General features: G+C 42.8%; 1 protein-coding gene across 5 annotated transcripts; it reads right to left on the reverse strand.

The window, feature by feature from the left end:
* Positions 1-21,376: 21,376 nt before the first annotated feature.
* On the reverse strand, positions 21,377-58,019 carry MTX3 (metaxin 3). 5 transcript variants are annotated; one of them, XM_059175333.1, is made up of 9 exons: positions 57,924-58,019; positions 57,347-57,416; positions 56,900-56,976; positions 55,849-55,941; positions 55,084-55,266; positions 54,864-54,940; positions 54,210-54,367; positions 52,855-52,940; positions 44,247-50,889 (listed from the first exon to the last, which is right to left on the reverse strand). In XM_059175333.1, exons 1-9 carry the CDS (start codon positions 58,002-58,004, stop codon positions 50,779-50,781), a joined length of 936 nt encoding a protein of 311 aa, XP_059031316.1. In that variant the 5' UTR covers positions 58,005-58,019; the 3' UTR covers positions 44,247-50,778. The 5 variants fall into 5 exon arrangements, with proteins under 5 accessions (XP_059031317.1, XP_059031318.1, XP_059031316.1 ...); XM_059175334.1 differs by lacking the exons at positions 44,247-50,889; positions 52,855-52,940 and adding an exon at positions 21,377-21,460; XM_059175335.1 differs by lacking the exons at positions 44,247-50,889; positions 52,855-52,940 and adding an exon at positions 40,969-43,238.
* Between the last annotated feature and the right edge of the window lie 2,929 nt (positions 58,020-60,948).

Below are 60,948 nucleotides of genomic sequence, written 5' to 3' on the forward strand. Positions count from 1 at the left end.
GCAGCATTACTCATCATAGCCAAACATAGAACCAATCCAAATATCCATCAGCTGATGAACTGATAAATAAAATATGCTATATCCATGCAAGGGATATTTTTCATTAAAAAGGAAAGTGCCAGTGCTTGCTGGATGGATGAAAGTGGATGAAATCTTGAAAATACTATGCTAAGTGAGAGAAGACAGATGCAAAAAACCATATGTTATATCATTTCATTGATAGGAAACATCCAGAATAGAAAAATCTATAGAGAAAAAAAGAGGATTAGTAGTTTGAAGGGAGGAGTCAGGAGTGACTATCAAGGGGAAAGGGGAAAGCTTTCTTGCTGGAGACATGTAAATATTCTGGAATTAGACAGTGATGATAGTTATCCAACCTTGTAAATATACTAAAACCTTCTGATTTTTACACTTAATTTTTTTAAGTTTTGTAAGGTGAAAAAATCCTTTTTATGTCTTTTTTTTTTTTTTTTTTACATGAACACTTTATATCCCCTCTCCAAAATCCAGAAAAAATATAGAAGCAAAGAAGTTAGGGACTGTTAGTATTCTTATTTTACAACCTTCCACATTTTTTCTAATCTTTTCTAATTTTTTTTAAATGAAAATAAAACCATTTAAATGTCAACTATTTCTCTTGAGACGCTGCTCAGCTATCATCTTGAACTTCCCTCTGGGAATCCTGGGAATTGCTTTTGCTTTTCTCATAATTATATTCCCTGCTTCCTCAGTCTCCTGTCTTCCTGCTTGATGTGGTCCCGTGTTTGGAGGGTGTGACGGGATGGCTCGGACGCAGTCGCAGCCGCCTGGCTGGCCCCTGAGCCCCACTGTGGCACTCTGGGCTGCTGGTACTTGGCCTGTGAGACGGAATTGTCCTCCTGGGATCTCACTTTGCCGTCATCCTGGAGATCCACTGTTTCTCTCCTGTGTTTGATCTCCAAGTTACTTTATTTATCTTCCTTCAGTCTTCCCCTTTCCTAGTTTAATCCCTTCTTTGGGGTAGAGCGTGTCCTGCAGTAGATTCTGGAAAAAAGATGCACAGAAGGTAAATGTTTGGGGCCTTGACAGTGCAAAAATGTCATTAGTCTGCACTCACATTTGATGGTAGTGTGGATAGATTGAAAATTCCAGGTTCAAAGTTTTAAAAGTGTTGCTTATTACCTTCTGGCTTCTAGTGTTGGCACATGGCAGGCCCTTCCAATCTGGAAAACCTTGTGCTTTGGTCTGGGAGATCTTCTTGAATTATTTCACTGGCAATTTCTTCCTTCCATTTTCCTGTTTTCTCTTTCTGGAATTTCTGTTATTTGGCGTTGGGACCTGTTATTTGAATTTTTGTTACTTGTCTTTGAGACGAATCTTCCTAATTTTCTATATTCTTTGTTCTCTTGCTTTACTGTCGAAGGCCAGAGTTCAACTGCGTCTTCTATCCCTTCTTCACTTTGTTATTACCACCTGAATTCCAGGAGACCTTTTGTTCTCTGAATATGTCTTTGTATATAAGAGGGAAAAGCTCCATTCTTTTTTTATGGACACAGTATCTAAGCTCTCCAACCTAGTACTTGTGAGGGGTTTCTTTTTTCATAAGTTTCTTCCTCTTTCCTCCAAGTTGCTTTTTCTTCGTTTGCATCCCTCTCTTCCAAAGTAGAGACTTTTCTCAAATGTGTGGTATTCTTGGACGGTTCAGGATTAAGAGTTGGGGGCTAAAAGGCTGTTTGAAAGCTCTGCACATGGAGACTGGGCTTGACAGCATTATGCTCTATTATAGGGTGATGTGAGTAGGCCATATATTGGGAAAGAACCCACCCCCTTTGGACTGGGCAGATAAAGCAGAGTTTTCTTTCTATTGTCTTCCAAGAGTCCAAAGGACCGAGTGTCATCATTGTGGGACTGAGGGAGGAAAGAGCTGGAAGTGTCTACACTCAGCATTCAGAAACTATACAGTCACTCAGTCCCTCGGTTGTAGGTGTTCTCTGTGCCTGTCAACCCATTAATAGCCCAGTTCCAGAAGAAGCTAGTACTGCTTGTTCCTGAGACTTTGGGTTTGGTTCTCAGGTCCTTCAGCACCAGCTTAAGATTATTCTTTCCTAGGTTTAGGAAGGAAGGGTTATTATGGCAGAAGAGCCGAAAACAAGAATCAGATCTTAGTTTTGACATTTCTAAAGTCTAAACCCCAAGGGATCTAGTTTATATCATCATGCAGGAAAAACTAAAACTTGGAAATAAGACAGAAATGATGCCAGTGTGACCTTTCTAAAAAGTCTGGTTATCTGACTCACTCAGGGAATGTCCTTTTGGTTGTGGCCCAGACATTGGACAACCCTGGTTAACTTGTAGAAAAATGATAAGGTGTGGTGATAGTCTTGAATGGGGGGGTGGGGTGAGTAGCTGGAAGATAGAGAAGGTAAACCTAGCACTTATTAGAGCATTAGCTTTTTAAATATCTATTTAATAATCCTATTTTAGTATCCTTTTCTTACCATGTAATCTCTGTTTCTCAAATTTTCTTCACACCAGCTTTTATCTTGTTGCTAGTTCCTTCACTAATGAGTTAACAAAACCTTGGCATGAATTTGCCTTCTCTTTATATGGGAACTATGTTTATGTTTGTTTGGGTTTTGTTTGTTTGTTTTACACTTTGAGAATTGTGTTTTTACACCATGAATGAAATGTCTGGATGAATAATGTAATAATATTAATAGTATTAGTATATTAGTAATATTAGTAATAATAATAATAAGAAGAAGAAGTTGTTTTTCCTGACCTTCCCCTCCAGATTAAACGAAGGTCCCCCAGGCTAGGAGAGAGAAAAGTCAGGGGAGACAAAGAACTTAGAAACTGGAAGGTGTTAAGAAGAGGTCTGAGCTACGGAATGTAAGTAATTTGCTTTTTATACAGTGGATCATTCTTTACTTCTGTTGTATATTGTACTCAATAATATAGCATAAACATCTGTATAGGTCAACAGATAACTCTTCTAAACTATGTCTTCATTGCTCCATAGCATTCACCACATGAACTATTTTAATGGTTTAGAAAAACTCGGAATATTTCTCCTTCCAACTGGTAGGCAAACTCAGTCTCAGTTATTTTAGTTATTAAGTCCTGAGTTCAAAGAACATCTCCTTATTGGATAAAAAAACCTAGACTGGGTAGACTCCAACAAACAGTTGTAGTCAAGGATCTAGTGACCATAGTTGGCTAAACCAACTTAGCTTCTCTTGTAGAAACTCCTTAATAAAGCTGGTCATGTTTCATTGTGGCTGGCCATACTAGGGCAACACTGATTTGACTCCTTACAGGGAGAACTTTTGGAATGGAAGACAGTGCATTCAGGGAGCCTTCTTAATGTGTGTCTTTTTTTTTTTTTTTAAAGATTTTATTTATTTATTTGACAGAGAGAGATCACAAGTAGGCAGAGAGGCAGGCAGAGAGAGAGAGGAGGAAGCAGGCTCCCTGCTGAGCAGAGAGCCCGATGCGGGACTCGATCCCAGGACCCTGAGATCATGACCTGAGCCGAAGGCAGTGGCCTAACCCACTGAGCCACCCAGGCACCCAATGTGTGTCTTAAGTAATAGCAATACCTGGTTGTCTGTGCACCCCTAGCTCTGTGTTCACGCACAGCCCATGAGGGGGAGGCAGGGATGTGTCTGCTGACTCCAGGCTGGTGTTGGGCTTCTCTCAGCCTATAAACACAAAGTACTAAGTGAGTCAGCTTGAAAAGGCACGGGGAAGAGAGTTGTGGACTTCTGCAGTTGAAGGAAAGATTTCTAACTCAGACAGAGATGCCAGTGTCTAAAGGGCCTGTGTCCCTTGGTGGAACCTGCGGTGTACTCCACGGTCCTTGAGTTACACTTGGGAACAGAAGTCTCGGAGTTGCTGAGTTACCTTTCCTGGGATGTTGGCTGAATCGTGGCTTGTTTTGTGGGGGAGCTTAATTTGACCATAAATCAAAATCCTTCCAATTGAGATCTGTGTGGGGATTTGGGAATTTTGTTGTTAGTGTGTGTGTGTGTGTGTGTGCCTATAGCTTTGAAGAGCACGGTATTTTTGGGTCAAATGGCATTTGGAAAAATATGATTTGGTCAAAACAGATTTCTGTTTGCTCTTGGTATTTTGCACATTTTATTCTGGGAATCAGAGACACTTAAAATCTATTCAACAAGGTCACAAGAAGGTTTTTAAAAGGTCGTTCCAGTGATAGAAACAAAATACAAACTCCCAGTTTCTTTAAGAGAAAAAAAAAGTGCTATTTTCTCCCCAAGTGTTGAGAGAAAAAAAAAGAATATTTATAGTATAAATCCTGATACTAAATTACAGACAGAAACGTGACCCATGGCTGTTACTTTATTGTTTTATAACATTGTGTTATATTCAGGGTTTATTATCTTCATTAGTTGGAAGAACAAAATTAGAATCATATGCAGACTTTCTGGGTAATTCACTTAATTTCCTGTTTTCTGTGTTTTTGGTGACTTCTGTAGAAGGACTATTTAAAAAGTTTCCCTTTGAGAATGGCCAAGGAGCAAAGCAAACTTCTATTTAATGCTTTGTGAGTTGGAGAGAGGAATGCATTTCACCAAGCCTAACTACCATTCCAAACAGTGACAGGACAAAGTTGAGCTGAGTGACAGACCAAAGTGAGGGCAGAGGTGTGGGTTGGAAAATGGAGGTTAGTGCTCTTTTGCTTCATAAAAGATAGTGATGATGTATTTTCCATGTGTTAAATGCTAGAATGAGTGATGGGAAGTCCAGTTGTCTTAACTGGGTCAAAAAAATAACATTGACTTCGGGAACTCATACATAATAATATATGTAACTTGTACACATCGAAAAATAAAAAGGATTGCACCATTAGTGGTTCTCAAAACCAAGGTCACTCTGTCCCCTGCTTGAAAGAGAACGCTGGGGCCAGCCAAAGGAACAGACTTCAACCCTCTGACCTGTGCCTTCCAGGCCTCTAAGTGGACTGGGACAGTTGGCATTGGCTACAGAAGCAGTTAAAATGAATAAAACAGCTTTCTCCTGGATTCCTGGATACCTGTGCAGTGCTTTCCCAGAAGACTCTGGGCTTTCCTGGCTATCGGAACACACCCCTTTCCCCTTACTTTTCCCCAGGAGGACAGAGGAATTAGAGGGGGATGGGGAGGTCTGCTGGGAATATCAGGTCTCCACTCAAAAAGCAGAAACCCTCAGAGAGGTGAACTTCCAAGGTCATGTTATTAAATGTGCTATTCTTGTGAGGGACAATAGTCTTAAATGCGTTTGAAGTACAAAAGCTGTTCATTCCAGGGGGACCATCATCTTTGCAAAGAACAGAGCAAAAAGGTATATCCACCCTCATCCTTAACCTACCCCTGCCTTAAAAAAGAACTGGAAGCCAACGAAAGGGCACATGTCAGAAAATCTGATTTGGAGAATGTGTGATGAAGTTTTATCCTTTGTGAAAAGAAAATGTTCTGTTTTTCCCATTATAAATACCTTGGTTCCTGCCAAACCTCTTTTCATCCCAAATGTCAGAATATCTTGGTATAACACTGCAGAGATAGGGTAGCGCAAACACTGAGTTATAATTTAATGTATACTCATTGAGAAGCATTATACTAAGAATACCTTCCTGAAATCCCTTCCTCTGTTACCAATAAAATAGTCTTTGATACTAAGAATCTCTTTAAAAAAAAAAAAATCCTTCCACTAAATAAGACAACGATGTTTCCATTTGGACCTTGCCCCAGGCTCACTGGACTGGGGGTGGAAAGTGTTGTCTGTCTTTCTCACAGTGAGGGAGATTCTCAGGGCCCCATCCTCAGAGCACCCCTTCAGGCATCTGGCTCGTATTAGGGATGGTACAGAGGGGCCAGCCTGGCCACGTGACTATCCAAGACCAGGGAGTCATGAATGACCTGGAGGGCGGGGACTGTCCGTGCCTTCCATGAAGTAGGTGTTAATAAACATGAAGATCTGAAATCTCAAGATTGGAATGATCAATTTGTGCTTCATTGGCTATAAAAATAGACTCCTCTCGTACTGGCTCAGAGAAGTGTGAGTGTGCATGTAGTAGAGGAGGTTGTTTAAGGCAAGCAAAGCTCTGTTCTTTTTCAAACATGCCTGTTAAAAACATACTGTTCTTCTTTTTTTTTTAATGTCTTCTGTTTCTCCTTGCATTGTCTTCATTGTTTAAGTAGAAGGACTCCTCTTTGAGGCCCTTTAAGATAGAACGGAAGGCTCCATCTAGCTCGCTGGCTTTGCACAGACCCCCCCAGCCTTGTCTCCTTTGTCTAAATCTATGTCTGTGTCCAAAACTCCCTTGGACTACCTCCACACCTCTATTTCTGGCACCCAAGAAGGGAATGACACTTGCACGTGTTGTGGGAGGGGCATCTCTACATCAGCTCAGGTCTTTATTGGCAGAAAGTTCCTTGGATTTACTTTACATCATGGAAAAGTATCTGTTAAGTTCAGAGACCTTGTCGGAGTCGTGTCTGATCTTTAAAGAATGCTTGCAACAAAATGAGTATAGCTTAAAGTGTAACAGACTGAGTCTATATGCGTCCTATGGATCATAGACACACTGTGTCTTCATTCTCAAATTCAAAAGCTATTTGCTCTCCTCTCCCACCATCACCCATTGGGTACTGTTGTTTATGGGAAGAATTCTGGTTCTTAGAATCATTAGATTTTTATCACTAGAAGGGGAACCTGCCTACAAGGTCAGGAAGGTAATGCAGATATGTGACTCTGACCGGGTATAAGCTGCCAGAGGTTAGGGGGGTCAGGTGAAGGCTGGAGTAAAAGGAAGACCTCGAGCCCCATCTAGATGTATTCAGATTCTACTTTAAAAACTACTGAGATCCAAAAAATAAAAAATAAATAAAATAAAAATGACTGAGGTCCAAAACAAACCACATATACACTGAATTCCACCCAAAGCACACCAGCTTACCAGAGCTAATGAGCCCAAGGCTTTTCGTTGTGTAGTGGGAAATGAAATTTAGACAGAATTGGTCATTTGCTCAAGGCCATATAACTACTTAGACTATCCTAGCCTTGGATTTTTTGTTTGTTTTTTTTTTTTTAAGTAGGCTCCAATCCTGACTTGGGGTTGAATTTAGGACCCTGAGACCAAGAGTCACAAGCTCTGCTAACTGGGCTCGAGCCCCATGTCAGGCTCTCGGCTCAGCAGGGAGTCTGCTTCTTCCTCTCCTTCTGTCTGCTGCTCCTCCTGCTTGTGCTCTTTCCCTCTCTCTGTCAAATAAATAAATCAATATATAGATAGATAGATAGATAGATAGATAGGAGCGCAAGCTACCGTGGAGGAGCTGGATGGCTGCATGGGCGCCCAGGTTAGGACCAAGGCACTTATTCTCCCAGCTTCTAGCACTTAACAGCCCCTCTCTCGCCCCTCCCCCCAACTCCTCCCCAGGAATTGCCCTCAGATGAAGGAGGCTACAACACCCAAGGTTATGCCCTCATCCCTGGGGCAGCCTGAGTTCACTGACTGGCCAGTTTAAGAGTTAAAATCCCACCCCCTTATCGCAACTCAAAAGAACTCCAAGGGGCCCTTTCAGCTCCAGAGCACTTGTGGGATCAGTGGAGGCCACAGTTGCACCTGCTTTGCTCTTCCAGTTCTCTCCCTGCCTAACCCCGCTGCTGGCAGTGCTTTCCAGAGCACTCCTGTGTGCGACTCTCCATCTCAGTCAGTGTCCTGGGGAATCTGTCCTAAAACAGCAGCCGTGGATACAGTCCTTGCTTTCACGGTTTCCACGTGTGTAATATGACATTAATTATGCCTATCTGGCAAGACTGCGTAGAGAGAAGAGACATTACCTGGGAGGTCCCTAGAACGATGCTTAGTTAATAGCAAGCGCTCAAAAAGTAAGTCTTGTCAGAATCACATTTTCACTATTGCACCTTCTTGAACACTCAAGATTTGAAAAGGGGGCAACACAGTTCAGGGGGCCCGTCTGTTCTTCCCCTGAACTCCCCAGACTACGTTCAGATGCTTCTGTGATGTGCTCTGACAGTACCCTCCGCGTCTCATATCATAATTATAGATTCCACTATTCCATATCACAATGGATATTTCATTTTTTCCTACCCCTCTTTCCCGTAAGTTCTAGGTCTGTCTTGTTCTTATGTCCAGGGACTAGCACGCTATAGGCATTTCATAAGTATTTACTGAATTGAACTGAACTGAAATGAATTAACCTGTGCCTGCCTTTATGGACTAAGGGGAGGCTCAGTTTGCCTGAGCTCTGGGAATTGGACCCAAGTGACCTTTGTGAAGCCCCCAAAAGACTATCCGTCTACCAGTCCACCCACCCATCCACTAACTCAACATTTGAGAGGGCCAATCTATGCTAGGCACTAGGGACAGAGTATCAAAGAAGATGTTCGAGTCCACTAGAGAGTTAGGCAATGGGCAAAGAACAACCATAAAATCTGCTGTGACTAAAGAAAGAGGGAGACAGAAGGGCAGTGGGGACTCAGACAGAATCATTAGAGACTTTCCTGATAAGAGGAAATTTAATATGGCCACAAAAAAATGAGTAGAAGCAAGGTGTGAGAAAGGTAGGGCTATCTGAGGCCAAGAAAGTTTCTGAAAGGGGGAAGAGGGAGGAGAGAAAACCAGTGGGAAGCGGGCAGAGGGAGGGAGGCAGAGGCTGAGTTGGGGGGCGGCAAGAAGCCTCCGCAGAGCCTTCCACGTTTCTCGCCGAGCAGTACAGACTTGGAGAGAATCATTTTTGGTACCGGTGAAAGGAAAGGCTTGTAGGAGAGCAAGTGTGTGGGTAGGAGGGTCTCGATGTAGAGCTTGTTGCTAGAAATGGCGGCCGTGGGGATGGAGAAAAGCAACTCTCTTCCTGATACACTTTGAAGGGTGTCCTCCACGAGAGGACTGACTGCCGTGGAGGTGAGGGAAGGGAAAAGGAGTCCAGGATGGCTCTTAGGTTTGGGACTTGAGCCACCGAGTGGATGGTTAGAGGAGTGAGGGAGACAGAAGGCAGCCAGCAGGGTTTGAGGAGAGAACCGAGTTCCATTTTGGAAACTCCAGAGCCTGCCTGAGGACGGCCAGCTGCAGTCCTTGCCCAGACTCCACTGGGATTGCCTGAAGTTCTTGGGGGCCCCCGGGGAGCCTGGGGAAGGAGAGGCCCGCCGTGCTGGGCGGGTGAGTAACCACAGAGAGAACACAGCTTCAAACAGCACTTGTCTCGAGCAAAGATCAACACTCGTGTTCTTGGAAACCGAAGCGCATGAGTTTGAAGGTCTGCGGCCCATGACCAGAGGCGAGGTGCTCCCCCATCAGGAAAACAGCTCCCACGGAGCTCTCGGCATGCTGCCCACGAATCCTGAAGAAGGGTCCCCTCGTCCCACACGCCACAGGAATGGAAACCAGATCTGAAAGCGAGCACAGGCCTGCCAGCTGGGTGCCGTTCAGACATCTGCAGGCAATCAGAGGCCTCCTCCTGAGTCTGGTCCTGCTCACGACTGGCTTTGTGCTAAGAAAAGCACATTTCTTCTGTGACCATGGGTCTGTCTAACCCATGAAGTGTGCTCTGGGACTCATGGGGCTACTGCGTGGCTAGGATGGGTGAGGAGGGTGGCCAGGAGGCTTGTCCCCTCACTCAAGCCCCAGGGGATATGAGAGCATGGAGACCACCCACAGTTATTTTCAGGCAAGTCTCCGGAGGAACTCAAGCCCTGATGCCATTGGGCTGTGAACACCACAGAAATTCGGTCACTGGTCAACCTGGGTCACAGAGCTCCTGTTCCTCAGCCGTGAGGCCTCTCATTTAGCTGCTGTAATCTGGCCAGTTCTCAGTACGGCCCAGCAGTGTCCTCTCTCGCCATCAGGAACATAGGAAATTTTCTCTTTGCTTCCACTTTTCCAGGCCAGTGAGATGGTTTTAAAGTGCTTCCCCACCCATCATTTCTCCTCTGCGATAAGGCTGTTCCCGTTAGCCTCCAGAGACTGAATATGCAAAGGGGCAGTGGCCAGACCAGAACTAAAAAGAGAACTCTGCGTGCACAGTGTGCTACCTGCCTGGGAAACCCCTGCCCCTTGTCTACAGCGAACAGCCCAGGAGGCCAGCCTGTTGTACGTCAGGCTCGTAGGAAACCAGCTTGCCATCTCTCCTGACAATCCAGAAAGCTGAAGAGTAGCTTCTCTAACAGTCAGCCCTGAGTGGCCAGGACTTGATTAGTAACTTCAGCTTCCCTGATTTTTGTCCCTGCTTTCAACTTAGGACCAGAGAAAACCAAATAGGCACCTTAAACCGATCACACAGGATGTCCCGCTTCGCATTCGCCTGCCGCCGTCTTCCCCGTGCCTCCAGCCTCCGAGCAGGCACACCCCAAGCCTTCCCTTTTCTCCACCAGAAAGCTTTCCCACTCCTCTGCCTGCCTTTGAGTCGCTGGCAAAATGTAAGTGACAGTGGTTCACTCCCCGACTATAGCAAGCTCTGAATAAAGAGCCTTCTGCTTTTTTCACTGGCTTGATCTTTATTTCTGTAGCCATTTATGAATTTTTTCCTTTACAGAGTTCCAAAGAAGTAATTTAATAGTACATTTGGACAACCGTAGTGAGTCCTGATGTCATTGTTTAGGTACAAATGAACCTGCTGTAGCAGGCCCCAAAATACTGTGGTAATGTCAGTACCAAAGTATGACAGAAATTCATGTCTCCCACATACCCTACCTGTCTGCAGTAGGGGGTGGTCAAGGCTTGGGTGGGTAACTCTCTTCCTTGATGCCACTCAGAACCCAGATTCCTTTTTCCTTGCTGCTCTACCATTCCTTGTCCCCTTGGCAGAGGACTTGGTCCCCTGACGTCTGTGTTCTGGGCATAGAAAGGAAGAAAATCTTCCCTTTCAAGAATGTGGTCTGGAAGTTACACACATCACTTTACCTTACAGCTGGCCAGAACGTAGCCACATAGTCACACGTGGCTGTCAGGGAGGCTGGGAAAGATCATCTCTACAGGTGTCTAACACCTGTACGGTGGGAGAAATTGGGTGTCAGAGGACAAGAGACATTCTTGACCACGTTATGTGGGTGAAAAAGGATACAAAATCAACATAGTTTTTGTCCTCGAAGGTTAGCCAGTAACATTTCATGTGTAGGGTAAAGAATAGATCTTCTAGCCAGGAATTCAAGACTTACCACACTCTGGCTCTCCCCTCTTTCTCCAAAAAATCCTTCTCTCTCTTCCCTCCCGTGTGTTCCTGCCAAGGCAGTCATGCCACACCCTGCCATAATAACTACTTTTAAATTCAAATTAATTCCTTTGAACATTTGTTTGATCAAATTGTTCAAAAAGTTTGGAAATCCTGCCCCGATGGCTGGTGAGGGTCAAGGAGAGGGTGGCATAGCCTCCAACTTTTGGCACAATTTACCCCCAACCCCCCACTGTGCTTGCTGGACTCTCTCGTCATTAACTCTGTCTGCTCTGCTGCCCAGCTGGGAATCCAGTCAGGGACCAAGTCCATCTTCTCCATCATTACCTCCCTAGCACCTGACCAGGACCTGGCACACAGAGTTTATGTTGGACAAGGGGACTGGGTCACAGCCCTTACTTCTTAGGTCTCATCGTCTGAGGAATGCACTTCATGGGCTTTACCTGGCTCTACCATTCACCTAGCAGCAACCCCTGTGAATCCAGACCTCACATTAGAGGAATAACAGAGTTTTAAGCTCGATATCATTACTGAGTGATGGTTAATTTTAGGTGGCAATTTGACTGGGCAAAGGGAGCCCCAGATCGCTGGTGTGTCTGGAAGGGTGTTTCTGGAGGAGATTAGCATTTAAATCAGTAGACAGAGTAAAAAAGATAACCCTCGCCAGCACAAGTAGGCACCATCCAATTCATTAAGGGCCTTAATAGAACAGAAAATCAGAGAAGGGCAAATTTGCTCTCTCTGCTTGAGCTCAGACATCCATCTTGTCCTGCCCTTAGACACTGGTACTCCTGATTCTCAGGCCTTTGGACTCAGACTGATAAGATCTCTGGCTTTTCTGGTTCTCCTGCTTGAAGATGGCAGATCATGGGACTTCTCAGACTCCATAACTGCATGAGCCAGTTCCTGTAATAAATCTCATCTCTATCCATCTAATCTGTGGTTGGTTATATCCCTCTGGAGAGCCCTGACTAATACAGTCATAACCTGCTTGAGCAAATACGAACAGCACAACTTGGAGAAGCTGCTTGGAGAACCCATTCACAGGTTAAAGAACTTGGACTACTTCTCCCCTCTAGGGAGAGGGCAGTTTTCAGGCCCATGTGGTCTGGCCACAGGCAAGTAACTTTGATCTACGAGTCTGTATCCTGGCCCAGCATCTTATGTGGCTCATTTTGACCAGACACAGACAAATCCCCTCCCCACCAGCCCCGATATAGATTAGCAGACATTGCAGGGATCCAACAGGCTCTGCTTTCACTGCATCCACACAGAGCCCAGGCCAGCTGTCTTAGACCTGTGGTGTCCAGAGCCACAGGAAATCATCTCATACTGGTGAAAGGTGTATTCGGTATCTATTTAGAGAAGAGGCTGAATTAGCAGCTTTATGTGGCAGAAGGGCTAATCTAGAGACTTCCTGGTGGCAGCATTCTGCCTCTACTCTATTGGTCTTGGCAATTCAGCTCTGACCCCAACTTGCATGCTCTGCTCAGAGAAACAAAAGCCCTGTGTGACTGGCTTGAACAAGCCCCGTGGTCTCAACACTTATACTGAAGCAGCTCATCTGATGATTCCTTCCAATTCTCTCCCTGGAAAGAGGTGTGGTAAATAGAAATTTTTCTGTCCTGTTCCATTTCCAGGAACATTTTAGCCTTCCTTACAAACGGCCACCATGCCCCTAACCCAAATATCATTTACAATAGCACCTCATGTGCCAGGCAGCTCTTCCCATCAGCAGCAGCTCAGCCAGTGACCCTTCTGTCTCTCGCACTCCCATCTCCAAGAGAGGATGGGGTGGGCTGCCTCTTCTGTACCACCCTGGGATACTGACAGGGAACAGCATCAAGTCACTGCATTTCATGCCTCCAGGCCTCCAAAGAAGCACATTAAGGTTTTAAAATAAGATGAACTAGGCTTGCGTGGGAGTGGGAAGACCGCCAATTACCATCTCTTAATTCAAGGTTGTTAGCAAAAAGGCTTGAACTATTTCCACTTTTAAACAAAGTGAAACTTTGATGTTAATTCTGACCTAAAAAGGGGGGGGCAGGGATTGGTGGGTGGGGAGAGAGAGAAAGAAAAGAGATGGCTTTCTTCCTCTGATTTCAACCAAGAGGTGTGTTAAATCGAGCCCTCAGAGCTGCCGTAGTGGGAGGCCTTTTTCTGTTCAGTGTTGGACTCCAAGCCCCTGTCCGGCTGCCAAACCCAGGTGTGTTCCATTGTTTTCTGCAGCCACCAAAGTCACAGGCTTCTTGGCTCAACCTTCCAACAACTTTCCCCAGCTTTATCCACAGGGGGCTCAGAAACTGGGAATAGAAGTTATCTAGTGGTTTCTTTACATTTAAATGATTACATTGTTCATGTTTCAACATCCGCAAATACCTGAAACAGACCCAATCTATTCCAATTATCTGGTCATTAGCATTTTTTGGCTTCCTTCATCTGCTAATAAGAACAGAGCTGTGGGTTGAGGTAACCCCTTCAGAAAGTAAATTATTTTGTATGCAATAACCATCCTGGGATTATGGCTATACTCACACAACAGATGCATCAAGATGATGAAGAGAAGCTGCAGACTCTGGGGCACCTGGGTGGCTCAGTGGATTAAAGCCTCTGCCTTCAGTTCTGGTCATGATTCCAGGGTCCTGGGATCGAGCCCCAGACTGGGCTCTCTGCTCAGCTGGGAGCCTCCTGCCCCTTCTCTCTCTGTCTGCTGCTCTGCCTACTTGTGATCTCTGTCAAATAAATAAATAAATAAATAAATAAAATCTTAAAAAAAAAAAAAAAAAAAAAAGCTGCAGGCTTTGCCACCACAGAAAATAATTTGGGCTTATCCTTGTCTCCAAACAGATTATACATTCTTTACTATCTGAATTTTAAAAGCAAGGGCCAAGATGGTGGTGAATTTTTTAATGATTTAACGTATTTAGTGTAAGTACCGCTCTGTGAATCATTGTGCCGGTAGAAGCAGGAAGAAGGGAGGGACGGATAAGAGAAAACTAGGGAGTAGGTGGGAGAGAAGAGGAACGTGTGGGCTGTTCCAGACTGTTTCAGGCAAACGCCTGGGATGGGGTTCTTCTCAAACCACCCTGATTTTTCATCACCGTGAGTGGTGTTGACAGCTTTTCCCTCTTGCCCACACCCCTCACCACCTCACCCACCAGTCCATGGAGATTTCAGACTTCCTTTGGGATGGGGGTTCCTCTGCCGTCCAACTTGCCAGGAGCTCTTGAAATATTAGACCTTTCAACACCGGTTCTACAGGGGTAAGCACCTTGCAAAGAGGGAAGGCGGGAGGAGTGACTCATCCGTGATCAAGTTTTCACAAGTCTAAAGTGATAAGAGAAAAACAAAGATAATTATATACATATATATAATTATAATCATATGTACGTGAGGGTATAAGATTCCTAACTCATTTGGGGGGAAGACTATTCAGTATACTGAAATTATGCTTTTATCACTCAATTAGGCCAGGATGTCCTATGATGAAAAAGGTGTGTCAGAGCCTGCTAGAGTTTCTGTGTTTGGTTTTGGCTCATCTGTCATTTGACCAAATTAAAAGTTGACCAGCCTGTGTAGGTCTCCCACCCTCACACTTCTTCTTAAAATTTTTACTAATTTGGGAAATTACAGTTCTGAGAACCCCCGATCCCCAAGCTCCACGTCTATGAGTCCTGCCAAGGATGCCAGCACCCAGATGCCCTCTCCACTGCATCTAGTGCCCCCTCCTCTCTCTGCTTTGCTCATTCTATGTGAAGCCCTTCCTTTGGGTCCTCTCTAGCTCTTTAAGGGTTTCTTCCCAAGCAGGAGACGGCATTAAAAAGTCAGGGAGATCCCTTCTGGGCAAGGGAAATGTTCATGCTCCAGGCCTCCCTCTTCAGGATTGACACCATGTCTAGTCAAGGTTAGAAATCCCTACCTTGGGGACCTGGCAAAGGGTACATATTGGGAGCGCTGTTCTTCCAGCCCCTTCCCCTGTTTCCCCCACATTCCCCTTGCTCTCCCCAGGAATCTACACTGCCCAGTCTGCCCCCAGCCAGGCCTGGCAGGGTTGGCCCTCCAGAGGTCCCTGTGGGGCCACCAGGAGAGTGGCCACGACCACTCTGAAGCTAAACAAGAAGGACTCTCTCAATGATCATGCCCTCAAGAGAGCTGTTTATCAACCTAAAATGGATATTCAGTTTTCAGCACATAATTGTAAACTCAGTCATCAGAAGGCCACTCAATCCCTCCCTTTATTTTGTAGAAGAGAAGTCATTTGGCATTCCTCCCAATGGGGGTTTATTCACAGGATAAACCGAGCTCTAGGGAAGTGGACAGCCCTTGGCCCCAAAACCACAGCTGAACCCTCCTACTGCACATCATGCCAGAGAAAAGTGAAGATTCTGCAATTTCCCTTTCTTGAGCACGGTTGGTGAATAAGGAGAGGTGTATCAGGGAATTGCTTTTTCTATCTGATCTCCTTGGGGGGCCATCTAAAGTGTTTTATAAGTCAATCAGATGCTTGCCCAAAGAACGCCTCACAGTGACCTACTGCAGATACAGTGATGAATCCATTAACTACTGCCGCCATGCTACTGCCCAACAACCCATCGGGAAATCCCAGGGAGCGTGCAATGTAAGTGTTTACTTAGCTCGGAGTCTGCAGGTAGCTGCTTTAGGCTGCCCTGAGACGGGCAGTTCTGGTCTCTGCTGAGCTTACTCACGTGTCTGGGGTTCAGCTGGCCGGTGGCTGATCCAGGATGGCTTTGACTGAGGTCACTCAGGTCTGATGCCCCTGGGTCATTTTAGGTTACTTTGGGCATGGGATCCAAGAGGGGAGACGGCAGCTGAGCCTCAGGCAGGAAATGCATCAGAAGTTGACAAGGAAGAGCAGATTCACAGTTTGCTTTTCCTCACTGCCTCTCTCTGGGCCTGCTTCACCAGCTCCTGCTCACGAGGCAGGCATGGGGTGGCAGCCTCACAGCCCCTGGGTTTACACGGTGGAGGTCCAGCTGTGTGCAGATTGTAACCCTCAGTCCCAAATTCCAAGGGGGGCTGGGTCACTGTCAGCAGGGCAGAGACCCCAAGCATCCTCTAACACTGGCCAAGGATTAGCCTTGGGAGGGCCTGCATCCCTATCTGTAAAACAGAGTTGGGAAAATGGTGTATGTTCATATGTCCCCCAAAATGAAACACCTTTTCAGGGACTAAAAACACTATACTATACTAATTTAATGTCTCTCTTAATAAGCTCTTTTACTCATAGTCTTTGAAACTATGGAACGTACAAGAATCGACAGGTCTGAGATCAGGCGGGAGTGTGCCGAGGAGCAAGTTGTTTCTAGGCATTGTTTCCCAGGCATCGTCAAAAACAGTCCAAAGCTACAGAAGATATTTTTTTTTAAAGATTTTATTTATTTGACAGACAGAGATCACAAGTAGGCAGAGAGGCAGGCAGAGAGAGAGAAGGAAGCAGGCTCCCCGAGCAGAGAGCCCGATGTGGGGCTCGATCCCAGGACGCTGCGATCATGACCTGAGCTGAAGGCAGAGGCTTTAACCCACTGAGCCACCCAGGCGCCCCCTACAGAAGATATTTTAAATAATCTTTACTTTTTCTCATTATAGAAAAGCATATTCTTCTTATCAAGCATCCAAATAATATAGAGATATAGTCAGCAATAAGTAAAATATCCCCTGTGCTCCACACCCTGAAAAATCCCAATAACACATTGCTACAGTTTGGTATTTATTCTCATAGGTGGTTTTTGTGCATGTTTGCTTGTGCGGGTTTATCCCCCTCCCACCTCCCGCCAACATACACACACTGACTCAGGGTCATTGCTTTTTCCTACAAAATGGAGTCCTCCAATACATGTTCTTTTGAATGTGTTTTTTTTTTTTTTATTAGCCTTTCCTGCATCAGTATATATAGATCTAGTATCTAGAACCGCTCTTAAGTGTCCCAGTACATGGCCATACCACAAAATACCTATTGTCGTGTATTAACGGTGTCTATGTAGATGCGAGAGAACACTGGAGCTAAAAGAAAGTTGATTCTTTTTTTTTTTTTTTTTTAATCTTTTTATCTCTTTTCTCAGAACATTCTGAAAGCCTTTGGAAAAGACAAAGTGGTAGGAAGCCCAAATAGAGGCAGAGGTAAAAATAGAGGCAGTCCCTCATCTGGCAGGTAGCTGAACCCCGACAAGATGTCTGGCAGTGTTGGTGACCCCACTGGAACCCCAAGGCTAAAGGAATTCATGTTGAAAACATAAATGGCTTTAACTTTATCTTCAGATATAAGAGCTCAAAATAGCACTGAGACATGTTTAAAGACACGGTTCAAATGACTAGCTGGAGGTTTCCACACAGATATCTTTATTCTGATAACCACGAATCCATCCCAAACTCACACTCTGAGTCATACAGGCTTTAGAGAAACACAGTTTCGCACTTAAGGCAGGACGGGGTTTCTCTCCACCTGCCATCTCAGCCTGGAAATGGAGCACTTACTCAGTTTCCTTCTGGTGCCTTATCCTTATCAAACCAAGATAACAGAAGAGGTCATTGGTAAGACCCATTAAAATGTCCAATGTGCATTGCCAATCAGCTAAAGGTCACCTGAAAAGTTCCCCCTCAGTGTCATTAGCCAGGAGAAGAGCCCAGGCTGGACCTCCCGGATTTATTCACAAAGTTTTCTCTAAGGTCCTTGGCCATTAGAACAAGGGCAACTGAGTTTGAAATACTTGGAGGGGAAAGTGCTTTTCTTTATTCCTATTAATAACTCCTAAGCCTTCTTTTCCTTTTGCCTGCCTGTCTACTTGCCTTCTTCCTCTCTCTTTCTCTTTTTCTCTCTTCTTTCCTTTCCTATTCTTTTTTTCTCTTTTCTTTGCTTTGCTTTGCTTTCTTTCTTCTGTCACATGCTTGTCAACAAGAGATAAGTGTGTGTGTGTGGTAGCTTAGAAGGAGGATAGGCAATTATTGGGGCAGAATTGAGGCAGACACAGGAATTGCCTGTCTAGCCTATGGTTAGCACAGGTTCCTCTGCTTCCTCCTCAGAAGGATAGACACCCACCCAGATGGTCATGGAACCAAGTCATTGTGTACGGATACAGCCACATTTCTGACAACCTGTATGATGGCGGATCAGGTAAGGAATGGGTGGTAGTTAACCTCAGGTGGTCATTGGGGCTTTTTTGGGATTTAAATCAGCACAAGTGGACAACACAGTGTCCACTTTATAAGCGGCCCCCATGTCCATGATGACTGAGCTCTGATGACATGTCAAGGATGGTGCCAGTTCCGGGATGCCAAAATGAAGGAGACACCATCCTTGTCTTCAAGGAGCTTACAGTCTAGTGGCCCAGACACTAATACAGACGGAATGATGTAAATCAATTATAAGTAAATACTAGGAGAAAAAAGCAGGAAGAGAGGCTGGTAGTGAGCCTGCTACATTGTAGCTTTCTTTCACATCGATATACTCACTTAGTAGCATTAACGAAGGAATGCGATCAGCGGTAAGGGACTCCTGCCCTCAGCCAGCCAAGCTGTTACCCATTCAGGGTGTATTCAGTGTTCCACACCATTAACCTAACCTCTGGTTTCCTTCCACCTCTCTCCTCTGAATCAAGTTTCAAGCTCCAACTATTTTATTCTTTGTCTTCATCTTAGGACCATCTTTGGGTGTTAGGTCAAATTAAACTGTCTGTAGACACAGGTAAAGGGATGGGTAAGACTTATCATTTGAGGGTAGAGATCTCCCTCTTACCTGGCGAGAGGAACTTACAAATGGAGTCTTTCCCCCACGCTCATCTCACACATTAGCTCTGCATGTTACTCCTGGTCAGGAGGGGTGTGTGGTCAAGGGTGGATGTGCTAAGACTCTGCATTCCCATCCTGCCCCCCTCCTTCCTAGCTAACTTGGTCCCTACCCCCTAGATGCCTCTCCTCCCATATTTCCCAGTTCATGCCTTTGCTTGAGTCTGTTTTTAGTTTTAAGTAGCCATGGACTGCCTGCCTCCTTCAGAGCCCCCTCAGAAACAGAGTTTGGTGGGACACAGGTGATGGCACTGCCCTGCCTCATAGACTTGGACCTGTGGCCCTGGGTCAAGTGACATGTGCTGACAAAAACGACCCTCTCCATGTCCGCAGCTGCGCCTGGCACCACAACCTGCCTTTCCGTCCTGGACTTGAAGCTCCTCTGGAAACCTTTCACAAAGGCTCTTCCTTTCACGATGAAGAACTTCTGATTTCATGGTTGTCCTCACAAGAACTCAGCTTTCATTTCTTCATGTGTCATAGGCTCCAACTCTCAGTATTTTTTTAAAACACTTTTTTCCCAATTTAAAAAAAAAAAAATTTCTGGGGGACTCTCTCCCAGAGCCCTCTGAAAACCTGAGCTCCTTGGCCCCCTTTCCCCATAAAGACTGAGCCTAGGCTGTCAGATGCATGGACTTCCTGGAAACTTCTTGGAATCACCTCTAATCCTCTGATCTCCAAAGAAGAGGGATCCAGCAAGCAATTTCACAGTGCTGTCAGGGAGGCTACAGCCTTGATTAAAGAAAGGTGCCTTTGGGAGAGGCAGAGAAGAGCCCCTAGGATCTCCCACGCTGTGGCCATTCCTCTTGTAACCCCTCTACCCATTCCAACCCACCTCACCATTCACCAACCCTCTATCCCATCAGAGCGGGAAGGGTGTACTGTGCCAGGTTTCTGAGGTTCTGTTCATGAGCCATGCCCTGCTGCCTGCTACATAGAGCTTACTGAATTTTAGATCTCCTTGGAAATCTTAAACTTGAAAATCACTTGTAGCCAATTGGCATCCATCTTACCTTCTTGGGGTTACAACACCTTAATTTTCTTTATGGAACTATGTTTCCTTCACAGGGTGTGGTTTAGAAAAACTGTCAGTCAGTCCCCCCTTATCCGCCTTCCCCAGGGGGTGGGCAGTAAACTGAGTGAAACCACAAAGATTGAATATTAACAAGTGAAATAAGGATGGGGGAGGTGGTCAGAACTCAGGCGCCGGAGAGGCACCCCAACCCCACTGCCTGGTGAGGTCACTTTTTAAATCCTGCCAGTTAGCCCCTGAAGCTGTCCTGGTTCCTGCCACTTTTCAAGCCTGGTTCTCTCGTCTTCCCTTCAGTTCTATAAGCTATAAGCTATCCCCATGATAGATCTTCCTTCCCTTCCCTTCCCTTCCCCTCTTTTCTTCTTTCTCTTCTTTACTTTCTTTTTTGTTGCTGGTGCTTAAGCAACAGTTTGTTTAAGTTTACTAAAGTTTAAGTAAGTGTTGTTGCTTATGTTTCCTAAAGTCAGTTTTTGTTGTTTACAACCAAAGCATCTTGACAAAGGATTTACGTGATTCCAACTCTTTTTTTTTTTTTTTAAGATTTTATTTATTTGCTAGAGAGAGAGAGAGAGAAAGAGAGAGCAAGCACAGGCAGACAGAGAGGCAGGCAGAGGCAGAGGGAGAAGCAGGCTCCCTGCTGAGCAAGGAGCCCGATGTGGGACTCGATCCCAGGACGCTGGAATCATGACCTGAGCTGAAGGCACACGCTTCACCAACTGAGCCCCCCAGGCGTCCCTCCAACTCTTTATTTCATGGAGAAAGTGAGGACCAGAGTGAGTCTCGCCTAAAGTCACGCAGCAGAAGGAAACAGAGCCGGACAGAGAGCTCAGGCCCCCTTAGTCCCGCTCCAGGCTCTTCCGACTCCACAGGCTGACCGTGTGTCTTTACCAACTTGGGCACCATGCAGGATGCAGGAGTTTTGCCCCTCTATAACTGGAGGATGCTGGCCCCACAGCTCTGGAAACTCATGTTCTCTGCACCTCTGGTGCGAAAAGCTAAAAAGAATATTTAGTGTCTCTGATATGATCCATTGTCTTCTTGCTATTCTTTGGGCCTGAGTTGCTGCATCCCTGCTAAGAAAATAGCTCCATGTCAGACTCAGGGAAGAGATGAGAGGGTTATAGTGCAGGGGAAAATGCTGTGTCAGTACCCAGAGACACAGGACCAACTCCTGGACCTCAACCTCTGCCCAAGGGGACGCTGTTGGGGAAGCCCAGCTGCCATGATGGCTGGTAGCTCGGGAAGGGATACTTACAGAGTGATCATGACATCCCTTCTCCCCTCACCTCTGCAAGGTCCTCACTTGTCCCCGCCTCTCCACTCCCAAAGCCACTCTTGGAGTCAGGCTCCTGTCCTTTCTCACCTGGACATGTGTCAACAGCCTTCTACCAGGGGAGAGAGCTGTAAGGGTCTGTCAGGTCACACCACCCTTGCCAACCTCTGTAGCTTCCCACGCCTATGGAAGAACTGAAAGTTGAGAATAGCAGCCAGAATGTAATTTTTACTCGATGAGGCCACACGCACACACACACACACACACACACACACTCACTCACACTCAGTCTCCCTCCAGCTGTGCTTCCCAGCCTCCCCTCAGCTGGTCCTTTAGAATTTCTTTTATGTTCACACTTCTCACTTCCAGCACGCCCTGCCCCCGCTCCTCTCCCCAGACTGATGCTGCAGCTCCCTGCGTGCTCCCCACAGCAGTTTGCTGCTGCTCCTGTCGTGCATTTCCAGTTTGCTTTGCAGAAGCGTCAGTCATCGGCATGAACTCGCTCACTGGATTGTCAGTGCCTCCAAGACAGGAACTAAGTATCCCACCCACAGTGCCTCGCACATACCGCTCGGTAAGAATGTGTTGGATTTGTTCATTCAGAAAATATTTCTAGTCATATTCATTGACTATAGAACAGGAAGCATATCAGCCTTGATTGGAACGCCAGCTCTGACCAGCCTCTTGACCCTCAAAATAGATTTTTCTCATTTTCTACCAAAAAAGCTCTGGTTCTCCTCTATCCCCCAACTTCCTTCCACCCTATAGATGTGCACATCGCCGTCTCCACGCCGAATCAAATGATAACATTTTATCATACTTGTTTTCTAGGCCAGAAAGAAGTGAGACATTACAGACACATTACATCTACTGTGATGTCTTCTTTGTTTCCAATTTTATTGGGAAATAATTGGCATATTTCACTGCACATCACCACTGCAAACCAGCATGCTTTGGCTTGCTTCTATTGCGGAATGAGGACCACACTAAGTTTAGGAGGGATCAAATGTCTTCTGAACCCCCTTCTCTTCCATTCCCCCCTTCCCCCCCAAAGGTGACCACTTCTCTGAAGTTGGTATTTATGTGCTTTATGTGGATTTGTCCTGTACATGGTCAGGCCATTGAATTGGAACCTTGAAGAGAGCTGATGATTCAGCACAGAGAGAAAATGTGGGCATCTGTAAGTGTAGCGGGGCAAGAAATTTCTGTACGACCATACGCTGATCCCCAGATTAAAAGGGTATTAAGGGGCGCCTGCGTGCCTCAGTGGGTTAAGCCGCTGCCTTCGGCTCAGGTCATGATCTCAGGGTCCTGGGATAAAGTCCCGCATCGGGCTCTCTGCTCAGCAGGGGGCCTGCTTCCCTTCCTCTCTCTCTGCCTGCCTCTCTGCCTACTTGTGATCTCTCTCTGTCAAATAAATAAATAAAATATTTTTTTTTTAAAAAGGGTATTAAAAGCACTGGGCCCAGAGCTTTCCTCACTCTGTGAGGGCTGTGGAGACCGTGTCCTCAAGAGCCTGGGGAGAGGCCTCCCTTCTCACCTCCACACAACCTTGACAGTAAACCACCACTGGGGTCATCACAGCCTAAGTCTCCACCCACCAGCCCCACGAGCTGGTCTCCTTCCTTACTGTTCACCCATACCTGGGGATTGCATTTGCAGAGTTTCAAATTTTATGTAAATAATGTGCTATGTCATTTGTATCATTCTGCAAATTGCCTTTTCCTTTTTGGTTTTTTTTTGTTTTGTTTTGTTTTGTTTTGTTTTTGCTCAGCCTTCTGTTTTGAAGGTTTATAACCTTGTTAAATCTCAAGAAAAGTTATGCATATAGCAAAATTTGTATCTTCTTTTTCCTGATGAATAATTACCCAGAATGAAAATTCTGACAGTGCTGCGGTAAACATCCCTGTATGTGTGTCTTTGTTACTATGTGTGTTTCTTCTTTTCTCACTTTGTACTTTACCGGAGTGTGAAGAGCTAGCTCCCTGTGGTCACACTTTGTATTGTTTTGTTACTAGTTGGAGTCCACCTACTGAGTCAGGCATCTATAAACTTCCTCTGTAAAGGGCAGGATAGTAAATATTTGAGGCCATTCATCCTTTATTGCAATACTTAACCTTGCCCTAGTGGCACAGAAAGCAGCCGCAGATGTTCACTCACAAGCTAATGTGCCTGTTCCAATTAAACATTATTTACAAAACTAGGCAGCCAGCCAGGAGGCTGCAGTTTTCTGACCCTTGTTCAGGAGAGGCCCTCTGAAAGATGCAAAGCAGTAGAAAGATAGGCAAGGTCTGAACAGGCGACATACAGAAGATAATGTGCATGTGGCCAATACACAAACAGTTCCATCTCAAGTCACCAGGAAGTCTCTGATCAAATTCCACCCCAACACAGCCCCGGAAAGCCTTCAGGTCCTTGTCTTAGGACAGCAGGAGGCAGCCATGCAAAGGAATCCAGTGATGAGAGCATCCTAGGACAGCTGTCCCAGAATGAGAGCATCCTAGGACAGCTGTCCCAGAATGAGGGGGTAGGCCCTGTCCTTTATATACAGTCCCAGTATCCAGGACCCTCCTTGGCACCCTCAGAGGCACGTGAAATGTGTCCTTCTTGCCATTCAGTGAACCGCCTCTGGTGAAATCATTGATGAGAGACAGAGAAAATTTCCAGACCATCCTCCCTGAAGGGTAAATTCTTTTCCTTGTGAAAGAAGAATCTGACAATGGGATAACAGCTGAGGCAAAGAGCTTTCCAGAGGCCGTTCTGCTTGGTCAGCTGTAATAGGTTTCCTCTGAACATTGCTGATATCATACATTTTAAGTGACTCAAGCTTAACGAGAGTTTACCATTAGAGAAATGTTCCACGACCCTGAAGTGTGATCAGCAGGGAAACAAATAGGTGCAGAGTTTGCAAGACTCTCCATCTTCCTTGGATTCAGTTTGCAACCTGGGAAAACACTGGGAACAGATGGTTCAAGAGCAGATTTTAACAAGCAGAGCCGCGAGGAGCTGCATCTTTGCCTGTGACACGCTAAATGGAGGAAACAACACCCACCCCCCGCCCGGGGCAGCAGGGAGGACCCCGATATGAGGGTACCAAAGCCAGGGAAGGACCCCGGGGAACAGGGCTTTGAAACGCAGGCCCGTCTCGCCAGTTAAGGCCATGGCCACCCTGCATGAACCCATCAGGACGCTCTGACGCCTTCATCCTGTTAAGTGTCAAATAGCTCTCGGCTGAATGACTTGGCAGATGCTCTGGGCCACAGCCGACTTGGTGGCATAGAAAGGCCTATGTGGCAAACACAGAGCAATATGCCCGCATTCCCCCAAAGATCCCCAAACCATAGTCCATTCCAGAAGTTACCGCTGAAGGGGGGTCCTCTCATCAGCACCCACGCACTGCCTGCAAACCAAGCAAGGGGACACAGAGCATGACAAGCATTCGTTGGCTGACACCGCGGCAGAGGCTTTGGGGAGGGAGGCTCGTGACTGTCCCAGGACTCCAGCTCTCTGGGTTAGGGCACATCCCATAATTAGCTACTCCAGGCAGAATGTCCCCAGTGCAGAACATCTTCAGGATGATATCCACGCAGGGCTCAGAGAAAGGGTAAGAAAAGGGTACATTTCAGTCCCAACAACTCTCTCTCAATAACTGGCTTTGTCAGAAATGGTTTTCTTAAAGCCTGTGTGACCCAAGATGGGCCTCCGAGCACATGAGAATGGAGGAAGAAAGGGTTTGGAGGTACCACTAGTGACTTGGAGTGCACAGGCTCTTGTGCATCTAAATGGTGAGCCCACGTATAGCACTGGCACACCCCAGGGGTCCCCGCACTCCTACACATTCTGCCAGGACCCCTGGGCAGCAGTGGCCCCTGCTGCATCTGCTGGGAATAAACATGCCCACACACCTGCCTGGACCCTGCCTCGTCCCCAGCGGCGCCTGTTCCTCTCAGGAGGGGTGACTGGCCCATTCTCTGACTCTGTGTCTCCCTTTGCTACTTGTACTAAAGCACTTCCCCTTGCACCCCCATGTCTTACCGAGCCCTTCATAAAATCAACACTTTCAGCTTCTGTCTGGAGCCTTTTTCTCAGTAAAAGCTCAGCTGCCCCCGACACCACTGGGCCAAGGCATCACGCTATCCTTTCCATCCCTTCCCTCCTCTCATCCTCCGTGGGCTCCCCAGTCTACCCCGGGGCCAAGAACAGAAGCCCTCTGGGCAAACCACCTCACAGGAGATGACACCCCCCCCATGGCTGACTTCAAGCTCAAAGATACACCCAGGTGTGCTACAACATCAACTTGAGTTCAAAGCTGAAGACCCTCTTCACTTCAGGAAATGAAACATAGCAAAAGCTCACTGGGGGCTCAGTCAGTTGAGGGTCTGACTCTTGATTTTAGTTCAGATCAGGGGTATGAGTCGAGCCCCGAGTTGGGCTCCACGATCAGCATGGAGCCTGCTTGAGATTCTCCCTCTCCCTCTGCCCCACTTCCCTGCACACGCTCTCTCTCAAGTAAAATACATAAATCAAATTAAATACATACATAAATAAAAAATAAATACATAAATAAATAAAAATCAATACATACATAAATAAATGCATAAATACATAAGTAAATAAAAAATACATAAATAAAAAAATAAGAGGGCACCTGGGTGGCTCAGTGGCTTAAGCCACTGCCTTCGGCTCAGGTCATGATCTCAGGGTCCTGGGATCGAGTCCCGCATCGGGCTCCCTGCTCAGCAGGGAACCTGCTTCCTCCTCTCTCTCTCTGCCTGCCTCTCTGTCTACTGTGATCTTTCTCTGTCAAATAAATAAATAAAATCTTAAAAAAATAAATACATAAATCAAATTAAAAAGCAACTTACTGGACTAAAGGGAAAATTTGTTTGAACGCTGAAAAAGCCTACATTTCATAATTCTAAAGAAATCTCTTCACTCGTCTATTCACCAGCAAACATTTACTGCATTTACTGGCCCGAGGCCAGATACTTGACAATCATGCCTTCACGCACCGCACCCTAGCCAGTAGCAGACATTGCTAGTCAATTAAGTACTTTGCCACAGAATCTCAATGAAGCAGTATCTTTTTCAAAACTGCACTCCAGGAAATCATTACCAATCAATAGGAATTGGCCTGTGACATAAAACCAATTTGCTGTTTCTAATTAAGTGCACATTGGTAACATTAGGTCCTGCAGATACCAAGGTGAATTAAAAATTAGATGCTTGGGAGCATCTGAGTGGCTCAATTGGTCAGGTGTCTGCTTTCAGATCAGGTCATGATCCCAGGATCCTGGGATAGAGCCCCGCATCGGGCTCCCTGCTCCGCAGGGAGGCTGCTTGCCTCCATCCCCAGCTTGTGCTCTCACTCTCATTGTCTCAAATAAATTTTAAAATCTTAAAAAAAAAAAAAAAAAAAAGAAATAAGATGTTTGCCTTTGAGCAGCAGCTGGGCACCAGACACATGACATCTGACTATCAATAGGGACTTTGAGGGAGGAGGGCTGTGGTATTTGGTGGAGGCTGAACCGAGGAGATGAAGTTCACATAACACACAGGAAAACATCACAGTGGGAAGGAGGAAGTAGGGCAGCACCAGCAGACGGAGCAGCACCATCAAAGACAAGTGGACATAAATGTCCACAGTGTGTTGGGGAATGTCTCAGGGGACAGATTATAGCACACGGAACCAGAGGAGGGAAAAGTAGGTTGAAGCCAAACTTTGAAGGGCCTAAGGAGACTGAATGTCAGAGGACAACGAGGAGACAAGTAGAAATTTCTTAAAAGGGTAGTGCTAAGATCAGAACTGAGTTTTAGAAAATTAGTTCTGCTTCCAGAACAGTCCGTAGTGGTGGAGATGTGTGGCTGGAACCAGGAGGCCCAGTCAAGAAATTAAGTTGAGGGACACCTGGGTGGCTCAGTCGGTTAGGCTGCTGCCTTCGGCTCAGGTCATGATCCCAGGGTCCTGGGATCGAGTTCCGCATCCGGCTCCTTGCTCAGCAGGGAGCTTGCTTCTCTCTCTGACTGCTACTCTGCCTGCTTGTGCGTTTACTCGCTCTCTCTCTGACAAATAAATAAATAAATTCCTTTTTAAAAATTATAAAAAGAAAAGAAAAGAAATTAAGTTGACAGGCCAGTGACTTTCGGTTAGTATTTATTCATTAAATCAATGAATGAATGAAGGAGGCATGGGGTGAAGGGATTCAGCCCGACCCCTCTTTTGTTTGTAAATTGGACTTCCATACAGATTTTGCTTAAGGATATTTTTCTCTGAATTAAGGCAGCATCCATGAGAGAAGAGGAATAAAAGGCAGTTGAAGAGAGATTTCCATGAGCATAGGAAGGAGTTGGTGACCAGCACGATATGAATACGGTTTTTGGTTTTGTTTGGATTTGCTTTCAAGAACAGAATAACACAAACAACAGAATGCCAAACAAGGTCTAGCCAAATCTGCCTCCAAAATATTTGTGTTTTTAATGAAAATTAATATTTTAACACTATTTTAAAGATCCTATTCCTAGGTAGATCAAAGGTTTCCCTGTGTATTTGTTTGATTGGTGTAGTCACCTCCCCTTTCTACCCCCTGCATGAGCTAGTAGGTCCTAACTGGTTGATTAGTCTCCACCTGAAATATCATGCATTTCTAATTCATCCTAAATAATAATGAGGTATTCTTGGCTCATCCAGAATTTTTCTGATAAACCATTAAAGAAAGATTCCTTTGGAATATTTAATGCATGAGTGAGCCATGTGTTCCTAAGCACCAATGGTAAAACAAAAACAAAAATAAAACAAACAAACAAAAAACCTAGGGACCCTTAATTCCCATCTGGTCTTTTTTTTTTAAAGATTTTATTTATTTATTTGACAGACAGAGATCACAAGCAGGCAGAGAGGCAGGCAGAGAGAGAGGAGGAAGCAGGCTCTCTGCTGAGCAGAGAGCCCGATGCGGGGCTCGATCCCAGGACCCTGGGACCATGACCTGAGCCGAAGGCAGAGGCTTAACCCACTGAGCCACCCAGGTGCCCCCCATATGGTCTTATACTTCCCCTTTGGGTCACCTCTTGCAAAGCCCTAAGCTATGAACACTAAAGCAAAAAGCCTTCTACCCACCAGAGAAATGGGAAGGTGTTGAGCAGCAGTTCTCAGAATTGGAGTTCCCAAAACTGTAGAATGCAGCCCTGGGCACTGTCAACAGAGGACTGCCAATATGTTAATTTTCAACAACAACAAAAAAAGAATATTAAGAAAACATGTACCATTGATTACAATTACTTCCAAAATGACAATTTAGCCCCAAAAGGCAAGAAAATTCATCTTAGGCATAAAGGGCGGTTCTTTACATTGAATACACTTTGCTTTGTGGGAGACTTCCCACCCTGCGTGTACATGTTGTATTTCACCTTAGACCAGTGAGACCTTTGCCAGAGACCAGCAACTTCCAAGGGCCAGGTATGAGAGTGAGCACTTAGCAACTTCTCAGAGTTTGGGGAAGAGTTCCTGCCTCTTCCCCTGACCCCGAGACCCTGGAGTCCCAGGCAACTGCACAGGAAACCACCACCATGGGAAAAAGAGGAAGATGTGTTGGAGCCTCCTGAGCTAGAGCTTGGAATTTTTTTTTTTCTTCCTATGAATGAAACAGACTTATAAATGGTGTCTTGTAACAGTTGGAAGGTCAGGAATTGTCAGGTACTTCAGGTAAAGTTATGTATTTTATTTTTAAAAATTTTTTTTAAAGATTTTATTTATTAGAGAGAGATCACAAGCAGGCAGAGAGAGAGGGGGAAGCAGGCTCCCTGCTGAGCAGAGAGCCTGATGCAGGGTTTGATCCCCAGACCCAGAGATCATGACCTGAGCCGAAGGCAGAGGCTTAACCCACTGAGCCACCCAGGAGCCCCAAAGTTATGTATTAAATAAGCTTGTCTAGATGGACCTGGAAATTGAGCCAGTTGTTCCATGTTTCTACCTGGAAGTATATATGGTTTTCAAACTAAGGACTTGGAAGTGAACCTGAAGCACAGTCTGATCAAAGCTAGAAGCAGCCTATACTCTGGTTGGCTTCCTGGTCCCTTTGGATTCTACGTGCAGTGTCATTCTTGTCCCTGGCCCCAGATGCGAGTCTTGATTGGTGTTTCGATGGCATCTCTTCGTTAACGTGCTTAGAGGACTTTCTGGAAATGTGTGCTCTTGGCACCTCTGGGGCATCTGCCTGGATGGAGGCGAGGACTCCAGCTGGGAGCAAGGAGCCTGGGTTCTTACATTAGCTTAAAGCCTTTGGGCAAGGATGAAGGATGGCGCTGTGTACCTCTAAGTTCCTTCCATCGCCAACATTCTATGATTTATGATTTTATGTCAAGTAGATCACAGATGGTGATAGAATCTTTCCATAGCTCCCTTTTCTGGTCCGAATGCAGTGAGAACAGTCCAACTGCTTTATTAGGACGTCTTTTATTTTTATGGCTTTTCCACCAAATACATTGCTTTCTTTCATTGGCCTGGGTTTTGGGGACACAGACTTGGCTATCATGTCCACAAATGCTCTTGACAACACGCAACAGAGGATGTGGGGGCCAGGAGCTTTGGAAGTTCTGTAACTGACAGTTCCTGCTGGGGTTTTGATTTGATGAACCTGCTTCATCTCAATAAGTTGCTGAGGCTTCTCTTTCCTCAGAATCATTATTTGTGCCTTTGTTCCAAAACAGGCCAAAGAATGTTCCCTAGACATTGGCCACTTCCCTGTTTTGAAGGTGAACGATTGCTGGGTGTCCCCCAGAAAAGGAGAGCTTTTCTCTTAGATGCTTCTGTGCTTCCAGGCCTGCAAAGGGATGTGCCTTTGACTTGGCAAAGAAAGTCATCGTTTGAAAAGCTATTTCTAACCCAGCACAGCTGTTCACGGCTTGGGTTCAGCAAATGGCATCGTTTTTTGCAGACTCAGTCCCGATACCCTCAGAGAAATGATGACAACCCAAGTGCATGACTTTGATGAGTGAGCAAAGAGTGACCACGTGTCCAGGGTCTCACAGAAGTCACCCATTGGACATTAGATTATGTCCGCTCTTCTCTTCACTGGCCTAGTGCAGGGCTCTGAACTGCAAAAACCCAAAGAGAGTCTAAAACCTTCTGGTTCCTGCCCTGGTTTTTCCGCGAGTGAAATGAAGGGACTGGATGATAATAGCACTAGGAATCATAACGATAACACGAACAGCCACAGCAGCAACTCCCATGGATTGGGTCCTCATTGCCTGGCAGCCAATACACTGCGTACTTTCAAAAACCGTTCCGCCCAGTTACAGACGAGGGAGAAAGAGATGTAGTTTGCAAAGAACTCGGTAGCTCAGAAACAGCCTGGAATTTAAGCCCAGATCCATCTAGGAGGAAGGTTTGTTTTATTCTACCGTGGCACATGCATTAAAACGGTGACCTAGAGACACGGGCATGGATATCTGTAACTGCTTGGGCTCCTTCTAGCTTGCAGACCCTTGTTAAAGGTCTTTAACATCTTGTCCTGTGTTCTACTAAAACAGCAGCCACCTCCCCAGTCGGTTCCCACGTGCATAATGACAGAACCTCCTCCTCGAGCCTTTCCTGTGTCCTGGGAGCCACTGCTGGCTCCTGTCTTGTTCCTCTCTGTGGGCCTCTTCATCGACAGTGTGATGCCAACTTCCCATGACCTGAAAAGCTCCAGCCAAAGTCTCATAGACTTTGGGCCATCTACCCTCTTTTCTCCAGGCAGTTCTGGGGCCCTTGCTTGGTGTCTTTGTGGTCCCCGGGGCCTCTCTCTAGCAGAGGGGGGAGGACTCCACCTTCTGTGTCCTGTTCTTCTTCATTCTGCGTATTTATGGAAGGGGCAGGAAGATGCAGACCCCAAACAGCCTCACCCGGGCCCATGCTGGGGTTACAGTTCCATTTCCGCACACCTTCTTCCCACCCAGGGCCTCGAAGTACCCAGGGGCTGCATCAGAATGGTTCACCTAGTGGGTGTTGTGCTCAGCTCATCGGGCCAGAGCTCCTTCTTCGGTTAAAGGAAGATTTTTCTCCCAGGGCCCCGGTCCTTCCCTACAATTGGTGTGCAGTCTGTGTGTGAAGCCATAGGCTTGTAGGACCCTGAAAATCAGTAAACGTGGCTGGAGGGAGTAAGAAGTATTTCCTAACAAACGCGGGGTGTCCGAATCGCATTAGAGCAAGGCAGGAGAGCTGTGTGTTCAGGCTGGATAAGATTTTGAGCTATCTATCATGATTTTATTCATTTGTCCTCCCTTCTTTGCACTCAGGCAGATAATAGCTGACTCGGTTCCTGCCTCACGGAGGCACAGTGTAAGTTCTGGAAACAGGGGCCTGCACAGCCATGGGGGTGGGGGTTGTGGGGTGGGATCCCAGGAGGGACTGCGGGTGTGCGCATTTTTTTTCTTTGTTGCATTTTCTGTTGGCTGGAGAAATGAGACCCTGGCATTGGGAAATAAGTTACTATAGAAAGAGAAGGCAGCTATTCCTAAACCTTGAGCTTACGGACTGGGACTCTTGCCAACTCGCCCATCGCTGCCCCTTTCTGTTCCTCCAGCAGGCGACAGGCTGGGCTGGTGCTCTGACCAGGCATCTGGCAAGACTCAGACCTTTTGTCCTGAACCCCAGAACAGGTAGCCTTGACCACGACTGACTTCATACGGAGCTTTCTTTTCCATTCCAATAATCACCCAGTGAAACAGCTTTAATTGGAAAGCATTCAGTAAACGGTGCTGAGTTTTTCCAGGACCTGAAACTTGAGAGGGACGTGACCAAATTGTCTGCAGAGAAGTTGAGCGCTTGTAAGGTCAAAAAACAAGAGTCCTTCAAGAAAAGTTCTAATTATATAGGGCAGAGCACTGTATTTCCTGCTTTGTAATTGTGACGCATGGTATGCTTTGGTTTTTAAACAACACCTAATCTTTAAAATGACTCTGCTGAGAAGCCCAGCATTTTTTCCCCAGAATATGTCCACTGTGTATATTAAATTGACTAAACATTCAGAAGAAGGAGTACAAATCAGACCCAGGAGAATGTATTGCTTGAATGTAAGTAGGAGGGAGGGAGATGTTACCGATACTGAAAATACACTAAAATTCTGATGAAAATACCAGATCCAGCCCCATGCCAGTCTCTTAGGAACACTCCAACTGTTGAAAATAAAATGGAAAAAAGCGATTACTTGCTGGCATCAGCATCTAATTGTTTAATGAACATTACATGGCCCGGATCCTATTACTAATGTTCATCTTCTTCCACGTACGTCCACGGATGAAGGAAAGTTCTTTTTTGGTTGCAAAGTGGCCTTCAGAAGTTGGACACTCTGAGAGATGACAAACAGGCAACATCTTTTTCTTCTTGCTCACAAGTAAATTTCTGGCAGTTTTTGACAGGTCATAAACACACATGAAATGCTAAACTTAGTGAGTTGTTAGATGCTTTTCTTAAAGTTGAAAAACATTTTTAAAATAAATTTTCCTTATGTCTCCTTTTTTCCACATTCTCAACTCTGACATTCAAGTGCACTTCACGAACTGATGTGTAATAACATTTGAAAACCAAATTCAAAAAACCTTCATGAATCCAGACTCCACTCTTGGAGAATTTCTAAGGTTTTAGGCTAGGGGACTAGAAGGAAATTTATCTTAGCATTCTTAAGGATAGACAGATGAATACTTTAAGTAAGATAATTAAGAACAATGTTTATTTAATTAAGAGAAATTGTCCTGTGTCTTAGATATCCCAGGCAGTGAGTTACTTTGAAGCTGTCCTTGCCTGGGTCTTTTTGTTAGAGCAGTGAAAGTCGTTAGACCCTTCTGAAAGGGGGCTTATCCATTCATGTCCCTGACATCTCTCTTTCCTTGAGTATAAATGGCTGTCAGGACACAACTTATCAAATCCTTTTTGTTGGCTCCTTTTCCTCACTTGCTACTTAAAACGTGGACTTATGGGGGCCTGGGTGGCTCAGTGGGTTAAGCCTCTGCCTTCTACTCAGGTCATGATCTCAGGGTCCTGGAATCGAGCCCCACATCGGGCTCTCTGCTCAGCAGGGAGCCTGCTTCCCCCCCCGCCCCCCATCTGCCTGCCTCTCTGCCTGCTTGTGATCTCTGTCTGTCAAGTGAATAAATAAAATCTTAAAAAAAAAAAAAAAAAGTGGAGTTACTTAGGATTCCATCCATGGACCTCTCTGTTCTCACTCTCTGTAAACTGACTGGGTAATAACCCCCAAAGCTTTCCTTGATTCAGTGGAGCTAATGCTTACATTTGTGTCTTCAGCCCTGACTTCTTCTGTGGGCTTCCTCATGTGCCCCCTGCCTGGCGGGTGACCTCGCAATCTACTGCTAGTTTAGCCATAAACCTGCACATGTCCTTCCTTCCTCTCTCCCTCATCCATCCTGATTCTATATATGACTTTCCCCATCCACTCTGTCTCTTCCCACAGTTGCCAACTTATTCCTGCTGTCACCATTTCTTGTTTGGATTTCTAGAACCATCTATTAACTGGGACTTCTGCTTCCTGTCTGTTCCCCCGACTGAGGCCACTGGGTCCCTTCTAGAGTACAGATCTGAACGTGTCATCCTCTGCTAAAATCCCTTGATCCAAATTCTGTAGACTGACAAGGGCCTTCATGATAGAGACCACATTCACCTCTCAGCGTAATCTTCCCTCCCCATGCACGCAGATGGAAGGTACTACGTTTGCATTTTCTGTTCCCTGTGCTTAGAGTACCCTTGTCCCTCACCCCTACCATCTCCTCAATTTCTTAAGCTCTCTTTTGGCCAGGACATCACTTCTGCTAGGAAGCATTCTCTGCCTTCCCAGGACTGCATGAGGTACCTGTCCCATGTGCTATGTATTCCCTGGTAATTTCCATGTCACAGCACTTAACACGCTGAACTGTGACAGCAGATTGACTTATCAGTTTTCTCCAATGAACCATCAATGCCTTTAAGGAGAGATGTGTCCTGTTCACTCTATCCCTAAAGATCAGTTCATTCCAGATACTCTATGAGTATTTGAAGGATGAATGAATATAGCCCTCCCTTAAAGATCTGTTTCTTAGTTTCCTGATTCTAAATTCTGAACAGGGAGAATCTCGGGCCAGTTTCTATCCCTGATCCAATGAGCTGAGTTAGGGGTATGACAGTAGGGATGGACTCTCTTAGAACGGAGTGGGCAGGGGGGAGCAATGGGTAGCATGCTTACTAGAGGGATACAGTGTCCTTCACTGAAACAATAAAACTGCATTTCATTTTAAAAAATCATACATTTTTCACTTATTCATAAGGGCTCCTCCTATTAGCCCATTATAAAGAAGTGAAACTATACTTTCATTATAACACATAAAATAAAATAATGTAATCACTTCTTACTATTAGTCACTCACTCACCCATCCATCCATCCATCTATCCACCTCTCCATCCATTCACAAATATTACTAACTATTAAGGGCTAAGCTCTGGGCTAGGTACTCAGTAGACAGTGGAAAATAAAATGGATCCTTGTTTTCAGGGTGCTTACTTTAAAACACCATAGACACCAATGTCTAATTGTCAATTATGAAATGTACTATAATACAAAAGAATAGAGTGATCTGAGAAGGAGTTATGCGGGGGGAGGGTGATTCTAGCATGGTGGTCAAGGAAGGCTTCTCCAAAAAAGATGAAAACATTTAACTTAAGATTTGGCTTTTGGGGGAAGAATGATGGGCTGGCCAGCTGAGGTGGAGTAGACAAGAGGACAAAAGTAGCACTGGAGAATCTCCAAGGAATTATTATGACAGTCTTGGCCAAAGGCTAGGGCACCCGTGATGGAAAAAGGCAGATGGATTCAGGGTATTTTTGGAAGTAGAATAAATCATACTTCCGATAAGCTGAATGTAGGGGTGAATCAGAGGAAGGTACCAAGAAAAATAGTTGGTATAGAGGTTAAGCACATGGCCCCTGAAGGCAGATGTCTGAGTTTAAATCCCTATTTCACCATTACACCACTGCGTGATCTTGGGCAAATTATTTCACCTTTCTGTGCATTTGTTTCCTCATCTATAAAGTGGATGACAGTAACAGCAGTACCTAACAGATTTGTTAAAAGGATTTAATAGGTTACTAAATGGAAATATTTCAGACAATACCTGGCATATTCATAGGTTTTCTTGCTGAGGAAAAATAGGTAAATTTCCAGATGTCTGATTTCAGCAATGGAGTAATTTAGGTGACACTGAGGTGGGGAAAACTAGCAGAGGAAGCAGTCTTGGCAGAGCAAGGATCAGAGTTCAGCTTTAGATAAAATTTTGAGATTGCTACAGACCCTTTTTGGCATCTCTGGATAGAAATCTCATCTCAGGAGAGATGCTTGGGCTGGAGACGTCAGTCTGTGAAACTTCAAAATACAGGCAGTATTTATAGACTGGAGAATGGAAAAGACAAGGAAATGTGTGTAAAGTAGGTGTGCAAGGTGAGTAAAGTGTAAAAAACGGGGCCAGGGATTGAGCCATGAGAGTTCACAAAGCTGAGGAGAAAAAAAAACCCAACAAATGACTTATGCTCAGTGCTGTTATTCATGTGCGTTAGACTAGGGGAAATAGAAACATCTAGTATGATTTGAACATAATGAATACTGAAACAAAGGACTTTCCTCCCATTTCTATTTTAGTGGAGCCTGAAGATCTAATTCTGTTTAGTCTTGTTCCGTTGATTTTGTGCCTTCTTCCATTACTCACTGGAGCCTCCTCATCCAAAGACTTAAAAGAAAGCATGGGATAAATCTGGAGATTTCTCTGGTTTTGGTTGCTGGATCTTAAATGGTGAGGACATGAACCAGATGGTGAACATGAACCAGATAATTCAATGTCTTTTAAGTTAAGAAGTGTGGACTTGATAACAAGGGGCCACTAAAAGGTAGTAAGCAAAAATGATGCATGACCATTTTGCACTTTAGAAAGATCACTCTTGAATGATGGAGTATGGAGAATGGAGGGGCACCTGGGTGGCTCGGTGGGTTAAAGTCTCTGCCTTCGGCTCAGGTCATGATCTCAGGGTCCTGGGATCGAGTCCCGCATCGGGCTCTCTGCTCAGCAAGGAGCCTGCTTCCTCCTCTCTCTCTCTGCCTGCCTCTCTGCCTACTTGTGATCTCTGTCAAATAAATAAATATAATCTTTAAATATATATATATATATATATATATATATATATATATATATATATGGAGAATGGTTTGGAAGGGAGCAAACCCAGAAGGTCAGAGACCAATGGTGTATCTGCAGCAGCAACCCAGGACAGAAAAGGCCATGGGGCAGCAGAACTATTTAGACTGGAGTGATCATCACGAGGAGGAATGGAGGGGAGTAGGTGCTTGACTAGATACAGTGGCGGAGAGAGAAAATGACACCCAGGCTTCTGGGTTGTTTCCAGACACATCTGTGCCTTTAAAACATTACATTTTTCCTAATATGTACTTCTGCTTCACACAGCATTCTCAGCGCTTTCTGTAGTGATAACCCTTTAATTTTCGACTATGTTCTCCTCCTGTCCCCTGATGAATGCACACAGTCATTAAGTAGCTCACATGGAAAATAAAGATGCAGATTTACTTCATTTGGGCTCAGTTCTCCAGGCCCTAGGCCCAGGTAGAAGAAACAAATTCTACTACCCAAACCACAGAAGCAAAAATCCTCCAAACAAAGAAAATACTCCAGTGACTGACTTCGTCTCTGTATCATCTGGCTTAACTAATACTTGATGTGTTAATATGCTAGGCCTTATTTGCAAAAGAAAATAATTGAGGTCATCATTGTGACAAAGAGCCCATGTTTCAAATAGCAATATTTTTGTAATGAATAAGAAGTCCCTTGACAAATTCTGTAAACCCCATTTGGATCTCTCTTAATGGGGAAGATCTCTTAATGACCTAGCTCAACACTGCCAGCTGCATGCTGACTTGATGGGACTACAAGGACCCAGAGGAAGGCATTTTTACCGCTAGATGTCTTTCCCAGTCTTGTCATGTCAACACTTTTCACAATGACCATATTCATCATTTGCTTCTTCTCACTCTACCCAGTACCTTTCCTTTTAGTCTCTTTTGAACCTACCCCTATCCAACACCCACCCAAACTGCTCCTCAAGATCATCAATGATTTTTCTAAATTTGGTGGACAAGTCTCAGTCCCCATCTTTTATGACCCATCAGTCACATTCACTGCAATTGCTCCCTCTTCCTTGATACACATTTTTTCATTTGGCTTCGAGGATGCCACATTCTTTTGATGTCCTCCTGTTGCTTCCTTGCTGTTTCTCTCCATGATCTTGTAGTCTTCAGAATGTCCTTGGGTTCTGGTCTCAGTCCTTTTCTCTACAACTTAAACCTATGGTGATTTCATTTAGTCATATGGTTTTAAATAACATCTCTATCCTCTTTATGACTCTTCAATTTGTAGCTCCTGAACTCCAACTCAACGTCTCCTACTTGGCTGTTAAATAGACATCACAAACTCAACGTGTCAAAACAAGGAACTCCCAGACTCACCTTAAAAGCTGTTCTACTCATAGTCTTCCCCACTCAGTTGCTGGAAACTCAATCCATCCGGTAGTCATGCCAAAAAAAAATCTCAAAGTTGTCCTTGCCTTCTCTTTCTCTTACAGCCCACATCTAATTAGCCAAGCAGTCTGGTGGGTAGTACCCACAGATTGAGTCCAGTCTCTTCTTACTACTTCCATTGTTACCATCCTAATCCATCTGAGCCACCACCACCTCCTGGCTAGGTTACTAGAACATACTCCCAACTTGTCTTCCTGCTTACACACGTACCCATCCTCAGTACCACAGCTCAAACAGTACTTTTGAAAAGTAATCAGTGACATCACTTCTTTACTCAAAACCTTGAAATGGCTCATAGTAAAAGCCAAAGGTTTGCAAATGCCTGTCAGCTCTTACCTGGTTTGCTCCTACCCCTCAGTTCACTGACCTCATCTCTTTTACGTTCCACCTTGCTCACTCTGCTCCAGAGACCCTGGCCTTTTTACTATTTCTCAGACACATTAGACAAGCCCTTCCTTAAAACTGTCGCTCCACCCATACTCTATGTCTAAAATGCTCTTTGTCGGGTATCTGGAAGGCCAACCCAACACTCTTTCAAGTCTTTATTCAGATGTCATCTTCACAACGAAGCCTACCCTGACATATTTAATACTGTCATGTGCCCCCAATCCCAGCACTCCCAGCCCCTTTGTCCTGCTTTACTTTTTTCTTTTTCCATAGTGCTTGTCACCCTCTACTATATTATGTAACCTGCTTATTCATCAGGTTCATTGCTAATTGTCTCCCCTGCTACAATGTAAGTGACACAGGGGCAGTGTTTCATTCACTGATACATCATAAGTTCCAGGAGCAGTTCCTGGAACAAAGGAGATACTCAGTAAATACTTGGTGAATAAAGAAATGACTATATCCTAGACACCTGTCCTTTCCAGCTCACACCTTCAGCATAAACTCTGCACAGTATTCTGGTCTTGTCCTCAGGATGGAGAATGAATAGACTGAACATTGTCTGCTCAGGGTTTGTCCTCCCTGGAACACTTTGGTTCTCTTCCTCCTCATCTCCATGGGAACCTTGCTCTGACCCAATTCCTCATGCCCTTGAAACTGAAAAAAATGAGTGGCTCCATTAAAAAAAAAAAAAAATGGAGATTCTTAAATTAAAAGCCAATCCACCAATAAATCTGATTTAGTTTATTAACACCTAGAGGATATACGAATGGTGGCTAGACTTTTATAGCAAGAGGGAAGGATAAGGAATAGTAGGAAATCCAAGCAAAGGGCCGGGATCGGAGCTGTATGTTCAGAGCTTAACATAAGGGCACTGGAAGAGAGGAGAGGGGCATGGCTGGTAGGAACAGATTACCTCATGGGGTAGCCACTGTAAGACACTTATGTGCTTACTCTCCAAACGTTCTGTGGTACCCCTTCAATACTGCTGGCAACTAGGATAGCCTGGAGAAAACTGTGCCAAGAATTCTCAGAAAACACCCACTGAGTAAGAAATGCCTGGGGTAGGAATGTAGAAACTGACCGTTCCTACTAGAGCTTTTTGAAGGTTCCAGGGTATTTCCATAGTGCTCTCCAATACTGGTAACCCTAACAATAGGATCAACAGAGTTAGGGTGAGCTTTTATTTAAGTACTGAACTTTTTGCATAATTATTCCTCAGAAACTCTTTTATCTCACACAGCACTGAATTGCTTAACCTTGGTCAAAATGAAATCAACACATTCATGCTTTCATTCTCTTTGGGTAAATACCTAATAGTGGAATTACTGGATTATATGGTAATTCTATTTTTAATTTTTCGAGGAACCTCCATAGGACTGTTTTCTACAGTGGCTATACCAATTAGCATTTCCAAAGAAAACAAAACCACTAATTTGAAAAGATATATGCTCCCCTATGATTACTGCAGCATTCTTTACAATAGCCAAATTATGGAAGCAACTCAAGTGTCCATCCATAAATGAATGGATACAGAAGATAGATAGATAGATAGATAGATAGATAGATAGATAGATATACAATGAAATATTACTCGGCCATTAAAAAAAAATGAGATTCTTGCCATTTGCAACATGGATAGACCTAGAGGGTACAGTGATGAGTGAAACAAAGTCAGACAGAGAAAGACAAATACCCTGTGATTTCATTCATGTGGAATTTAAGAAACAAAACAAATGAACAAACAAACAAAAAGAGAGACAAACCAAAAAACAGACTCATAAATTCAGAGAACAGCTGGTGGCTGCCAGAGGGGTGGTGGGTGGGGGATGGGCGAGAGAGAGAAAGGGGATGAAGAGCACACTTAGAGTTATGGTGACGAGCACTGAGGAACAGGAGCACAGAGTGACATACAGAATAGGGAGGCAGGGGTGGAAGAAAGGAATCAACACAGAAAGTACCAAATCCTAGTGCAGGGCACACAGCAGGCATTCAACCACCGCTGGTTCTTACCTCCCCCCTTTCTTGTTCTCCTTTGGTACCACCCCCAGCCTCCTTCGAGATGACTATTTTCCATGTCTGTCTCTCTCGTGGTGTATCTGTATTTCTTCTTATTTGGCCCCACATGTCAGATTGGCTTGCTTACTACAGCCTGAATCATTTGATTTCCTGTCCATGTTCCTAACCTTTCCAGCTCCTTTTGTATCATTTCTCTGTCATTCCTGCTGTTTACAATACCTCTCAATTTAAAGCCATCTGCAAATCTCATCAACAAACCACTGACTCCTTCTCCCCCCAGTCACAGGACATGTTGAATAAAACAGGACCTAACACCGATCTTCTTCCTTGCATTTGAGGCACCACGACACTGGGTTACTTTAAACTGCAACCATTTAAAAAATACACCTACATTATTATTACACATTACTCCCAGACTAGGCAAATCTAATATATGAAAATCAGGATTAATAATTTTTTAAATTTACTATTCACTGTATAAGAAATTTAATTATTTATCCCCTTAGTCTTCTTTCCTAGCCTACTTAAAATATCCTTTTGCTTACAAAAAGAAAAAAAAAATTAGTCAACTTGTCAAGGCTACTTATATCCTTGAATATAATAAGTACTTAGTGTCCGGTAGCCATTTCAGTCTACAAGAAATTGTTGGGTTTTTTTTTTTTTTAAGATTTTATTTATTTATTTGACAGAGATCACAAGTGGGCAGAGAGGCAGGCAGTGGGGGGGGGGGGGTGCAGGTGCCCTGCTGAGCAGAGAGACCGACAGGGCTGGATCCCAGGACCCTGGGATCATGCCCTGAGCCAAAGGCAGAGGCTTTAACCCACTGAGCCACCCAGGTGCCCCAACAAATTGTTTCTTAGTAGAGTTTTAGGAAGAAAACTGAAGTTCTTCCATTTTAATAGTAAGCTTCTGAGTAGCCCACCAGTTTTCTCACTGCTGATTCACTGGATCTTGGCTTCAACTTTTCTCACCCGTTTTCCTGATATACTCAAAATGTTTTCAAATTCTAGCTATTCTTCCTTCTTCAAAACCTTTTTGAGCTCCTTCTATGTTCCAAGCACTGCTAAGGCACAATGAAGAAAAGAGTCTCCATCCCCCAGGAGCTCTTAATCCAGGAAAGACCATGAAAGGAAATAACACTGTCGAGCAGCTGACATGGTCAGGATGGGCAATGCGCTATCCCCTTTAGGCCACATGGAAACCCCATCTTACAGCTAAGAAAACAGGGTTTCAGTGAAGTTCACTAATTGGACTTTTATGCAGAGGATGAATGGAGAACTCACAGGGGAAACACAAATGGCCTAGAGACATAAGGGGAAATACTCAACCACAGTAGTTATCAAACACATGTTAAATAGATAAACAGGCTATTTGTTACCTCTCACGGGGTGAAGGCGAAGAGAACCAGAGAAACTGGGGAGGTTGCAGTCATGGAGGCTCCCCCACGTAGGGGGGCACAGGAGATCAAGTAGGGTGGGCTTCCTGAGAAGCAGTTTGATAGAATGTAACAAGGACCATTAACAGAGGAATTTACCTTCATGTCCATCGCAAGGGAATGAAATACACAGTGCTGCAGACAATGAAATTGCCCACAGCCTTTGAAAATCATGTAGAATAAGGGATGACCTATAAGATTTTCTGAATAGTAAATGAGAAAGCATATTACAGAATGGAACATACTATGGGATTACAATATATACAGGATTGTCTATGTGTTTGTATAAAAAAACAGAAGACTGAAAACACAGATGCCAATATGTTAACAGACGTTATTCAGAAGAGGTGGGGTTTTTGGGTAGGTTTCACATTTAATAATAATAATTAAAAGAAACCAAACACATAAAACTCTTCATACACTCAGATCTGGTTTTTCCTCTGCCTTGCCATAAACATCAATGCAGATTAAGAATCCAATGGCTTGCTCAAAATCACCATTCAGTATATTGTGTTAAGCTGGGCTTGCTAACTCTGACATCCATGGTCTTTCTACATTCCCTCCAGCTTCTTCCCCAGAACCCCAGGGACATCATTTCTAGAGTCCCTTTCTCTTGGGTTCTTTTTCCTCCTCATTTTTGCACCAACTATATCCCTTTACACTGTTTTCGAAATATATTGACTAAATCTATTGACCTGTTTTAGCAGTAGTCACCCTGGGAATTGGCTGTTTTACGTAATACCAACCAAATCGTGTTCACTAAATGTGAAAGGCAATTTCCCCCCTCCTGGAGAAAACTGGGACGCATATCAGACACAAGCTGAGAGTCTTCAGATAAGTCGGTTTGCTTGTGCATTTAACATAAAACTGAAATCTGTTTGGTCTTAACTGTGATATTTGGACAATATCATACTTTCTTCAATCCCAAAAAATTTCCTTTTTCAAAATGTGAACTCTTAAAAGCACCATCTTCCCCAAAGTGGGATCTGAGGAACCAATCCTTCATTGTATTTATAAATGTTAATTTTTTCCTTTTGTTTTCACTTGCTTACTCAAAAAGTAGAATAAATAGAATAGCTCTGTCTCACTTGGAAAAGAACAACTTTTGGAGCCTCAACTTGGCTGCATTAAAAATTAGAAATGTCTTTGATGATGCGCAGCTGTCTTCATGTCTTCATCACAGATGTCTCATGCATTCCAGGAGGCTGACTAATGTACCTGGAGAAATGAAGCATGCTTTCTCACTCTTTGTCTTGAAGCTCTTGTCTGACCAAGAAGGGACTAGCTTCTCCTTGCTCTATACCTAGGAACTGAATTACAAACTGCTTTTGAGTAAAGACAAATCCTTATATTCCTCCCCAGCACTCTCCTTCTTGTTGTCATATATGCTTGTCTCCAACACATTTTGCCACACTCGGTGATCTGGCGGGTGCCCCTTTATCTCAATGTTCCTCCTACGGAGAATCACTTAGGACGAGATCCCAAGATAGTGAAACTTCAAAGCTTTCCTAGGGACAGCTGCTATTAGTGCAAAGGAAAAAGAGAGCGAGAGCACAGTTTATTTCATAGTCTACCATCCACTGAAGGACGTCACACTAAGAGTCCCCAAACAACCCTAAGACCAAAGTCGAATCTCTGAGCTCAGCAACTAAGAAACAAAAGTTCTGGAGATCTCTGTTGTGTGGTTCTCAGCGTTAGAAATCCAAAGAATTGTCTTTCCTCAAAGGACTTCCATTATCCTACAGTAGCAACTCTTCTTCCCTGCTCTCTGGCAAAAAGCATGCAATCACTACCTCTGCCTCAATTTCCCCAGGAACCTTTCACCTAGAACCCAGAGTTCATATGCAGTTAAGATTTGTGTGCTTTGGGGATAGAAGTATAAATGATGAAGCCAGTTTTTTGTGTGAGAGACTTACATAGCTGACAGCTCTATTTGGAAGATCAATGCATTTGGCTATATGTAAGTTATACTCAATTAAAAAATAATTCTACTGATAAAGACACTCACCCCCTCAGGAAAGCTGCCCTTACTTGACTCAAGTTATAACAGAATTCTCTATCCCATGTATCCTACCTCATTTATAAAAGGGGGGGCAGCAAAAAAACATGAATATCTTCCCCCATCACATGCACCCCAGCCCCTCACTAAAACTGCATTTTCCTCAGTGTATGCCTTCCATTCAGTTACATGAAATATTGCTGGACTGTCTAGGTGGGCAAAAGGGAAAATTTAAAAGAAATTTATAGGGCCAAAGGGATGAGCCAACTGTAGCCCTGAAAAATTGTGTGAGGTGAGTCATTCGCATACCAGTGCCTGAGCAAGGCGGCCTCTAACCTGCCTCAGCATGGGGTAGAAAGAGCACAAGGGATCTCAACTCACTATAAAAAGAATAAACATTTTCTAAAGAACAGCCTCCTATCGAGTTCACTCCCAGCACTGAATAACCACTTTCAACCGCTGAAAAATTCTTCCCAGTGAAAATATTTACCTCAGGGAATAAATAACATTAAATACGAAATTAATAAATATTCAGGCAATTTGAGATTTTATTGTGAAAATAGCTATTTTGACATTATATCCAGTTTCTCACTTATCAGAATAAATTCTTTACAACATTGATCATCACTACCACTTCTGGGTATTTATACATAATCTCTGAGTAAAATATATTCACACTAGGCATGACCAGAATATTTCAATTATGACCAACATTGCTTTAAGATCTTTACAACAAAACTATAGTATTTGTACACCAGTAGAGATGTTTAAAATATTTACCAAAGATAAGGTTGGTGGAACAAAACCAATATATGTACACATATATTTCTTAATCTTCTTTGTGCTCAATCTTCTAGAAAGCCAAAGTGACATTAGAAACACCTCAAATTTCCATTTCAAGATGCACAGAAAAATGGAAACATGTAATTTCCTATCATACAAACTAAAACATTAAGTCAGAAGAGGAATAAAGCTCATCTTCATGAAATCAACATAAAAGCCTGGGTACAGCCTTCCTTCTCTGATGAAGAGACCCCAGCATAGCAGGCGAAGGAGCCAGCAGTCCGAAGAACGACGGGCGAGCCTGGCCCTCTGTAAAGTGCATGACTTGCTGAGGACTGATGCAAACTCTAGCAAGTCATTTCTCTTGATTTCGAAGAATCCGGGATACGTAAAGTAAATGATGAAAAGGCAATTCTCTGAATTTGCATGAGGAAAACTAAAGAATCACAGCAAAGACCCAACTGCTTTTCACATGGCTAGATGTTCACCATTACACAATGCAAAGACCAAAGGCAAGCTTTCCATCAAATACACATCCAAAGTGTGAAGTTCCAATAGGTAACTGTACATTTTGCAGAGAAGAAACAAAGAGCATCCTTATGCCTGATTAGAAATCCAGTTTTATACTTTGAGATGAAATCACATACACTTAGTCCTCTGAAATTTGGAGGTCTAGTGATGTTTAAAGTTTTTAGGATATCGAAGCCTCTAGAATTTAATGAAAACGGTAAACCCTTATTCTAGAAAATGTACACACAAACATAAAATCCTTGTTTAGAACATAGCTTCAGACTAGAATAGAACTTGAAAATATTAAATTTCTTTTGCTTTGTCACTGAAGCAACTGTAAACTTTCTACAATAGTGTGTGCGTCTATATGCGCATATACATGTATATATATTTAAATATGCATAAAAGCAGCAGCTTATATGTGACTTTAATGCTATAAATCCCATCACCTTTTTGGCACTTTTAAAGCACAGCCAAAAATGATCTGAAAATTTGTTCCAGAATTGCAAGTTGGCCCCCACTGTCTCAGAGATTCCTAAATGCTGCTGAGTTCTCTGGAGCCACCTGGTCATGTCCCTGCACAGCTGTTCCAAGCCAGCTGGGATTCTAGGGAAAGAAACTAACTGACCAGGGGCCTCACAGGAGCCTAAATAACCAAACTGTTTAAACCCATGCTCCCCCTCCCTTCAACTTCATGGTCCAAGGCAGTCCTAACCTATCTTCCCATTTTTGATCACCACTCAATAGAGGGGCACCTGACAACAGGAAACCTTTGCAATTAGCACCAGCAAGCAAAACCACTCCAGGGTAGTGCTTCCCTAAGTATATTTCTCAGAATAAAAAATCCCAGAAGATACCTATTGTAAACAAAACCCACAAAACAAAAAACAAACCGTATACAATAAATCAGGGAAACAGCACAGACAAGATAGGCCCTTCTCAGAAACTGAAACCACACAAAGATTCAGAAAAGCCTAGAGTAACCTAACAGAGCATTTCCCAAACTTATTTGGCCACAGAACCCTCTAGTCACATAATAACAATATAATCTGCCAAAACACACCTTTTTCTCCAGGGAACTAAAAGATGGTTTTTTAAAAATCTTATGGTATAATTTCACATTAATAATAATCAGGATACAAAACGACTTGCTTTCCTGTCATTTTTTTTTAAAAGAAACTACTTTGTTTTGCTAAGAATATTCTTCTATCACAACATTCCCCTCTCTACAAATGTCCAGCTCAAAGTTACATTTTCTTATACCATTATACAAGAATGTTAATTCTCATCCATAATCACTGGCCTCTTCATCTGGAATAAATAATTGCTGTATGCTTTTGATTCTGAGAATAGCTCTTCACCTCAATGGCAGTGGTTTTAAGTCTAGGGCCAATAACCTGGGCTTTTAGCAAACACAACATTCCAGCAAGATTTTGGGCTTCCTAGCAAACCCTACTTAACATCCCAACAGGGGCTAAAATATTTTGAAAACCCTTAAAAAACCCCCAAACTTCCTCTTTACTCTGTGAAAATCAGCCTTTTGAAGATCTAATGACACTTCAGTTAAACCTTTCAGGGCAGGAGCACCTGGGTGGCTCAGCTGGTTAAGCATCTGCCTTTTAGCTCAGGTCATGATCCCAGGGTCCTGGGACTGAGCCCTGTTTCCCCTGCATGGCTGCCTGCTCAGTGGGGAGCCTGCTTCTCCCTCTACTTTTGCCCCTCCCCTTACTTGTGCATGCTTGCTCTCTCTCAAAGTAAATACATAAAATCTTAAAAAAAAACCTTTGAGGGTAACAGATTACAAATCTTTAGTTCATGTAATTTACAATAAATTTCTTAATAATCCATTTAAGAAATAAGAAAACACCAAAGAGCAAATGTAAATTCCACAGAGCTGAACAAGAAAAAGAGACAAAAGATAATTCTTAATGCCAACAACATATACAAGAGACAATAATCAAAACCCAAATTATTCTCAGCGGCTCTGATCAGGATTTCAATTATATAAATAACCAAAGCAAGATGAAGTCAATTACTAAATCCCTCTGAGCTTAGAACAAAAACACACAGATGCTGCACCTTCTTCATCAAAGCACGGCCCTAGCGCACACCTCGTCACACTGTGTAATTAGAGAGAACGCAGCAAAGCAAAGAACTACCACCCCATGAAGACAAAGAACTTTTTCTTAATGTATCTTACCCAAAAAGGTAAACCCAGGTACCACAGAAAGAAGATACTACTACAAATATAAAATCATAGGATATTTTATAGGGAATTGGAGTTCTTGGTTTTAGATTGTTGTTTTTTCTTTTCTGGTAGGGCAAAGCAGATCTTTAGATACTCAGTCGTTACAAACCTGAGGTGTTTCTTTCTTTAAACTTAAGAAGGAAGTAAGTTATATTTAATTTATATTATGTATTTGTCTGGAACTGAACACTAAATACTATGTTTGAATCATTTGATTTAAATCAGAGTTTATGTAGATAATCATAAATTTACTTTTTAAAACCCTTTTGATATACAGACTCATAAGAAGTTCCAAAAATAGTACAGTGACTGTGTATCCATCATTCAGCTTCTTGACTTTATATTTTGGTTTTTAAGGGTTAAGACTTTTGACTGTTTATGGAAAACTGTCAAAAAACCCAATAGGCCTGGTGGATATATATTCTTGGAACAGTCTCCATGAAAACACACTCCTGACTTTAAATACCACAATTATCACATGAAGGCACCTTAAAAAATTGGTTTTCTGAGATTGTATCATTGATACGTTTCTGCCTCTTTTGATGTCTAGTTTCTTTGCAGTTTTGTAGACTTCTGAAAACTGCAGCTTAGCTGTGTTTGAAATAAGCTCCCTGATTCCTTCACATTAATAAATCTAGTAATATTAAATGAATAGAAATTACAAATGCAAATCAAAATGCTTTGGATTTATTATAAAACTCTTGAATTCTCTAGTACTCCCAAAATAATACAAACAACCCTAAGCTGAAATTTGTCGTTGCCAATCTTTGCAGGGGAAAATAACCATGGTGAAGGAATGACAATCCTCAATGCTTTTTAGAGTGTCTTTAGTGTTCAAAGAAACGGTCAATCTTATGGATGACCGGTGGCCGTCCACTGATGGAAGATCTTTATCTTATGGGAATTATCTGACTGGTTTTCTAATCCTATAATACCAACAAATATAAACACAAACACAGTCCCTTTGGTCATATTCCACCATCACGTCCTCAAGAAAGTAGCTCACAGTATTTTGTTAAACACTGTGTACCATTTATCTCAGCAACTGAAACTTTATCCAGAACATATCCTGACAGGCTGGTCACAAGCTCTCTGGCCAATCTGGAAAGTTCTTTCTTTCTAAGAGCTTCTTCGATGCGTGGCTCATCCCTGGAATGCTTTATACTCAGTTATAGCTTCCTGACATCTTGTTGGCTTATCCTCAAAATGCTCAACTAAGAATCCCACTGTATAAATTCTCACTTATCTAAATCACATTTTGCATCTTAGGAAAGGTAGTCTGGAAACATCCTAGCCTATGTACTGCAAGTCTAAAGGCAATTCAAAGCAGGAATGACCAAAAGGAAGTAAATCATTATTACAGCTGTCTTTTGTACTAAAAAATGACAAATACATGTTATTCTAGAATGCTATCTTTCATTAAACTTTCAAAACGTGAAATGTTACAATATGTTTATTGGTTGAATTCTGTGACGTAAGAACACGATCTCTACATTCGTATAAAAATTTAAACACACTATCCTTAGCATGGATATTAGTAGTTTTACTCCCAGAAAACTTTACATAAGCCAGTATTATCTTTGTGCCCAGGGAGAAACTTGGGAGTTAAATTTACCATTTGATTTTAGAATCTGTTAGGGTTGATACAGCTCTTTCTCCCCCAATTTTTCATTTTTCCCAAACCTAATTTTAATTGTCCTGTTTTACGTACATTGACAATTTTAAGCCACTTCAAATGCTTCTTTGAAGGCTTAACATAAATCACAATTGAAAAAGACCAACCCTAACTAAAGTATAAATAGACTGATTAATGTGTTAACCACCCTTCTCCAATATACATCAATCCCAGAGGACGGTAAGTCCTATAGTCATGATTTTTAATATAGAATATTCGTACGGATTTTGGATTGCTGGAATCTAATAGAAAATTAATACAGAGCACACAAACTCATTGCAGAAGTAATGTGAAACTCATTAGTTACTTTCCCTAAATACATCCAAACAGATAAGATTTTGAAGACTACTTTGTTTCTCATTTAATTAAAACTTTCAAGAAAAAATATTTACAATGACTTATAGACTCCTGCATCAAGAGCTACCTAAATACAGAGCAAACTGGGAGGATTTAGGTCAAACACAGCTGAGCTCCATTCAGCTCCAATTAGGCAAGTCTCTTGACTACAGAGCTGTTTTCTTAACATGGGGGTTTCTGCACGACGTGGTAAGATTTGCTGAGCACCATAGTAATCTTTTGAGACACTAATCAAAAACATGATCCTATATTTTAAAAACCCCAGAAGTGGTTTTAGGACAACAGAAGCACCTCAGCCACTAAAATTAGAGAGATTCTGTTATAAGGAAAATCACTTGCACAGCAAATCCTTTAACAGGTCGGCAACCAATAAATAGAAAATACTCTTTAAAAACTACCGCTATTTCCAAATATCCCATTAGATGCTTCAACTGTAGTTCAACTATATGGAAAATAATAAGTTGCCATAAAGCTTTTGGCTATGTGACAGTCGTTTTATGAAAAGAACACTGGTTCAAGCATGATGAACTTGGACCAAGCACACAGTAGGTACTTCTGTCACTCTAGCAGAGTAGTATCTGACAGTTGGGCAACTTTCAGTAAGACTTTATAGCCTAGCATAATAAATGATGACCAATATACTCAGTTCCCCTAAAATTAATCCAAGAAAGAGAGGACTTGAGTTAAAAATGTACTACAAATACATAGGTCTAAAGCTGCCATTGGTCCAATAAACTAAAAGAATCCTTGCCAACCTTAACTGAACACATCACCAATACCAATGTTCTATTGAAGTGCATACAGTCAGATGAGTATTATATGAAACCACCTGTGATACATATATATATCTCTCAGACATATATATGTGTGTGTGTGTGTGTGTGTGTGTGTGTGTGTATAGTACTGATAGCCCAAAAGATTACACTTCTGAGAGCATAATTCAAAAGCACATTCCTTGTTGCTTTTTAAATACAGGCTTTTCTACTGAAGTAAATAGAATATGAGAACATTACATTTTCCCCTAACGTCTAAAATTGGCATCAAAATTTCTAAACAGAAGAAAAAAAAGCCTCAAAGAGCCACATATTAGATATTTAAACTGTTCCAAGAAAACTAAATTAATAATAAATTAACTTGAATAAATAAGAGCACACATTCAGAACAGAATTGTATGTTTTGGTCAGCAACATGTGAACTAAAGGCAAAAATCTGCCAAGATTAAGGCAGGCTGTTGTTGTTGTTTAAATATACAGTACAGTGTGTTTTCTTTTTTCCCCAAGTTCATTTAGCATTTACTCTGATGTTATCTAAAGTGCACTGCCAAGCTAAAATACAAGCTTCCTAATTAAGAAAAACTAGATGTCAGAGAAAGTTTCTTTTTAGAGCCTTCCTTATACCTACTAATGACATTTTCTGTTTGCCATCACATAAGTAGTGTAAGAGATGACTGCAACAATCACATGACTTTGGACACAAAGCATGAGGACTGTCAGGGCGATAGCCGTTGTAAGGAATTACTTTCTTCTTCTGCTGGAGTCAATTTAAGTGTTGGCAGTTTCCGAGGAGGAAGCTGAGGGCTTTGGCGAAGATTGTCATCCATCTGTGGAACGTACAAAAGATACATCTGACTAATGGCGGTGGCACCACTTGTGTGGACTGTGGTCTCCCCGTCCAAACCATAGCCTGGAAGAGTACAGAACCATATGGTTCCAGGACTGCCTGAGAAACCTTTTCCTTACAAATACTCAAGAATTCGAAATGTTGCACCCCAAATACCAGCTAAGTCAGTGTATGTATAAAAGCTATGTTGCTCGTCTTTGATGCCTTCCAATGGAAAAAAGTATTCCTGGTGAACGCCTTGAATCAATTGTGTTGTCAGGCTTTTTTCTTACAAGAATTAAGTCCCTCAAATATTACTCTTTCTTTTTTTAAGCTCTATATTTTCTGTCCAAATGGTGAACAATAGTAGCCAATAGGTTTGTTGTCCTAACACCGGTAGTCAACAGTGAACCACACCGAGAGCAGATGTGAAACGGGTGGACAGGGGAGTGCCTGACTTAGAGTTAGGAAGCTCTCATATATTGATAATGACCCAAGATAGAAGTGTACCAAGTAATACAATTGGGTGCCTCCTGGGTGCCCTTTCCGCACAGGTAGATATCTCGTGGTTCCCTCTACATGGCTGTCATGAATTTGCCACACAGAGAAAATGAAAACTCTACTGGATGGCCCCTATCTAGCAGTTAAGTGTCTAAAACAATCTACATAATCTTTCTATGACCCACATTTAAACAGTCAGCATATTTCCTCTCACGGGATTGACTGAGTTGGGCTAAGAAGATAAACTTGGCGTGTAGTCAGCCCACCTAAACTTTAGTACTGGTCTTTTACAGTTTTACTGCTCAGTTCTACTCACTACTCATGTTCTAACAACACATGAAATACTGTAAGAAGAAACAGAATGGTCATGCCAGGGAGAGGCAGAGGTTTCTGGCAACTAGTACTACTAGTACTGGATTCAGAGTTCCAGGTATCTCCTTCATTTGCAGCTGACTAACTACAGAGCCCATGTTGGAATCCAGTCTCCAGAGTTCAAATACCCTTTCTGCTTCTAGCCAGCTGAATGACCTTACGTAGGTGACATATACTACTCTCGAAGTGTCACCGTCCTTATCTGTAATACAGGGCTGATGGAGTAGCTGATGGAGTACACAGAGCTGCTGTGAGGACTAGTGAGACAACTCAAAAGCTCACACAACACGGTGCCATTACTGAGACCTCAGGAACTGAGGGCCAGTGCTATCAGGCCACAGTGCCTCACTGGTTAGTGAAAAAAGGAAGTATCATTCACTGGTATAAGAAAAAAAGCAAGTTCATCAGACATTTGGGGGAAAATGCGTAAGTCTTTTGGATTTTTTCAACTAGAATCACCTTTGAAATTTCCATTACTGGCTATCTCCCCTATGTACTTCCTCAATATCTCTCTTATCGAATGAGCAAACCCAAAGTGGCAAAATATGCCCACTGATTAAACACAACAACAAGACCAAAAACCATAAGCGACATTAAGAACAGGTAAGGAAAGGAAGGAGAAAAAAATAACACAGTTTAAGTAGAAGAAAGAAAAAGACATCATAGTGCTATTCAGAAAGGACAAGCACAGGTGCTTATAATCTCAAGAAGTGCTATCCTTCAGAGACAGAAACAGACAAGCAAAGAAGTGTTTTAGTTTTGTCTTTTTGTTTTTTTTTTTTAAACCGGGCTTTTGGGTCTCCTAATTTGACAAATCACTAATTATGTGGTAAAAGTAAACCCAATACCACTCTCAAAGTAATCAGGTCACTACTGGCTTCAAAACACTGTATTATGTACAACTTCAATAAATGTATATTTGAGCAGCTTTATGGAAAAAAATAAACTCTTAAAAAAAACTAAGAGGGTAAAGTTAATGCATATTAACTTAGTTAAGTTAATATGCATTAACTTTACAATTAAAAGTTACAATATTAATTTCAGGAAGGAAAATACTAAACTACTATAAAATAATGATTGAAATAAACTTGACCTTTTCAATCAAGTTGGATTCCTTATTTACAAGTTGTGTGAGTTTCTGCAGATTTGCATCTACCGTTTCTTGTCCAGGAGAGATGCCTAAGAAGCCAGGACAGAAATCAGAAAGACAGAAAATTTTGAAAAGCTGTTTAGACTGAAAGAATTTTGAGTCTCTCCACCCTCCCAAGTATGCCACCCTCCAAAAATAAATAAATAAAACTAGGCAAAATGAAAAACAATTATGGGTTTAAAGGCAAAGTTAAAAGAGATAGTAATGCTCCCAAAACCAAACCCTAAACAAAAAGACTAAATTAGTCTATTAAGTAGACAGCCAAGTGTTATGCAGTTAGCAAGTGTAGTTAGTCAAAGAGCACAGCAGTCCTCATATCCTTCTCAAATTTTGAGTTGTACCTTTTCCCCACTCATACCAAATAAGCCTTCAGTCACAACGACTGGGACAGCCTTCTAAGGCAGAGACTCCGATACGGCACCCAACCAGGCATTCACAGTATTTGGAGGGACTTAAAAAAATACAGATTCCTGGGCTCCATGCCTGTGAGATGCTAATTCAGTAAATCTGACAAAGGAGCCAAAATTCTGTATTTGTCCTCTAGCCAGGTTTGCTAATCACTGTTCCAGAGTAACAAGGTTGAAAGGTACTTAGTTTGATGACCCTCTAACTGCTAACCCCTCGCTTTCTACCAAACACACAACCCACCCTGAAAAAGAAACTGTCCCTAAGCCAGTTACCCTTGTAACTTCTGTTTCCTTAAAAGAACAGTCTCTGCCAATTCTCCCAATACAAATTTCGTATCCTGATCACTTAAGCACAAGGTCCCACACTCCCAAGGAACCATATCCTAAGTGACGGGTACCCTCTATTTACAATACCTCCAGTCTGATGCAACCAGTTTTCAAGTATGGAATCATGGGAGTGTACCTCCCCCAAATCAATCTGCTGCTGATTCCTGTTCACGCAGGAAAATGCAGGAAGCAACATTTAAAATAATTGCCCATTTGCGTTAGGATAAATGCTATCTTTTAGCAGGGACTCAATAAATACCTGTGGTTAACTTTTAGAAGAAAATGATCCACTTCAAAGGGGCAATTTTTAAAGAAGAACAAGAGGCAAGAAATGTATAAAATCTAGAAGAACAGACAAAAGGCAAACGTCTATTTCTCTATTTAAAGTAGAACTAGCACATGGGAATAAATTTGGAAAAATGCAACTGTTTTAAGTGCTACAATTCAACATTACAGACAATACACAAATTTCTTCAATAAGTCAAGAATTTTGCTTATATGTCCATTGGAAAATACGCAGATATTCTACGCAAACACAGATTAGCTGAAGAGGGGCCAGCTTACCTCCAAGACTAAGCCTAAAATAACTGTTTAGGATGTCATCACAGAAACGGCACAGGTTGGAGAGCTGTTTTAGATGTTCTTGTAACTGAACTTTAGGAAAGCGTACTTTATAAAGTGGCGCGAGGAAACCAAATACATAGGCATCCAAGGTAGATGGCCTAAAAATAAATTAAGGATTTTTTTAAAAACACATAGGAAAATACTAATGTGGGATTATGTTAAAAATATTTTTTCTCAAATCCATTTGCCAATTCTGGAGTATATAATATAGCCTTTTAAAAGGTTTACTACATATTTTTGCTTATAAAATGATGCAATGAATGAGGGTTATATTCAGTAGTTTTTTAAATACTGTAACCATTTATTTTATTTAGAAGAAAAGTTATAAAGTAAAGACGCATGTTTACTCACAAGTGTTATGTACAGATAAGAGACAGGGTGGGAATAGCCTTAGATATTTTAAATTCACACAGATAGCATATGGAGTCAATGTTTGATTACCACGGACAGAAAAAGTTCACTAGAGTAATCCATTAAATCTTTTTATTAAAGTAAAAAACTCATAAAGGGGGGCAAGACAACTTGCTTTAGGTAAGTGTTTATTGATTACATGCATACAAAACATCAGAATGATTTTGAAGGGAATGCACTCACGTATCTCCAAAGAAAAACTGAGATGTTCCCAATCTGTTTGACAGAAGATTTAGGCACTCCTTGGCATCTCTGTATATCTAATAAGGATAAAATAACAACTCAAAAGTAGGAAGGATGCTCTAGAACTCCTTTTAGGCAGGCATTTAGGTACATTCATCTCTGCTGCCTCTCGTGTTCCTCCTCTGGAGGCCCCTTGCTTTGAAAGTAATCCCAACCATACCTGAGCTTCCACTTCTCGGAGGTGGTAGAGAGGAGGCTCTCCTCTGGTCAGAAGAATTCTATTTAGTGCTCCCTTAGACATCCTTCCAGGCAGAATCAAACTCAAGGGAAAAGGAATTCGTGAAGCAAACCATGGCTTTGTCACAGTAAAGTAATTGTCACTCTCAACCCAGAATGTGTGAAGCTGCAAACCAAACAAAAACAACTAAAAACCAAAACCAAACCAAACAAAAACAAAAAACAAAACCCCCCCCCCAATCAAAAAACCAAAATCAAAATCAAAAACAAACCCACTACAAGCATGTTCTTTTATTAAAAGAAAGGTCATCTGATCAAGTGAAAGTTTTTGATAAACATCTTTGTCTAAAGGAGCTTCATCCAACTTTCCCAATTTGAATGACCCAAATATAAAACAAGATTTTAAAAACATGCATCTGTTGATTGCTGTATCCCATGCACCCAGAACAAGGCCTGGCATATATCTGCTCAATAAATACTTGTTGAATGAATGAACTATACTTAGCTGATTTCTATACATGGGAGCACCAAACTCCATCTTCCATAAATAAATTTATTTCCAAAATGACATTACCTTTCACTTCATTGTTTCCTGTCCTAGTTGAATGTCTAACAATCCAGTTGCACAGTAACACAGAATCAAGATTAATACATAAATGAAACTTCCTCTCTTAAGCCATTTTCACTATGCTCCTTCTAAATAGGCTGAAGGATATTTTTAGTAGGTCATTATAATACCAATGCTTACCACTGCAGGAAGAAGCTTCTCTTCGATGAGAGCAATGTAAGCCAGAGTATCTGCCCCCTGTTTTGCTGAGAGTTCATAATCAGCATTATATTTCTATGAAAAAACATAAAACCAAAATACTTGAGAAGTCAAGGGCATCTCAAAACAGGGAAGCTAAATAATATTATTCCTCAAAAATGGCAAATAAGATATTAAAAGGCAGAACGATAAATACCAAATCAGTGACAAATGCAGCTTGTGCAAATAAAATTCTTAGCACAACATCACACACACGGTAAGGTCAGTAAATACTGTTTCTTTTTTTTTTAACTGCTATTATTTAATGATTGTTTATGACCCAGTTTTGTTAGTGCTTGCCATATAGTGCAAACTTAATAAACAGAAGCTATTATTTTTAATAATAAGGAAGAAGTTCTAATTAGCTGCATTTTTCCCCATGAAAAAAGAAAGAACCCCCCCCCCAATTTAAAACAGTTCTAAATTTTGTTGACATAGGACTGACTTTTTTAAGAAAAGTATTGTCAAACCCAATTATAACTTTGGTATTTAAAGAAGTCTTTACATGTTTAAATATTCTGGATACATTATACAAATCTTTACATGCTCGCCCATTTTAGATACATTACTTCATGAAACATTTAATTGCAACTCTCTAGTTAAGTGTTCTTTAAAAATAAAATAGTTGCTAGCTGGTGGGAACTCAGATGTCATATGCAGCAGAAAGTGTGTAGCAGCTTTGTGACTAAATTGACAGTCGTATCAGTAAGTGTAATCGTGGAGATGGCTTCATTGAATCTGCTTATGTCTAAACTTAAATCCAGAACAGTATATGAAAATATAAATTGAGTGTACTTCACTATATGACTTTCAAATCACAATACAACTCATGATTCAGAGCAGTAATTGCCAAGTCCATTTTTATATCAAACCTGAGGTATCTCCAATTATCTACTGATTTGGTTAAAAAAAATTAAAAAAAAACTTTACAATGTTTTTATTTTTGTTGTTTTTAAGTAACATGCAGGGAACATGTTAAAAATGAACCACCCACCTGTTTTCTTAAAAAGTTTAGTATTTTTGCAGGCTGAGAAACAATGTTGTCTTCAGTTGTCAAAATTGGTACATCTCCTATAACCAAAAACAGTTCACATACAAGGAAATGTTTCTACTTCCTCTGAAGGGATTCTGATCCCCTAAAAACTACACCAACTGCCATTTGGAGGGGGGAAATGAGTAAGCTCATCTTAGTTTTTTGCAATTTCACAATGCAGTTTTGGAGAACACTGTCATTTCTCGTAATTTCCATTGATCTGGCTTATATTTTAAAGTACTACTCAGAATGATCAAACCATAAGCAACATAAAGCCAAGGTCATGACAAGAAGAAACTAAACCCCAAGGTATTCCACGGCTGTATGCCTCACAGGTTTAAATTCGGCGAGGAAGGGGGAGTAATTTCAAAAACAGCAGTAAAGTGTATTAAAATGTTTACACTGTACCTCTTGAACCTCTCCAGGTGTTATCTATGACATTGACTTTCAAGGGTGCACCAGAAAATTTGGCGTAAGCCTGAAACAAAGTTTGCAATAAAACATTAGGCTTGAGTACGTAGCACAAATCTACAGAGCAACTTTACAGCCTGGTCCCCCTAAGGCAGAAACGCCTGACACGCGGGCTGTGTCCCTCCCTCTCCGGCTGTCTAGCAGAGGACCCGCGCGTCAGCTGCCCATGTTTCGGGGACTCTGTTCCCCCAAAGGTCTGGGGGATGCAGAGCTGGGCGCGCGTGCACCCAGCTTTGGCTTTTCGTTCCACCGCCCAGAAAGCTCTGCAAGGCTGAAAAGACTTGGAGCCAAACGAGAAAGCCATGACTCTTCCGCGAGGCCTTGGCGGGGTCACAGGCCAGGCTGTGACTCCAGAGTAAGGAACCCAGTGCAGTGCAGCGAGAAGCTCCCCGGCCACTCTCGGCCCTGCAGCGCCGCAGGGAACCGCGGCGAGCGACGGAGACCAGACCCAGTCAGCCTCGCGCCTCTGGCCCCGCCCATCTTTCCTGCGCCCTGGCCCGCAAGGCGGCCTCACCATCACCACCAGGGACTCGCTGTGCACCGATGGGAGCCCCCAGCCACCTCCCCAGCAACTGAGCTCCAAGGGGGCCGCCATCTTGCCGGGGCTGACCTTTGCTACACCGGAAGTACATAGCGGCCCAATTTCCGGCACGTTGAAGCACAGGGCGGGGCGGAGGGAGGGAAAAGTACCTTTGGACTGTGAAGAGGTGTGGCAAGGAGAGGTGGAGGGGTTAAAAGTGCCCTCACCTTAGCTAATTGAATTTAAATTTAAAAAATAATAATAAAATAAATAAAAAATAAAAGCCCACTTAGAATCAGCCTGGCCTAATGGTTAAGAATCCTGGCCCTTAAGATACGTCTGCCAGACAGTCCTCAAATATTTACTGGAAGCCAAGTGTTTGAACATTACTACCTTGGGCCTAAACTAGCCCATTTGTAAAATAGGCAGGATTGTTGTGTTTTTAAAAAATTATGACACAGGGAGAAATAAGTTGACATACAATAGGCACTCAATAATTGTTCAACCCCTTACCCCATACACTTGGCTTTTGTCTCATTCCACTCTCAGTCTTAATTATGTCACCCTCATGTTCACTTGCTCCACTCTCCTTAGAGGTAACCCTATTACTGAAACTTGTTAAGTGAATTCTGCCTTTTTCAGACAGGAAAATCTCCTTTCTCTGCCACTGCTCCCTCCAAACAGAGCTTAACTGTCACCTTCTTGGGATGATTTTACAAAGTTAGGAACTTTGGCATTCCTGCAGACCCTTGTATACACTTAAATTGTGGCTTCTATTCCATGCAAATTTTTTGCCTTTCACTGTACTGAAAATTCTCTGAAGACAGAACAGGGCTGGCTTCATAGATGGGAGACCTGTGTAGTCACACAGGGCCCTGTGCACAGAAGAGCCCAGAACTGCCTTAATGTTCTGCTGTCATTGTCTTGAAATTCTTAACTTTTTAACAAGGGGCTTCCATTTTTATTTTCTCCTGGGCCCTACAGATCGTATAGCCATCTAACCTGTGGGCATGAACCAAATGTTTTTTGAAAATCACACTGACAATTTCTCAGAGAAACCATCAAGGAGGAATAATAGGCCTTCAGAATGCCATGATCCTATCAGACTTACAGGGTCCTGGAGTTGGAACTTGGGTCCTGGGTCCTTCTAGAAGGCACAACAGTCTTTCTGGGATACCCTCCCAGTCATTTCTCCAAGTTCTTTCCTCCAAGTTCTCCATATTTTCCTTAACTCTGCCACATTGAAGTAGTTGGGTCCCCTTAAACAACGTTAATCTCAAAAGAAACCTTTGCAAATTTTCATAAAATTATAATTCAATAAAGAATTGATAGGCATTCCCTAGGGTTAGATGGTTTATTTAGCCATCTAAATTATAGCTTCGATCTGCTAAAGTTTTTTTTTTTTTCATGTTTCAAAAGCAAAAGTTCTCAGAAATGGGAAGGATAAAGTATATCAAAGGTGGGAATCCATTGATAATACTTTATAAATGAGAAATGCTTAATAAATGCTCATTGAAGCCAAATATCAAAACATTTATTGAGCAGCTACTGTATCCAAGACACTGTAAGGCTCTTGGAGAAACAGAAACAAATAAGATTTAAATTCTATTCCCATGAGTCTATAGTCCACAAAGGAAAGATACAACTAAGTGTAAGAAGTCAGATTATCATGAGTAACATTAGAGACATAACTAAAATACTATGTAAGCACAAACCAGGAATGATGCATCCTCTCTGGGATCAGCAAAGGCTGTCTGTTCAGTCTTAACTGTAAAGAAAGTAATTCAACTTTCAGATTCAAGAAATAGGACTTTCCTGTCTTGGGGGTTAAAATCCTAAGTCATAAAGCTCAGAGTCTATATACTGCAATCAGGCATTTAAAGTAATCATATGCAGCTTGGGGCACCTGGGTGGCTCAGCCATTTGAGCATCTGACTCTTAATTTTGGCTCAGGTCATGATCTCAGAGCCATGAGACTGATCCCACATCAAGCCCCACATGGGGCTCTGTATTCAGTATGTTCTCCCTCTGCTTCTCCCCTGGCTCGCTCACTCACTCTCTCTTGCTCTCAAATAAATAAAGTCTTTAAAATAATCATACAAAGAGAATGTGGATTATCTAAGTCTTGTTTGCATGGTGGAGGGGGTGGGTGATAGATGCACATTTTTGTGGATGCCTAATATAATTAGTCAGTTCAGCCTTCTCCCTTATTGCTGCTGTTACATATGACAATTTCATTTGTGTTAAAGAGAAATTAAATCTCTCCTCTTAGCATCGAATTGAGACAGAAAATAGCAGGCTATTGCATCTGATGAGAGAATCCTTACACACAGGTTTATTTGTGTCTATTTAATAGCAATCTTTTATTGTCGCAATTCCTCCTGAGAGTCTGCATTTGCTAGATTGAATTTTAAAACCCTAGCACAGCTGATTGCACAACCAGACTGAATGTTGTTCCAGAGAAGCACATAGAAAGTTGAAACCTTCAGAAATTATGCCCAGTATGGATAGTTGGCACCTGTGCCTTTTTCTGGCTGCTAAAGGGTGTTGTTCAGAGTTCATCAAAATCATAATTTCAGATTCCTACCAGGAAACATATTATCTGCAAAACATTCACATATGTGTGGGATGACTTGAATTGCAGCTTTATAATGAGTATTCCAGACAATGTTTTCTCTTAAAAAGAAATAATATTATTTTTTCAAAAGATGGATATTAAAAATGGCTTCATCTAGTGATAGTCATGTGAACTCAGGGGACCTGACCGTGGCATCTATTTCTATCCCTCCTGTGTTTTCTAACTTGAAAGCCATGGTGCAAGTTCTATTAGGATCTTTTTGTCTGAGGGATTAAGAATCTGTGAAATGGTACTGTCACCAAAGATGAAAGGTTTGTGACAAGTGTTCATGCAGTATGGTCATTCATGAGAAAGTTGAAGTAAAGATGCTTGAATGTCCCTTTCAACTCTAAACTTCTATAATTTAGTTCTGTGTTCAGGTATACAATCCTTAGGGAAGAG

This window comes from Mustela lutreola, chromosome 5, assembly GCF_030435805.1.
Source record: "Mustela lutreola isolate mMusLut2 chromosome 5, mMusLut2.pri, whole genome shotgun sequence".
Taxonomy (NCBI): Eukaryota; Metazoa; Chordata; class Mammalia; order Carnivora; family Mustelidae; genus Mustela; species Mustela lutreola.

What these genes read in the sequence shown, in the direction of transcription:
- MTX3 (XM_059175333.1), bottom strand. Translation starts at nt 58,004, where the DNA reads ATGGCGGCCCCCTTGGAGCTCAGTTGCTGGGGAGGTGGCTGGGGGCTC. An exon ending in CACCTGGAGAGGTTCAAGAG is followed by an intron (nt 56,977 to 57,346) that starts GTACAGTGTAAA and finishes TTTTGGTTATAG; the next exon opens with GAGATGTACCAATTTTGACA. An exon ending in AATCCAACTTGATTGAAAAG is followed by an intron (nt 50,890 to 52,854) that starts GTCAAGTTTATT and finishes TACGTTCCACAG; the next exon opens with ATGGATGACAATCTTCGCCA.